General features: G+C 43.2%; 1 protein-coding gene across 3 annotated transcripts; it reads right to left on the bottom strand.

Moving 5' to 3' along the window:
* Nucleotides 1-4,210: 4,210 nt before the first annotated feature.
* WASL (WASP like actin nucleation promoting factor) lies at nt 4,211-43,488 on the bottom strand. 3 transcript variants are annotated; one of them, XM_056847196.1, is made up of 12 exons: nt 43,361-43,488; nt 25,001-25,135; nt 24,204-24,290; nt 23,293-23,389; nt 20,369-20,392; nt 17,155-17,323; nt 14,742-14,784; nt 13,656-13,809; nt 10,025-10,539; nt 8,649-8,757; nt 5,559-5,661; nt 4,211-4,311 (listed from the first exon to the last, which is right to left on the bottom strand). In XM_056847196.1, the coding sequence occupies exons 1-11, from the start codon at nt 43,475-43,477 to the stop codon at nt 5,600-5,602; spliced, it is 1,512 nt and encodes a 503-aa protein (XP_056703174.1). In that variant the 5' UTR covers nt 43,478-43,488; the 3' UTR covers nt 4,211-4,311; nt 5,559-5,599. The 3 variants fall into 3 exon arrangements, with proteins under 3 accessions (XP_056703174.1, XP_056703173.1, XP_056703175.1); XM_056847195.1 differs by lacking the exon at nt 4,211-4,311 and having other exon boundaries at nt 5,079-5,661; XM_056847197.1 differs by lacking the exons at nt 4,211-4,311; nt 20,369-20,392; nt 23,293-23,389; ... (1 more) ...; nt 25,001-25,135; nt 43,361-43,488 and adding an exon at nt 19,254-19,553 and having other exon boundaries at nt 5,079-5,661.
* Between the last annotated feature and the right edge of the window lie 20,344 nt (nt 43,489-63,832).

The following is a 63,832-nucleotide window of genomic DNA, read 5'->3' as shown; positions in this document are numbered from 1 at the left end:
ATGATTCAGAAGCCAGTGTTAGATCTTTTTTAAAACAACAGCCATTCCCACACAAATATGGAAAAGATTTCAACCAAGAACTTCACTTAAAACTTTTAAATGATGCATTTTATTTACCACAAGTGGGGACTCGCAAGAAAGTTTCAGGGAGGGGGCATTAACCGCAACTTTGTTTCCTCCCCTCTCCCCCTATTTCTCTGCCTCTCATTCTCCATCCTATCACCCTTCTCCTACTCTTCTCTCTTCCTGCTACCCTACCACAGCTCTTTCTGCCCACTTATTCGCTTTCTCTTTCTACCCCAGCTCTCTTCCACTCCCACAGACCCGCTCTCACCAGCTCACTCGGAGCCACTCTGCATGGGTGTGGCAAGGCACTTTCCACAGCCCTGCTCTCGCTGGCTTGCCTGGAGCCACTCCGGGCCAATAAGCAAGGCCTCCCTCCCCCCACCCTCACTAGGCCTGCTGCGCTGCCACTGCCGGACCCATCGCACCTCTGGGCTGTGCCACCTAAAGTAAGTACATTCTCTGTGCTTGCACAGAAAACACTATATAATTTGGAGGGATTTAAAAAACCCCAATTATTCCCCCTCTTTTCAGTTTTTCTGCAGACCTAGGGGGTCCCCCAAGTCTGCAGAAATTTTTGTTCGGAATGTGGCCCTAATCTGAGGATTTAGGTATCCGCCGATGAAGGCCACACTTGGGAATGAGATATATAGATGTTGGGTTCTTTGGAAGACTCCAGAACAAAAACAGAAAGTAAAGCCTATTTCATACTCTTGAAAGAATGAGATGTTCTCATTTTACAGTTAGGTTTGAGAGTATTCTAGTACCAAAGTGCATCAGAACCATCCAATAAATATGAATAACTTTACCTTCCCAAACTGGAGATATTATGGGATGAATCAACATGTTTAAGTATTCATGTTTGGGCTCATGTCCTCATTTTAAATAACAATCAAATTCTGAAAAGCATATTTTCAAATTCAGACAAGTGACACAGCAGCAATAAAATTGCTGTTTAAGATTTTTTATTTTCCCAAGACAACTTACTCCTGTGGTACTAAAGGATTAAAGTACATGGCAAACAAGACAGGCTTAAGCTGTAGACCTGTTGAACCTCTTCGTTAGTTATCCCCCCTCCTTTCCAACAAGTGCAGATTTTCAAATGTTGATATCAAACAGCACCCTTCTATATGTGTAAGGTTAGTAATTTCCAAACGAGGTGCAGAAAAACAGTTAGGTACTGTTCTTTTAAATCTTACCCTCCTTTGTCTTCCACTCCCAGTTCATCACTCTGTTCAGTAAAAGAGATGAACTTAACTGTGGTTTCTTGGCTGTTGTTAAGTTCTTGAGTATTAACTTCTGCATTAATTGGACCACGTATAAAACAAACACCATAGCATACCGCGATAAGCGTATAAGGGCCTGGCTGATGACTGCACTGTTCTAGGCTAGCCTTGGCTGAAGGTGGGTAGTTTCTTCTGCATCTCTAAGGTGTGCCTAAACAACTGGAGGAGGAAAAACCATAAACAGCAGAAACAAGGAAGTGGGTTTCTTTTCAGGCAAACAGTTGTTACTTTATGGAAGACGACAGTGACAGCGTTCCCAGCATGCCTTCCAAGTGCAGGGCAAATCCATCTTCCTCCATTTCACAATTGAAGTAACAAACATGCATTACTGGTGAAATGAAATCTAGCTCAGCAATACATTACTTTAGTCCTGTTCAGTATTATGTACAAAAGAAGTAGGACTATTATCAGTGTTAACATTAGCTCTTTTTATTGAAAACATTTTGATGCCGCCTTTCCATCCAATCAGGGTTTACAAGGCAGCGTTGGCATTCACTTGATCTTTTCCTTAAAAGCCACCATTGCCAAGTGAGAAAAACAGGTCAGACAGATCTTCCAAACTTGTGTTTTGTGTTTAATACGATACAAACTGCACGTGTGCGGGCTTGCAAGAACCACCAGGAATTCCTACAATGAGGTTACTAGATGGGTCAGTGATAGAGATACTTTACTCTTTCAAGAAGTAACCCCTTTCATACAAGAGAAGGAACTTAAAATGTGGTTTTACCTTCATTCATATACATTGGTCTAACTGCTATTGGGTTTGATATCAAGGAAAGCATTCCCTTGAGACAATTGTGCCATTGATGAAATGCCCGAGCATTGTGTCCAGCTTTGAATTAAGTCAGTTTTGTGGAGTTTGTTGCAAACATTGGAGTCTAAATTGTAACATGTTTTTATGAGGGCGAGCGGGGGGGGGGGGGAGAACACAAACAACTGCAAAAACATCCAGGCATTTTGTCTGCATTTAGAATGCTGACTAGTCCTCCTGAGACGATTCAACCTTGAAATGTTAATATATTATGCACTTTGCTTGCTTGTAGTGACAACTGTTTCCAGGGGAGCTGCTGGCAGTGGGCCAGGGCATTCTACTGCTTCACTTATTTCAAGGCACAGTCCAATGCAAGTTAGTAAAACACTGAGGTTATTGCCAAGGGAAGCGGTGAAGCTCTGGCGGTGCTGGGCCTAAACTGCTGAAATTATTCGTGTCTAATCAATCAGCATGATCACCGAACAAAGCAAGACCCGTGCCACATGTTAATACTGAGTCAAATTAATTTTATTATGCTCCATGATGAATTGCCACCAGTGCAACATCCTATTCACTGTACATTTCAAAAAAAGAAAAAAAGAAAAAAATCACATACCAATAATTTCAATTTGATGACATGGAAAAAAACTGAATGATTGAAACATTTTCAGAGTATAAGCGGCTAGCAGATATTGTCTATGCATAGTGCCAAGATACAAACCTTGTGCTCAGTTGTGGATTTGCCAAGGCTACTTGGACTGTCAATTCAACCGGCTTGTTACAACAGGCTAGCAGTAGTGATTTAATGCCATGAAAGTCCCCTGCCTACATCAGAAAGCAGGGAATGTAGAAACATGCAACGGTGACAAAAATTTAGCCTAACTGTAACTGCAGTCATGCCTTGACTTAAAAACCATACGGTACGCTATCGAAAGCAAAAACATTTGAACTTTTGTGCAATAGCATGGATACACCTTGTATAAGGGGTGGAGGCGGGGGGAAAGAGTCAGAAGCCTGTTTGGCAAGTGATTCATGGATTACACAAGCATCCCAGGTATCCAGACGTACAACATCACACCTTTCCCAAGCTCGCTTGTTCTCTACCCTGGAAGCATGTGCTTAATTCATGCTAATAAGTAACGTCTTTGGAGGCTGCCTAAGCAGTGCCCACTTTAAAATGCCCTTTATGGTATCAGAAGTACAAAGACATGATACAAAAAAAAAAAAAAAAAAAAAGGGAGAGAGAAGCTTTTACTGAAGGCCATTTAACACCCCCTTCCCATGTGCGCACATTCTTAACCCTACAAGACAGCATTTACCCAGGCCTCAGCCACGCCGCTCACAGTCCTCAAGCCGCACTAGCAGCACTGCTAGTTAAAAAGTCTTTCCCAGCAGCAGGCAGTGCTGTGAATGCAACTGCAAGGGTGGGGTGGGTGGGAGAAAGACACCTGGGGAAAAGAAATCTCTTCTCCCAAGTCATGTGCTTAAAAGTCACTCTCTGAATAATGTAGTTTCTGCTTTACTGCACCTCCTTCCCATCCACAACCTTTTCCATCCCCTTTCTCTGTATGTAGTTATTTTTAAAAGCCACCGCTAGATGTGTGTTATAAGCTGTACGAGAAATCCAAGCCATCTCATGCAGGTCCAGCCTGCCGAGATCAGGCCAACACTGGGTTTCAGTAAATACAATTCTGTCCAATATATCATGACAAGAGTAAAGGGGGGGGGGGTTTAGGAAGAAAGCGTATGTCAATTGTATTCCAAATAAGTCTGACTTGAACCATTTTCCATCAGTGAGAAAAGGGATATTTATGATGTTTCCTACATAAGTTTCCTCCCCTGCAAGTAGAATTAGCCTTGCCAATGCCTATTTTTAAAACACACTACTGCGTGTAAAGAGGAATACCTTAAAAATATTAAATCAGTTAGTAAGGGTGAAAATTAAGATGAGAACTTATTTTCTCCAGGATGAACCAGAATGCTAGTTCCAAGCACAGGGCCCTCCATCCTTGAAGATAACAAACCCTTGATTTATTAAATTCTAAAGAACACAAAAGACAACCAATACCGCAACAAGCAAGTTTACATAGAAAAGAAAGCAGTCTCCATAACAGTAAGCTTCCACAAGTTTTTTTTTTTTTTAAGAGATCTCCAAGCTTCCTTGAAAGCCAAGCTGCTCAGCTGGCTCTTAACCCACTCTCTTCTGGAGGTCTAAAAGAGAAGAGAGGAAACAGGACAACGTTGACCTATCATGACTGATAGTTCATAGGGAAGCTTGTGGGGAATATGGAACTGGGCTGCAGCAACATCAGCACTAGTGGGCTGATGAACCTGAACTCAACTATCTGGCCCAAACACATAGAGGCGAGTGGCTGAAGGAGGGTTAAGGGGCTTGGTGCGAAAACATCAGTGAGAAGCTCAAGCTCCTCCTTCCACCATTACTTCCATCATATTAGGGCCTCTTGTCAGTCAGGAGAAGCAGATAATTTTATTAAGGCATCCACCCTCATTTCATTGCTTTCCATTTTTAGATGCAGGAGCTGGTGCCTTTAAGTGTGTCCTTGGTTTGTACCATAAGCCATCGAGACCGCACAGTTACGGCGCTTTAAGTTCATTTATTAGTACACCAATGTCCTACACGATTTAAAAAATGGATTTAAACCCCAACATTAATCCCAAGCAAATATTAAACCACAGCCCTTCGGTAAAAAAGATTATATAAAAATAAATAAATGACTGCAGCAGTTGCCATGAAGGTAGACTCCTCTTCATTGTAAAAGGTAGCAGGCCAAAAAATAAAATAAAACCATTCACAAAGGTAGCTTACATCAAAGATGTTGTGCTCCGTGACCTCAACAGGGACTTGGCATTCAGGATTCCAAAAGCTTTCCCAATGGCACTGCTACAGAATCAGGGGAAAATTTTCACGACCCTTTCTCCCCCTACCCCAGTGATTGTTTGGATAGCTTAATGCTAAAGTGTAGTGTTATGAAGTTCATTGTTTTAGTCGGCCTCATTCATGTAGCATAGTTTCCAAGATGAAGGGGCTAATCAACTAGGAGCTGCATTGCTTAAATAATGTAGTGCTATACTAGGTTTTAATAAGAAAATTTAGGTACAGAAAAAGTAGGGTATGAAAATAGTGTTTTTTTTTTCCTTCTTGCATTATAACTAAATACATTTAAAATGTTTGTCAGTCTCACACATTAAGTTAAAACTCCCTTCTCTGATGGAATGGAAAGTATTCACATGTACACTGAGCAACCTGATGTAAACTTGCACACATTAAGTCGGGAGTAGCTTTTGTAGAGGATTATGACAAACCTTTACAGATTAAATGAGGTATTGCACAGATTAATAAAAAAGCAAAAGGCAACAAAAATATACAGCAAAATTGGTAGAACATTTACATGATAATTTTACAGAATCCATAGACAGAAAGTAGTTTAGTAATTCACCTTAAAAATATATATATTTATATGATATATACTATATTGGATCAGTCATCCCATTCATCGTCATCCTCAAAGTCTTCTTCATCTTCTTCATCCTCATCTTCATCTAGTGGTAAAAAATATTTGTTAATTTGTAAGAAACACTCAGCAAAAGTCAGTCTTCCCATTCTTCTTTAGTATGATGGCAATCTAGAAACTGGCACTTGTATGGTAAAGATGGAAAGCACACATGGAAAATGGAAGGAGTAAGTCAGGATCTGGGCTTGCTAGGAAGCACTTTGAGGTATTGCTTCACTTTAATCACCAACTAAGCCTGGATTCAGTCAACCCATAGTTACTTGGAGTGCTCTGTGCATTGTAAGGGGGGGAGGAATCAGCAATGGTTAGCAAACAATATGATATTCTCCCTCAGAAACCCCCAATGAGCTCTGGAGGAACCTAAGAGATTCCTTGTTTGAAAACCATTGCATTAAGCTACAGTTCAGAAGTTATCCTACTCTGGTCATTCCTAGAATTTGCTCTCTCTTTGGCCGATGGTGTGCAGTATATTGATGTTTTCATAGACCTATCTCACAGTACTTACTGCTCTGAGCAGTAATAGTTTCATAACATACTACCAGTTCTCTCCAGCATTATCTACTTACATACGATTCCATATTGCTGCCTGCTCCTCTCATTTCAAAAAACGCTTCGAGTTCTCTTCAGCCTGCTTTTAATTTAGGCATCTTAAACAGTTTTGCAGCCTTCTGCTATCCCTGTCTGCACCCTTTCCCAGACATTAAAAAAGGCCACAGTGCAAGTACACTAGTATTCATATTTCTTCACAGCAAAGAGTAGATTTTGTTGCTTTCCTATCTCTCAACCAGATGTGAGCCACAAATTCAGATTCTTCTGGGCGGAGGCTCAAAAACCTTTAATGAGTCTTCAAAAGCATCTGTAACATCCCTACCCTTTCCCATATGCTTCTTACAGATAAGCAAGCTATTCAGTTGAGAAGCAGCACAGCACTGAAGCTTCCTGAATAAATTATGCTGATGGCAACAAAGTTCTGTAATGACATCCACTGTGCTGGTTGAGGCCAGCAAAGTTTTACAGTAGTATGGATTAGCAAACTTTTGTTAACAGAACGTTTGTATTTAGTAGCTAATACAAGCCCATTTCAATATAGTGGGTTCGTTCAGACCACACATGAAATCACAGCACCTGGAAAAGCAATGCATAAATCTAACACTGCACTAGGCCTATGGTACAAACTTAGAGCTAACACCCCCCAAAGCTAACCTGAACTTGACCCAGATCAATGGTAGCAAGCAGTTCAGAAGTGGGTCCAAAAGGATTAAAAACATTGTGTGCTTAATTAGAATGTTGTTGACTATTATGTGCCATTGCAGTTGAAATGTTTTAATGCACAGATGGCTAAAAGATTAAATGTTTATGTGACTGGAATCAATACCAACACTACTAAGAATACCTGCTTGTTTTAACAGGGAACACGCCCGTGTAACTGTTTTTCAGCGATTATGTGCAAAAACCCCATTTTTGTTTTCTACAACGTAGCACAATAAATCAGTGGTTAACTACATTCCAACGCCACACATTTCATTCACTCAGCAAAAAACATTAAGCTAAGGCATTATTGCCCAACTCAATATTCCTTAGGTTCAAAGGCATGTTTCTTGGGGAAACGCTGAAAGAAAAACTCTGACAGAGAGTGAGAAGTGTTACATTTTCCCTCAGGGTGCCATGGACCACTTAGGCCTGAAGATGCTAAGAGATGCCTTACTTCACTACTCTTAAGTAAATGCATACCAGGGGGAAGGGGTTTGCAAGGTTGGCCAAGGACAATCTCTGTTTCTAACCACAAAACACCAGGCTTCCAACAGTTATACCTAGATAACTCCTTTCTTGCTGAATAATCAAGCATATTGTTCAAATAATCTGTTTTTGGGGGGCCTGCACTGGGCAGGCCTTAACACCAGATGAGAGTGTTCAAGAAGGGGGCTTTGTGAGGCTCATGCTTGCTTGTAGCCATGGGGAATAGTTACAGATTGTTACAGTACATATGCTGCGTTTGGGGAGGGGGGAATAGAAGGATGAAAGTAAAACCACATGCACCCCTTCATAGCCAGAGTGTGAGAAAGCTATGGTCCCAGGAGGCATTAAGTGGTCTGTTTTCTCTCGTCTCTCTCCACCTTCCCCAATCTCAACCCTGCCAAAACAAAGGCATAGTGCCAAGAGCCATCATGTCTTGTCCTGAGGCACAAATTTGTCATAGCAACATTCTCATTATCTGCCCTGGACTGCAGCCTCACTGCCCTCCTGAGCAGGATTCAAAGAGCAGACTGCATAAGGAACAATCTCCAGGTAACTCGGAGAGTCAAACATGTGTTCAGAAATCACAGCTGCTCCTGCTTGACCCTTGCGTTCTCTAGTTAATAAAATTTATTTCAAAACAATTCACCTGGGTGCCTATTAGGAGTGGAAGCTGGCAAGATGTATGATCTCTTGCAGAGGTTCTGTGTAGGAACACCCTCTGTTAGCAGGTGATGTTGGGGGGGGGGGAAGAGACACTGTTGTAGCCCATATAAGACATACAGCAGTATCTGCTGCAAGCAGGGATGGGACACTTAGGAGGTTTCTTTAGTTGACTGTGGGGGGTGGGATGTGCATTGCAAAAATTTCCAAGGGCAGCTTCCCTGTTGCTGGTGGCCAACAGTAAGGAATGTGTTGATGTAGTGAGGCTTTGCCCCAAAGAAGCAGGCAGAGGTCCAAGCCAGGTTCCTGGCAGGGAGTCGATGAGGAAAGACTGATGGCAATGAAACTAGGAGTTGATAAGACAAGCCAGGTTTCAATGATCACTCATGGGCCCATTCTTGGTTTCACAAACATGTCCTTGCACTGCATCTGAACATGACTCTGTATTTCTACTAAAGAACAGGATACGTTGTCAGAGAAAGAATGCTAATCAATTGCACAACACGCTGTGCAACTGTATTGCCTTTTTGCAATAATGTACTGAATTGCTTTTTTTTAACTTAGTAAGCTTGCACTTTGTAGTGATTGACTAAGCAAAAGACTATTTTAACAATGTACCTGAAGAATGAATGGCTTTGCTCCTTTTCTGCATAACTTCCATTAGTGCTCCCACGATACCCGAGGTGGGTGCAGGCGTAGGAGTTGCAGTCTCTTGGCCATCAGATACCTTGGAAGAATGGAATGCAAAACTATAAAAAAGCAGCACGTTTAACCATCACCTTTTAAGAGAGATCAGCAGAAAACTGCTGAAGCTAAACTTCATGTAAATGAAAACAGATCTAGGCTGGGTATGATATGCTCAATGTTGTAAGAGTTAGGAAAGTGTAGCAGCTGAAATGCTGGATTAGGTGCAGGAGACCTAGGTTTCAAAGCCAAGACTCAGACTGGGTGATCTGGGACCAATCATCCTCTTCCTGTCTAATCTAACTCACAGGGTTGTCGTGGAGGGAAAAACGGAAGAGGGTAAAACAATGTATTCTCCACCAGGCTTCTTGGAGGAAGGGCAAGATAAAAGTGTAGTAAGTAATAAATATGGTTGGCTCTCACTAAAAGACTTCCTTGCTGGAAGAGGGAACCTAATGTTTAAAATAAATGGAAATTTAGAACCTGTGCCAATAGTAAACAAAGTGTCAATGCTAATACTTGCTAACCATGCCGTTGTGTAGGCAGATCATGCCAATGTCACTTTCTTATTTCAAACTGATTCTGTGGAGAGAGGGGAGGATACCTTACAGGAGTGTTAAAAACAGATGGTTGTGAAAAGAGTCTAAAGGCTGATGCACCAGTTGCTAAGGGCAAATGATCAAGAAACAGATAAGGAGGAATCAGGAAGACAGTCAGGTTCCAAAAATGTTATGATCTACTTTTGTTTGTATTATTGCACTGTTAAAACACAGTTAAATTCAGCTGTATGCTACTGATGGCAATAGAGTTGTAACCTTAACAAATACATTTTCCCAAACAGGATCCACCTCCAAATGTCCTTATAATCACAAGTTCTAAACTCAAAAGACTACAACACAATTGTTCCAACAAAATGGTCTTATTTCAGCCACAGCTGATATCACTAGTGTGTTTCTGGATCCCACATTTCAAAGAATCATGCTGGTAACAATCAAATGAAGCCAATATGAGTATATCTAAGACTACACGCCTAATGCTGGATACAATAAAAAATGGAAAACCGCTGAAATACCACACACGCAAAAACACACACACACAAAACAGAGGAAAACTTTATTCCCATATTAAAACAGTGGGTCAAATATATATTTATATTTGAGCATAGCTTCATTCACCCTTTTCTTTTTCCCACTAATTCAGATCCTGCCAAGGAGCTATATGCTTTTGGCATGCAAATCTTATTTCAAACTGTATTGCTAGAAAGTTCAAAGATTGCTAGTTGAAGATATAAAACGAACAACAATACTTACAGACTTCAGCTGTATACCCTGTCGTATCTGATCGAGCAGTGCGTCTCTTCCTGAGCAGGAGACCGGCCGACTGTTCTGTTCCACTTTCTTTAACTGTGCACCTTCTCGGATTTGATCTAAGAGAGCCGCTTTATTTCCCGAAGGAGCTGGAAGCTGGTGGTCAACCTCTGTTGGAAGACCAGGTGGTGGAGGCGGCCCAGGAGGGGGTGGAGGAGGAGGTGGGGGTGGTGGCACACATGAACCACCTGATGGGGGTGGAGGGGGTGGAGGTGGGCCAGGGGGTGCAGTTGAAGAATGAACTGGTGGGGGAGGAGGATACATCCTGTTTGGCGGAGGAGGGGGCATTGCAGCACCAGGCCTAGAAGGTGGTGGAGGTGGGGGTGCTGCTGTTGGAGCTCTTGATGGAGGAGGCGGGGGAGCTCCTCTTCCCCTAGCAGGAGGAGGGGGTGGCCCTGAGCTATGTGGGGGTGGAGGAGGAGGTGGACCTCCCCTAGATGGCGGAGGTGGTGGAGGAGCTGGAGTAAACAAAAAGAAAAAACCCACACCAAACCCAGGGTTAGTTAGACACTTGTAAGTTCAAGTATTCACAATTAAAAGCATCAACCCAATCTGCTATTTTATAATAGTTCGGTATTCACTTTGTGTTTTCCCTACAGGAATTTTTAGCTCAGTTTACACCAAGTATGAATGACAAGGACATTTATCTAGCACCAGACAGGCCACAATGATATTTTATCATCTCAAATTCAAACAATGTATCTTACATTCATATTAAATTCCCAACTGAGTACATATTCTATCATGCTGACATCACAAAGCATTCTCTGCAACAAACTACATCTTTAGTGTGGAGCAATCATCAAGTTCCTGTACAGCCCAGCACTGATATTTGACAGTGACATTCTATCTTTATACTCATAAACATACCACCATTACACTCCTATGTTTGAATTTAATGAATTCCCATTGATGGAAGACTCCTCACTTAATGGAAAAGATCATTGGATTCAACCCACAGCCTTCATGAGAAAATATATATCCAGAAAGCAGCAGAATGTGTTTGGCGTTTGCATTAACTGAAGCTTGAAATTCATATTTTCTTGGAAAGAACTCTGTGTTCCTGGATGACTGGGCTGCTCAAGCGTCACTAAAAATTGATCAAGTCTTCATATAATAGATGTTTTTCATATATACTGACCAAGATGACTAATTTGTCATAATGAAACAAATTGAATAGAGTTAAATGTTAAAATGGGGACCATACTATCAATAGTAGATTACCAATGTCCTTTGATAAAGATCTACTGAAGCCACCAAATAGTACTGAAATGTAGACTCAAATAAATTTTTTTTAAGGTTCTCATTTTGCATTCCCAGCGTAATACTGTTGAGGCAGTTATCAAGCGCCTTAGATCAACATGGAAGCTACAGGGTGACTCTAAAATTCAGTCCAGAGAAGACAGAACTGCTTGAAATAGGAAGGCCTGGGTCTGGTGAAGTGGTGGAAATACCAGTCTTGGATGGGGTCACACTTGCACAGAAGGTTAAGGTTACAGTTTGGGAGTGCTCTTGGACAGAGGGGCTCAGAATGTATGAAAGGTACGGCAAAATAATTATTTTACTAATTTTAGCAGATTCACTGACTATGCTTCTCTTCAGTACATGCCCTGGTAACTTCTCAATTGGATGTTTTAGAGCATTTACATGGGGCTGTTCTTGTAGTCATCCTGGAAATGACAACTTGCTCAGACTGGCAACCAGATAAACTTCTGGTGTTAGCCACAGAGAACATATACCACCCATTCTCCATGGTATTGCTAATTGTGCATTTGGCTCAAAGACATTTGGGCCATGTTGCCACTACCTATGGCTCTGTCATCTATTACGTCTTGGTAATTGAGCAGTTGGCGATAACGTGCTCTTTCCATTTCATATCAGCCTGGTGGCAACCTCAAAAGAGGAATGCTCTGTCATGATTATGGAAGCAGATACCATGGGGAATGAGAGATTCAGGTCTTTGCTGTGTTCAGGAGAGCACTGAAGGACCATCTGCATGCCTTGGCCATATTTAGATACATAGTCCTGCTGATTATGGATCTTATTCCTTAGATCATTTATATTTCAGCTTTTAAAAATTATGTTATTGCTTTTCAGTCTGAGAACTCATATTTAAATGCAAGTAACAAATTCTCAGATAAAATGTAGATATACAAGTACACATGGCAAGACATGCATTTAGGAAGATCTGTAATTGGCTAAGCAAAGTGATGCTGCTGATTCAACTTGCCTGTTTGTACATTTGACACATTGTTCAGGTTTTCCAAGCAAAATTTGTTACGCAAAATTTATGCCACAGCTGTTTCAGAATTTCATTACAATGGGGGGGGGGAGGGAGTAAAGGGAAGATAAAACAAACATTGCAGTGTAATAAAGAGTTTAAGAGATGGTCTGCCTCAGCAGTAAGAGGCCACAACATGTTCTACAGTATGAAACTCCCCCATCCCCTCAACACACAATCCACCTCTGTGGTCACCATCAACTCATCCAGTCTTAAGTAGTTCACTCACACCAAAGGCCATAAGCCAGCCATTTATAGATAAATGCAATATATTTAGCCAGCCATGGAGCAAATCCTAACACCACCATTTGTAAGTATAGAGACTTGCAATTAGAACACACACATAGAAACAGAAAAACCAGAGGGGGGAAGCAGCTTGCTTCAAAGTAACAGAACCAAGATCTTAAACACATGCACACTTCAAACAACCATACATTATTATATGGTGTATGTGTAAAAAAAACACAGAAGTGAACAAGTTAGTGTGATTGATTGCAGCACATTTCATTTGCCAAGAATTCCAACAAATAGAAAACATGGCAGCCAAATAACGTGGCTGTATTTCAAATGCTCCTTTGTAAATCGGAGCCTCCATTTCGGTTTTACTGTGATTTTGTCCAAATGTTACACACCATGTGCCACACGCAACCACAATGTGAAGAACTTCAGAGACTAGAGTTCATACATACCACTCCAACGTGGTGGACCTAGATCATAAATGTTACAATATATTAATGCTCTCTGAAGCTCCCCCCAATCCCACTTGCTTCCTCAACTCCATCCTCTGCTGCCTGCTCGGCATGGATTAAGTCCTCACAGCAGGTAACCAGCTAGCTATACTCTCTGTGATGATACAATCTAAACGCTGAACTAAAACAGTATGTTAATTTGACCTCCCACTTGCAACTCTTCTTGGCTATTAGACATACTTCCCAAAAACACAGAGATCATCCGCTGGAGCTGTGTTCCTCGTTTTTAGTTCAGCAGTTCCTACTGCTGAAGTGAGACAAGCCACTTTCTAAACCAGAGGCTTGTCACATTGGATACATAAATATGCTGCTCCCACAAATCAGAACTGAAGCATGGTTAACTTCAGTATGCTTTGAGCCCAAGTGTTTCTAGAAATATAGAACTTGGTTGGGGAAAAAAAGTTGCGTTAATGATTGCTAACAGAGGCCATTGCTAACCGGGAGAGCCTGTCAACCGTGTTTGAGCTTGCAGAAAACTGTTTCGATATTTTGAAACAAACAAAAAAGAATAATAAGTGAGCTTCATGAAGAAACAAGGACTCACCTTGTCTACGTAACTCGTTTTTAACAGCTTCTACTCCTCCCGTTTTTTCAATAAAATCATATATAACCTTGGACGTTTCTTTGTCTTTCAGCTGAGCCTCTGAAATTCCGCACATATCAAATAGCTTTTTCAACTCTGGATCCAAGTTGTTAACCTAAGGGAAACAGAGTTATTTGCAGAGTTAAAGAAAAGCTTATGCCACAGACCAGTATTTGAAGGAAAAAGGTTTCCCCAACTGTTATTTTGCCAAATAAATCCATCATCATTTGGATCCTTTCTACTTGCACTAAGTACTGCAAGGGAGGAAGGCTGAGGGAAATTTTTGCTCCTTTGCCAATTTTTGCTCCATTGTAGTCCTCCATTGTGACCTCCTTGATGTCCTGGGGTACAGGTTTGAAGTCACCAAACACTGCAACAGGGCAGGAAGACAAGAAGATTGACATTTATGCACAGTACTCTGCCGGTGCAGCACAAGATCCAAGACCATGTGATTCATGGTAATATAAGAAATAGTCAGACATACTTCATTTCCAGTGAGAATTCTATTTTTGTATAGGAAGCATAAGCAGGGTTGTAGTGCAGTTTTAAAGCCTGTATGAACCAAAGTGGCAGGGGAGGAAGTGCAGAAGAGCCTCCTAGCTGAGTAGCACCAGCTGCCTAACATCTAGCTGATTTTGTTCTCCTCCTGTTTTACTGGTATTTAAGGCCTGGATACCCCCACAGGTTTTATCTCTTTGGCATGAGCTGAAGGGCAAGAGCCAAAGGGCTGCATCCTGGAGTTGGCAGGAAGATCACTTAGAAGAGAGGAAGATCTGCTTTGTACTCAAAAGCCTCCTTCCCCAGTTTTATTTTTCTCTTATTTCTATTGTAAGCCCCTTTGGGTTCCCACTGGGAACCAGGATACAAATAAATAAAATGTATGAATTACAAAAGCCCATTCCAGTTGTTCCACAGAAGTATCAACCACACATTCACAGAACTAGTGAGAAGCAAAACACATAAAGCCTCACACCATGCTAAAAAACACATAAAGCCTAAACACATGCTAAAATGCTAAATTTTGAGAGGCTCACTTGTCACACTTACATCGAAACCTGTATTTGGGTCCCAGCCCACATGCCCAATATGCCTAGAAGAAAGCAAAACAAAAATCAGAAGATCTAGTACAGATAATGATGAGGTTAAAACAACTATTAAAATATGTAGTCTTCAGAACAATTAAATGGCAAGTTGGAATTATTCACTTGATAGGAGGAGAACTGGTTAGGATAAGAAAAAGACAGCCTCAGTGCTTAAGTAGTTCCATAGGATTTTGCACATGCCATTTGGACAGCATCAGCAGATTATTGCAAGTGCTGCATCTTAAAAACATCAACAATAACTAAGGGAGCTTCACACTTTTGAAAGCAGACACCCCGAAGGCTCTAAAAGGCCATTCTGTACTGGTGAAACCCATATTTCATTCTCGAATGTCTGATAACCATGGAAACATGGAGCTCAGCTTCTAAACAAGCTGCAATTTTGATATATGCCAGACACAGCAAGAACCATTTATTTGATTTCTTTGTGCTTGGTGATACAGTTCCTACAAAATCTCTAACATAAATTAATTCTAAACTCTATTATAAATCATAGTTGTCACTGAATGCATTTAAGATTTAAGTGGCAATATAACAGTGGTGTTCAAGTTTCCCACACACTGGGAAACCTCTCTACATTGATCTGCCTGCCCAAGAACTCCCATACATCCACCGTCAAAGCTTTCTATGATGCTAAGGATTCTGTGGTGCATTCTAGCACGAACACTCAGGCCAACAGCCAAAGCTTATTGTGATCCAGTGTGAGTAAACTATGTATTCAGCGCTCTCCTGCAGTGTACAATAATGGCAGACAAGTAGCTTTTCAAGGAACCTTGTGCCATTATTGACTGCTCTTTAAGGAATCACTGATAAGCTTCTGAGCTATGCTAGAGTCCTTAGGAACAAGTGGAAAACCCACATTCTTAAACTGCCCAGTATGAATAAGACATACTGCATATAAATAAAAACCAATGTAAGGCTTACCCCGCGACAACAATAAAGCTAAAACAAAACCACTAGCCCTACTTATCTGATTAAGGGAGTTTTGACTCTTGAAAGCTTATACTCCAAAAATCTTGTTGATCTCCAAGGTGCTACTAGACTTGAATCTAGCTGTTCTACTGCAGACCAACACAGCCACCCACTGAAACTAGCCCTACTTAGACATTTATTTATCCACACAACCACTTACGAACTGTAAGGTCTACAAGACAGTAGGCAATTAACAGGACCACATTAGGAATTTGTTACCAGTTATGTACAACTTTCAATTAAAAGTCTGGGTTGCAGCCCTTTACAAAAAGCCTGCAACTATCATCTCTGAGTTCATGTGCCTCTCACATTGACCCCTCTCATTTACAGATACATAACAGCCATGTAGTTGCCTTTGTGGTTACTATTTTCAGAAACAGTCAGCCATGACTGATGTACTGATTTCTCACAGCCATCTGAAAATTATTCAGTTTTCTACATTAAATACTGAACAAATAAGCCAAAGCAGGTATTAATTTAACTGTATTGCTCTTCCACTACAAATATGTTGTGCTTAAGTAGTTACACTCTGGTGCTTCAGTAGATCTGGCATTTTATTTCCATGAATTCGTTTCCTCTCCTTGAAAGTGGCCTGGTTTTGACATCCAACTCAAGTTAAACCTCTGAGTATCTGAATTATCTGTCACAGGAGAAAGGCAGAATAATGCAACATTCTACCTTCACATAGCAAACTAGAAGTTGCTTTGGTTAAAACTTGAATATGCTTGCCTAAACAAAGTTTAGCAACTACAGTAAGCATACATTTAACATCATCAAAAGCAACTACCTTCTAGCAAAGATAGGAAGGGTACTGAATAGCTATTATACTAAATGTTCAGTGGGCTCCGACACTCAATTGCTGTGGCTTGAATCATCCCTGAACAGTTGAACAGGTTTTAGCAATTTCTTCACTGCCTCTTTTGCTAGTGCTGAGCACCCTAATCTCCTCCCCCTCCCCGGGCCTGCAAAATAATCATTCCACATCATTATGTAATAAGAGGACATTGCTGAAATCCTAAAGTTGAGCTGTTCCATTTTATAACATCTGCCTAACTGCATCTTAAAAGTCTTCACAGTTTGCTTTCTGGCCACTGCAGGGAAGGAATCTCCTTTCTGGATGGAGAACCTGCTTTTCTTCATGGCATCCAGCCAATTAAAAGTCTGAGAAGTGATAAAAATAAACACGTAGACAGAAGTCCCAAGTTTTCATTTGCATGTGCTTGGTGCATAGCAGTGCACAGGTGAAAAAAGCAAAACTGGAAACCTGTACCTAGGGAAAAATGATTGTATGTTATTCAGTATGATTAAGCCAAGCCTTTAGAATCCACTTATTGCTGAACAGCTTGTTCCTATAATGTACATTTTGCACAGTGAGCAGGCATTCTTACTGAAAGTTGCTAGGAGTTCCAATATCTGCCTTTGTCAGTCTCTTCTTTTTTGCTTTTCCTTTTTTCTTCTCTTTGGTATAGGGGATATTATTGACTTGTGAACCATAAAATCTATTGGTGGTGATTTCTGGGTTTTTGATGTCAACAGTTGCCATTGGTAGACTTGGACCTGCAACAATACAAATGCAGATGGTGTGTTGGAGCTGCATTCATTTGGCCTGCTCTGTTATACTCCATGGACTCAGTCATTCTCATCTACAGATGTTCAGTTTTGGAAACTCAGGAGAAAGTTCCAAATGGCAAGTCAAAGTTTTAGCTGTGTGTTGTGAATATCACGAGCACAGGAGTGCCATGAGGTGTGCAATAATATATGTTTCTGTTTTTACACAGCCACACACACACATGCTCAAACTCCCAAGCCAAAACATGTACAGATTTTGAAGATAACATGATTTATGCTAGTTTGGTTTCAAAACACAGTACTGGATGTTCCTCTTTATGAACCAAACTGAATCTGCTATATTTCTCAGACGAACAATTCCTCTGGTTCTGAAGTAACTGGACTTTACAGTAGAAGTGAAGTGGACAAGTAAGTGCTTTAGAGAATAACTCTAAATCTCAGTGCTGGGAAGTGAGTTGACGACTCACACATTTTTTATTGACATATACTTCATTTGTTTTGCTTTCCTTAGGACTTCTTCACGTGAACAGATGCAAGAACCAAATCCTGGGAGCACACCCTCAAAACATCAAACTCTATCATACATGCACACGTTAGGTAATCACTACTAGCAGCTTGAGTTCCCAACATATATATACACAGAAAAAGCAAGGACAGTATACATGAAGTGGCTGCAAACTGCGACTATAGGCCAGTTTCAGCTGTATTAATTCTACCAGCACCACTTTTAAGGTAAGACATTATAAGACTGCATATTTATTAGAAGTTGTAAGAGAGCAGAGCGTTGGATCATATGTTTATAGTATGTCACTAAGCAAGCAAGCTCCAACTGTTTGTTCCATGATTTACAAGATACAGAGCAAAATCTGAATATCATATACACATGGACTAATTACTACCAAGGCAGTCATGTTAGCTAGTATGGGATGTGTTCTGGACAACTCTATTGGTTAAAAGAGAACGCTAAACTTTAGAAAAGGGCACAGTAATATCTAGCATTCCAACCCAACACTTTGATAAAACATTACTTTAATGATGTTTTGACTGAACTGAAAAGTTGGCTAAACACAAAAATAGTACAGTAGGGTTTTCCATGCACCAATGGGCTGAGCATATAATTAGAAGTCACATGATCCAACAAATTTGGTGTAGCCAAGGTCTGGTCAATGCCTAAATAGGAGACCTATCACCTTGAGCCCCATGATGAAAGAAAGGTGGGATATAAGTAGAGAGAAAGAGTGTTTGTAAAATGTTACACTGCAGCACAAGAAACAGGTAGTCTAAATTTAATAGTCTTCCACCTCATTACTAAGTTACAATACTTGAGAACTTTAGATTTTGCCTCTATGAATACTGTAACAATGTTATTCCTTACATGCAAGGCCAGTTATTACTAATTATTTTTGTCATTTTGTCAACTGGCCTTTCACACCCATCAAAGTATTTTAAAGTATTTTCTAACGAACATTTGCCTTTATCAGTTTAATCTTGTTCCAAGCAAAAACTTGTTTCAGCAAGCAGAGGGCCGGTCACTGATTATGGTATTATAGTGTTGCCTTATTATCTCATAACACAGGCAGATTGCTAGGTTAGGTTTTTCAATGTTAACTGAAGTTTCCACAGCAAACATAGTCTATGTTTCTTCAGTGTGTTTGATTGTCATATACTGATTAATGAAATGGCAAAATACACTAATGGTAACTCCCCAGTGCTTTATATTCAGGAAAATGTTAATCATATGTGTGTTGCACATTAAAGAACATGTCAAAATTGATGCTTTTTCTCATAGAAAGTTTAATACTTTAGATCTGGTGATCTTATTGTCCAAGACTTCTTCCCCCCAAACCCTTATTTCTAACCTATTTTACTACCCCTTGAACAGCTGTGCTCATCGCAGTCTATGAAAAACCATACTTACCGTTAATCTGTAGACGTGCATCATCTGAAGAACTCCCATTGTCTTCCAACACTGCCATGTTTATATCCAACAAAATTTTCCCCATCATAACACAGGCACCTTCCCCATCAGCTGTTGACAGCTCAATGAGTGAAGATGAAAAGGGCCTGTAAAGGTCATCATTTGGAAGAACTTGACAATACAGTGGCCCTAAGCATCCACTGATCTTGATATCTGGTATGTCTTCAGAAGACTTTCCAGAAAATGTAGTACAAAACATGGCAGCGTTCGTGCAACTTCTGTATATTCCTCAAGTGCTGCCTTGCTGGTGGGGAGCCTGCTACAGATTAAACCAGACTCTAGCTTCTGAATTAAAGCGCAAGTGGTCCACATCATTCTGGGCAAGATTTTTATTTTTTTTAAAACACCCTAATTCTGATAAATCCCCATTTTCATCCCAACCGTTATGATGAAAGGTCAGCAAAACCATGGCTAACTGATTCACTCTGGAGAGACTTTTCCATTACCAACAAGAATAAAGACACAAATCCCAGGAAATTACAGGCTAATGCATTTTATATAACCCTTAATGCCAATTTGTTTAATTGTACCATTTTTTTTTACAATGCAACATTAAGAAAGCCTTGTAACAAAATGGTGCTTTCATTTCAAAGACATTTACCATCCATTTGAGGTATTAAAAATACAAGGGTAAATAAAAAAACTGCAAATACAGTAGTTGAAAGATGTGCACAGATTCTGCAGATAGCCTGATGGCAGTAACTCAAGTCAAGTGATAGATAATCAGCTTTGAAAACCATTCTAACATCAGCATATGCTAAGAGCAAGCAATTTGTCTCTAGGATCTGGACATTTGCTCAGCGATGTTGACTTTTGTTCATTTTTAGCCCTGCTCTAATGGCCCTGTCTGTGCTTTTCTTACAATAGTTTTATTGTATAATTTTTACTGAGCGGGGCCCTATAGCTACATCATAAGCATTCACTTACACACTGAAATACAAGTCAGGTCATAGACAGTGAGGCTCTTTAGTGAGTAGCTAAAGCTAGGAATTAAGTGAAAATGTTTAAAGAGAAAGGCATTGGACGGTTTATAGTTAATGCAAGGAAAATCTTACCATTTGGTAGATCTCTCCTTTTCTCTGTTAAAAAGAAAAAAAAGTATTTCATTTAGGCATGAAGCTGAACGTTAAAACATGTCATAGTTTTTTTCTCCAGAGATTTGTTATTACTAAGCAAATGTAGGTCACATTTCAAACTGCTGAAATAAAGTTAACTCCCCTGCCCTCTCATTTTAACAAAAAATATCCTCTAATGGCCAGTGGATGACCTCAAATCTTCCAAGAAATCTCCCAGCTGGCCTGTGATTGCTCAAGTGGTACACAAACTTACAGAGCCAGGCTCTTAACACAAAGTGCAATTCAATGTGCTAGGCCAAGAGTAAATTTACTATTAAGGATGATTTCTTGAAAGTCATACTTGGTTTCAAAAAGGTCAGAGATCCAGGACACTTTGCTAATCAGTCGTCCGTCCCCCCACCCCCAGCCGCATCTTAAACATGCTCTTAGTCTTTCAAAAAGCTCTCTATTATGTAAATATATTCTGCGCCCAGATCATGTCCCCAGCAGCATTTTGGGCGCCCTGAAAAACCTCTGATGGTGACTGAGACCCTCTTAAGTGGTGCGGGGGGGGGGGGAGGAGAGAAGAAGAGGTGCCAAGATGAATGTGTAATAAGGCAAAATCACCTTCTTCCACTCAACAAAGTAGCAGAGCAGCCCTATTTCCAGTTCTTCCTACTGAGCCCCCCACCCGCCCACACACACAAGCTGCAAAGGTTTGCAGAAGAGCAAAGTCAGGAAGATACTTCCACAAACACCTTCCATTCACAGATGGTAGGATCCAACCCACTGAGCATATGTCATTCTAGACCAAAAAGAGAAAGAAAAACAGCAGACGGGCAGAAATAAATTCTAATTGCTAGAGTTTTAGAGGAATGCTTCTAGAGTCACTATCATCCAACATTTGAGGATGTTTATCATTAAAAGATACATTTTCTCAAAAGCAAAGAAAGGAAGGTAAAGGGTGTACATTTTTGTAAGGAAAATAAAAGTACGTTGCATTCCCTAACTTTTAAGTATTCAGCCTCAAATTTTAGATTTAAGACTAACCGTACTAACACAAGAGATTAATAATGGTAGAAAGAAATGTTGGTGAGTATGTGTGGTTGCAATACAGGATGACTTTGTATAAATGCAGCATATTTTGTTACACTTATATGTGCTGTATGGTAAATACATACGTTGTATGTTTTTCCTCCAGCCGAAATGATGTACACAGGAACATTAGATATGATTTTATACTTTAAAATACACATTTTAAAACCAATGTAATATTGTATTTGCACATAATAAACTTTAGGATATCTAAATTTTAAAAAACCTACAGCCACACGGTACATCTGCTACTTCTCAGCCAAACCACCAGCAAGCTACAGAAAATGAAACTGTCATGTTCATATGTCAAACTAGTAGAAAGTTTGACTCATTACAACTTTCATTTCAATCTGGCAACTATATATGTTAATATTAATTTTACTAACCAAAGACCTCCGGGTCAAGAGGATATCAGATTTTTTCCTATTTTGAAATTTGAAATTAGAGCCATAAACCATTAAATCTACAAACGTCTTGTGTGTAAAGTGCCCAACATCTTACTAACTGCAAATTCTACAGCAAGAATTGTTTCCAAGGCTACAATACAGAATTAGAACGCCATCTGGTGGTTGAAAGAAAAAGTTTCTGTACAAAAAGTTATTCACTGGAAAACCAAGCCACTAACTTGCGAGTTAGAACCCCCAAAATGTCCAAATATCTAAAAAACACAACACTGGACTTCTGGTGGCATATTGGGTTGCTCTAGCAACCCAAAATAGACACTGACATTGAGGCAGCTGCTACCTCCATTGAGAGGTGGTGGTAATGAAGGGGAAACAGAGCCGGGGAAAGATATTCACGTTCCCCATGAATTCTTGGCGGTTCCTTTTTCGTAACACACTAATGAGTTAAAGTAAATATCTAAGTTACATCCAATATGGAAAGCTTAGAGGAAGAGGGAGAAAGTTTTTCTGTAAGGACAAAAATTTAAACATGGGTAGAATCAACAGAATTACACAAAAAGTGTGTGTGTTGGGGGGGGGGGACTATTTACAATAGCAGAAAAACCACTACCTGGCCACCAGTACATTTATACATTTCAGGACAGTTGATATTAATCACTGGAAAGGAAGCTAGCAGGTAGTCTAGTTTACTGACATAGAAGTGCAGAATGCCCTCCCCTACAAAGACGAACAGTGGCAAAAAAGCCACATGCAGGAACAGCTTTCAAAATGAGGTCTCCCACACTTAAAATAAATGTTATAAATATTTTGATCAACAGGAATAAGCAGTAGACTGGACAACAATACTAAAAGCTGGAGCAACAGCAACAAGCTTCGTTCACTTTATTTCAATTAAAAAACTTATTAAACCATTCTTTCTTACCACCTGCTACTCTTCCCTGCCGTCAAACTACTGTCAAGCTTTCAGCTGTGACTTTGTAAGGGAGAAACTTGTGGTTGCTGCTCATGTTGAAAGCCCATGCATAAATGCCCCAAACATAAAAACAAAACACAGTATGTAATTAACATATTTAACATATTTTATTTTGCACATATAAATACAAGCCCAGTCACTTATTGGAACTTGGGAATGCAGGCACAATCTGAACAGCTATCTTTTACCAATGAAGTCTGAACTCAGATATACTACAGAATGCCATGTCACCTGATACTTATTGAGCATTCTCACCAACTGTATACATACAGCTGAACCCTTTTGTATGAAATTTTCAATATTTAGAAGTTAATCTTTTCTGTCTCCAATTTTCACCTTCAAGGAACTACATTTAAAATTAAGTTTGAGTGATCAATTAAGTCCCAGATGTTTGTTTCTGGACATTGTTTCACATTATACACAAAGGAAGATTACAAAAACTGTACATTTACCAGATTTTCGTTGGCGTCGTCCAAGTAAGTCTGTTATTGTCTTCTGGAATTTTTTAGCTTCTTCTTCATTAGCAAAATTAAGACCCACCTGACATGTCTGAAAAAACAATCATTTCTCAGTGACTATTAATTTTCTAGCCAGTTGCAAATAATCATGCATATTCTGTGTAATCTCAGCCAAGTGTGAGCCCCTGTACACACTACATTTTGCCTCAAGCCGAGTCAGGTTTTTCCTGAGCTGACTCATTTTCCTGGCAGCTATTTGACAGCTGTGGGGAACTTAGTTGTCCAAGAGCTGCAGGGGAAAACTCAGACCAGGACCACAATGATTCCCCATGCCATTTTCCCTGCTGAAATATTCGTGGTGCGTGTGTGCATGCTTTTTGCCCTGTTGAGGGCTTACCTGTGCACTGAATACTGCATGCAAAGCTCAACAAAGAAGAAAAAATGCCCATCCCCATGTGCAGTTTTGGCTCAAGAAAATGGCATGGGGGGTGACACTTTTCCTCTGCCGGTGCTGTGGTCCTGATCCAAGTCGGGCACTGCAGCACTTGGGGAATTAAGTTCCCTGCTGTTGCAGCTTGAGGCCAAACGGATCATGTAGTGTGGCCCTGGGCTATACTGAGATCTCACTGACAGCAAGTGGACTTCATAGCTGTCAGTTTTCAACAAGCTTTCAAATATGAATGATCAAGAAAAAAACATCTGAAACTGTTCAAGGCCTTATGTTATTTAATCTGTCCAACAAAAATGGGAAGTTCTTGTACACGCAAGCACAGTGCACAACCTCTGGTAACATCAATATAAACGTCTCAAATGAAATAACATTACTTGATACTCTATTGCCAGCTTTAGGGGAAAGCCCAGGTTTTAAAAAAAGATTAAGTATGGAAGAAATATAGAGCACTTACATCTCCAGCAAAGGTATGAAAATATGCTCTAGGACTATTATATACAAAATTATTATACAATTCTTGTTCCCATAATTGTTTTCCATCCTGAAAGAAAAAGAAATACAGACACTGAGACTGTAAAGCAGCAGCCACAAATCAGCAAAAAAGTTAAGTTTCCCATGCACCTCAGAGATTCCTAGGAGATGGCATTATCTTGAGGACACAGATCAGCATTACTCCCTAATAACTTGCACTATGTAGTTATTATATAATGAGTTTGGAAGTGATCTACACTGGGTAACCCCACAAGTTCTGCACAGATTCCTCCCATCCAAATATTAATAGCTCATAACAGTAGTTCCCTCCCGACAGCATGGATTGCCTTGTATTTTTTTAAAAAGAGAATGGCCATGATCCAACGATGGTGTGTCCATAGGGAGAGACAGACACATAATTGTTCTCATAACTGAAGCTTTACTTCCTGTCTTCACTGTTCTTATTGCCTAAGAGATAAGACATTTTTAAAGCTACACAGCAGCTTGTTTGTCCAGAAGTAATAACTTCTGCCACAAAAGTCAGGAAGTGAAGGTCAGCATGCTGTTCTCTCTCTTTGCATCCAGAAGTTATAGTCTTTTTTAAGGATGACAATATGCACCAAGCAAAAAAGAAGCCCGTTTAGTTTAATTCCTATAGAGTTTAACAACTTCTTAAATGCAGAGAACAGTTCTATCATTTTTGCTTCTTAACACTTGATATATTTGTGCCCTATTGACAAAATCTTTCTATTTGTGTGCTTCTATAGCAGAGATCCTTACCTTGATATCATATATTCTGATAAAATAAGACCTTTGTGGATTGTCTTTCACAAGGCAGGCTACACCACAGCACTTCTTTGACCACATGGCATTGCGATCTGCTGCATAAATCTGAGTAACTGCAGAGCACATCGTCTGGAAAAGAGAAAAAGGGTTTTAGGACTCAGAACGGACCATTGTGCCACCACCTTTTGTATGACAGACTCAAAGTCAGAAAACTAGTTTCACCCACTAGTTACTGATTAACACTTGCAGGTTTTTTGTTAGCAGCAATGGAATTCTTAATCAAGCGTCCCCTAGAACAAATTCAAGGAAGGCAGCTACCTCAGTTATCTGGTTAAGATTGTACCATTTTAAGGCAGATATAGTGATGTCAATACGAGTCCAGTGACCTTTGTTCAATGGCATTTAAATCTGAAGGTGAGTCACAGATGTGAAAAGGTGAAAAACGCTGGTTATGAACTACTCTGATTTCTCACTAGGTGGCAACAAAGATGACAGCAAGTCCAATCATCAAGAAATGACTTCGGGACTTCAGAAACCCATTCCCCCCACCAGCCCTTTTTTTCAAGACACTGAAGAACTAAATGCTGTACTAATCCTATATGTAAGCTGCATGAGGTACCACTTAACACTGGCACAGAATACAATTCCACAAGGTTCTCTGAAAAATAGCATAAAGTGCTTTCCTTCTCAGCCTGCCAGTGACAGCTATTAAATGTTAGCCTTCACTATACAGAACAATTACCCACTCAACTACAATGGAGACCACCTGTACTGAGTTAAGGTTTTTGTTTTGGCAGTAACAGCATAACATGCACACATGCTAAGTCAACCAAGCAAGATCCATCATTCAATTCATTCAGCACAGTGGAATTTTTCAAATTACAGGCCCTCAGGTCAACAATTAAACACAACTCTATTTTTGTAGTGCACTCCTTATTATCAAGGGTACAAGAACATTTGCAAAGCAACCAACCCCCAACTTATGTGTTTGTATCTTTTTTCTCTCCCGCCCCACCTTCACTAGGTAAGGCTTAACAAAAAGATGCAAGAGCTGAAGCCTGCCTATAAGTCAAAACATTTGACTTGGGTACCCTTCTTTTACTAGGCAGCTGTGAGTTGTAATCAGAAATTAGGAAGAAGTGGAAGTGTCCAGATCTCGCACATATCACCTGCTTCTAGGTACCATGGACCAACTGTTCATGTGCTCACAGGTATTGGGTACCTGGGTTTTTGAACCCCTGCTTATCTGTTTTGCTTCTGTTTGTTCTACAAAACCAAGTATTTACTACTATATAGTGCAATTTATAGACTGCTGAAACTCTAGTTCTGCAACACTGGATCACATATGTTATTCGTACTCTCTCATTTCAAGGTTCATGGAAGCCTGAACACTACTGGCAGAACTTCTGATTTATTCTGAAGAGGCTTACCCTCCCAGACCAGAGAGCAGCCAGCATGTCTCTAAGACATCAAGTCAGCACACACTAAGCTCAGATATATCACAAATTATGACTACTGAAATAGGAAGTCTATTATTGCTAGTGTCCTCAGACTTGTTCTAGTTGCTTTATATTTGTTTTGAGAGAGACTTCTAAGTAGTAGATTTTTGTACAGAGCTCCGAAAAGTTTGCCTAGAATTCCTTTTCAATGTTCATTTGTCCCCCATGTCAGAATGAAGACGCAAGACAAAGAAAGTGTGAATGGAACTAGGTTTACTTATGGCTTATCTGCATCATAAAATTACCTTCAATGTTAAAGTGCAAGTTACTCCTAACAGAAAGCCTGCTCCAACTACCAGCATTTGGGCAACTCCACCCCGGTTCCAAACTCATTCAGCAAAACCACCAGTTTTGTTTATATCAGCCAGTGATGAGAGGTGTTGAACACACACACACAGCAAAAATAGCCATTTAAGAAACTGACAATAGGCTGTTTCACAGCACCCACTCTCCACTCTCAAATGGGCCTCTGAACAGCTGCTTTAGGAAAGACCCCTTCATCATTGCAAGCCTTAGGGTGCTCACCAAGTAGCTCTACCTTTACACTAGCAAAATGCATTATTGTTCCTTACAGCCTAAACACTCCTCGGACCCAGTCCAATTATAATAGCCCCAACCTTCTAACTAACAGTGTGCAGCAGGCAAAGCAACGCCCCTGTCATGTACCGAGTCAAAGGATGCCCAATAAATCCTTGCTTGGCCCCAAAAGGAAAGCAACCATTCCTACATTATTCAGTAGGGCAAGCAAGCAGGCCAGCTGACACAGAAAGACCCACAAGTTGGAAGCAAGGCTATGCAAACTTGCCCGTCTGTCCTTGGCTACCACAGTCTTTTGTCCATGCCCTATTAGTGGAAGCAAAAGTTAGCCCACCTCCCCAAAGGAGGCAGTGAATGAGCTTCTGATGTTTAGGTTATATTTACTTGTTACAACATTTATACCCCACCTTTCCTGTCTGGAGGAGGCTTATAAAACCAATTTAAAACATACAAGGTACAATAAAAAACCACAATGCCTGAAGCCATTAAAAGCTATAGCAAATAAAGAAGCCTTGCAGTGCCTCTGAAAAATGTCCAGAGATGAGGGCTCCCTTCACCTCCCCAGGGAGCACACTCCTTAAAAGGAGGCTATGAGACGGGCTCTGGGAGATAGTGGGTGAACTGTCTTAAGTAGGTGGCAGTTGGAGAACCATATCTAAGCTGACACATGGGGACATATGGAGAGAGACAGTCCATTATATGAGCTAGCGCTCACTTATCCATATCCACCAGTACCTCACTTGTTTTCCCCCCCTAAAAAACCATTCATTGTTATGCTGTAAAGCAGTGTTGTTAGAATATTAGCTGAACTGGGAGACCCAGGCTCAAATTTCTACTTTGCCGCAGAAGCTTGCTGGATGACCATGGGCCAGTCACTCACTCAGCTTAAAGATTGTTGTGACTGGGGATAAAAATGCAGAAGAGGAGAACAATTTAAGCCACTTTGGTATTCCAATTGGGAGAAAGGTGGGGTATCAATTAAGTAAATAAATAAAGTGCCCATTCTTTTTAGCAACCAAATAATTTGGATATTAGAACTTTTAACTAGAACTACTAGTATAAAAATAACGGCCACGAGGGGTGGTAGACTCACTGGAGATCTTAGTGGCAAATTAAGCAAGAATTTGCATCACTCAGTTTAAGAGAATTCAGATCTAATTCTCATGGAGGCACTACACACTTTTGCCTGGGCTGCATCACTTCAGACTGAGGTGGGTCACCTCATGGTTCTCCACAGAAACAGTTTCCTCCACATAATCTAGCAAGTCAGTGAGAAGGGTTCAGGTTCTGTCTTAGCCTTGATGACTCGCTCTGTCTACAGGAAGTTAGTGTGTAGAGAAGCATTCAATCATGAACATCTGCATATGCCATGATAAAGTGGTACAGCTCAAATACATGTTTGTCTCAGTGAGAATTTTGTCTTATTGTAGTCAAAGCCCAGATTTCTTAAGGTCTGCTGTAAGTGATACAATGAAGGACTCAAGCTGAGTCAGAAACTCAAGCGTGGCGTATGGGAACAAGCGCCCCCACACAGTAAAGATCATTTTGCTTGCAGAGAAAACCAATGTATCCTTGTTGCAACGACACATAACATTTTCACAAACTTGAAGTAAACTGAATGCTGCTGTCATCCATAAAATACAACCCTTCCTTCCCATCCCGGGAAAAGCACTAAATTGTTTGCAAGCAAGCAGCAACAACAATTTAAACACTTTATTTTAACCATAAACTACTCAAGGTTAGCAACAGGTATATAAAACCTGTGATCCAGTGTAGGCTATGTACAAAGATCAAATAAAGGCTACGTAAACAATTTCAATGTCATCTATGTGTCCTGCCTGCTGCTTCTACTAAGTAAATCAAAATAAAGTTCTGTTCCACATGTGCAATTTTATGCAGTGATGAGCACATATGTAACACAGTATTTTAAGGTTAATATTTTAAAAAGTCAAATGTGCATTTAAGTGAAATGAGTGTCACTGTTGCATAGCTAAGCCTAAACATGGTTATACTACACCAGCATGGTATAGTGGTTAAGAGCGGTGGTCTGGAGTGGTGGACAATGATCTGGAGAACTGGGTTTGATTCCCCACTCCTCCACATCAGCTGCGGAGGCTAATCTGGTGAACTGGGTTGGTTTCCCCACTCCTCCACATGAAGCCAGCTGGGTGACCTTGAGCTAGTCACAGCTCTCTCAGCCCCATCTACTTCACAGGGTGTCTGTTGTGGGGAGGGGAAGGTGATTGTAAGCCGGTTTGAGTCTCCCTTAAGTGGCAGAGAAAGTCGGCATATAAAAACCAACTCTTCCTCTTCTACATCCATGTAGCTTTAATGTAACCAAATCAGTAGTCGTTTAAATTTGCAAAAGTTAAGAACATCAAGGTAACAGTTTATTTACATACCAGAATACTGAATTTTATTGTGAAGTGGAAACATTTTCTTCTGCTGTTTCTGTTTAAGGGCAATCAGGGAAAAACTGAACTCTTAAGCCATCTGTTCTTCACCCATGTGAGCCACCAGTTCGGGAGAAAACCTAATTCTTTGGGCCACTTTGGCATATGAGGAGGTGCTGGATCTGTGGTACTGCGGCCATGGCATTACCAATGCCAGGCTCATGAACCGGGTTGAGGAATATGCCAGTATTGATTTTGGATTTGCATGGCACAGCATCCTGGGGCATGAGGCCTTCATATTAAGATGTCTGATAGGAGTTCTGTGCCTCCCAGATTCATGCAGGACCAAGTCTGATCACGACCACACTGCATGAGAAGTGGCTTCGACCTCCCCCACACAATTTTGACATCACAAAACAAGCCAACCAGGATACGAAAACAGCATGGGGGAGGGGTGCTTGCTGGCAGTACCTGCTTCTACCTTTATAGCATTATTGTGACTAGAACAGGGCCTGCATGCCACTGGGTGGTACAGAACTCCTATCACACATGATACAAGACCTCACAATGGCCTTGAAGACTTTGTATTGTGTGAATAAGCCTCAAGATGGTTCATATGGAAAAGTGCTGGATTTATGATGCTGACAGCCATCATATCAGCCATACAAAGCTGATCTCTATTCTCCCGGCATGCCCTCTGTCCTAGTTCTTCTATATTTAATAGGCCTTGGATTGGAAAAGCAGCAATGGGTGTGTTTTACTAGACCAATTGAATAGGGGAAGCACAAGAACAGCAAGAAACCCTTCCAGTGCACACAATTTCTTTATGTTCAATCCATGTATTCAGCAAAAACCAGAGGAAGAAAAGGGAAGAAAGCTTTACCAAAGATGAGCAATGATGTGATTAGGAACAATGGTTTGTGCTCTAGGCTATAATCTAGCTAGGTTACAAGTTTAGATTACTCTTGAATCATCTGAACCAGTAATTTCTCTCACTCACACACAACGACAGGGGGGAAGTAATAAACCTAATCTATTTTAAACTAGCAATAAATAAGGGATGGGTTCTTAGAGAAGAGGGAGCAGAAAGAACTCATGGAGGTGGATCTTCCCTGCCGTACCCCTGCAAATCCTCCGAGGATCAGGGTACCCTTGTTAACAAAATGTACTATGGGATGAGGGGCTTCAGTGAAGAAGGTGGAACTGGGCAAAATTACCTCTCCTTCGGTCTTCTGCTGATGGAAGACAAGTAATAATCTGCCAGTAATAAGCAGAGTAAGCTGCCTATTCACAGGCCAGGTGTGCCTTTTTGCTCAATTGCCACTTTCCATTTTGCAGCCTCCCACATGCCCAATAAATGAAGCCACGACCCTCAATCTGCAAGACTTGAGCAAGGCAGTCAAAGTTATAAAAATTCTACATTAAAAAAAAAGATAGGACATTTTGGAGGACATTGATTCATAGGGTCGCCATGAGTCAGAAGCAACTTGACGGCACTTAACTGTGAGGTTCTCCAGCCAACCTCGGCAATCCCAAAAAGTCACTCGCTCAGACAGGCAGGTCTAAAGCAGTTAAACGTTTATTCAGGAGCCGCAGGTACAGCATAAGCAATCCACAGGTTCAAAGCTGCTAATGATCATCCAGTCTACAAAGCATAACTTTAAGCACAAAGCAATCCCAGGTGCAAGATCAAGCAGGCCTGGGAATTGGGAGATAACAGTGCCTGGTGGGAAGCAGGGAGTGAATAAGCCATAATACTGAAGTTGCCTGCTTGTGACTCAAGGTCAGAGCAAGGGGGGGGGAAGGCAGGGAGTGGGGATAGTTTGAACAGCTCAGGGAAACAAAACCAAAAGATGCTCTTGAACAGAAACGGGCCTAACTCATGTCAAGAGCCTTCAGAGCCTGCCTGGACCGCACGACTCCTGACATTCTGCCCTCCTTAAGACCCCCCTCCCGGTTCCGAGACAGGTTGAGGTTTTTGAGGGTAAGCGTCATGAAACTGTCATACCAGACGGGGTGCTGCTACATGCAGAGCTGCAACCCATTCATCATGTGCTGGCCCCAGATGCTTCCAACATACCAGATAAAACAACTTCCCTTTTCTTAGTTTGGAATCCACGATCTTAGAGACTTCTAGATGTACCTCTCCCCCCACTACAGTTGGTACCTCGGGTTTAGGTGCTGGATGGAACTGGGGAGCTGCTACAAAGGGTTTGAGACTGATATGAAACACTGGGTGAATTCCCCTGAGGGCTTTGGGAAGCCCTAGCTCTACAGTCACTTCGTTGATTACCCTGGTGATGGGATAGGGACCCACATACTTGTCACTGAGTTTTTTACATGGTCCTAGGGTCCAGAGGTTCTTGGTGGACAAGTAGACTTGATCCCCCACATTAAAATCCCACCTCGGGGAATGGTGTTTATCCGCATGTTCCTTGTAATTGCGTTTAGCCCGCTCCAGATTCTTCTGGAGCCACGGCCACGTGTTCTGGACCACCTGTAACCAGTCCCCCACTTCGCCTTTTACCCCCTCCTCCCGGTGTAGGTCTACGTTCCCAAAGGGACCAAAGTCTCTGCCGTATACCACCCATAAGGGGCTGTACCCGGTAGACGTGTGGGGAGCATTGTAATAAGCATATTCAGCAAAAGGCAATAGATCTACCCAATCGTCCTGATGACAGTTCAAATAACAGCATAAATAGCATTCCAACACTGAATTAACTCGTTCCGTTTGTCCATCAGTCTGAGGATGGTGCACCGAGGACAAACCTTGCTCCACCCCCATTAGTTTCAAAAAGGCTTTCCAGAATTTAGCCACAAATTGAGCCCCCCCTGTCAGAGATTATCTTATGTGGGAACGCGTGTTGTTTCATCACGTGTGTAACGAAAATACGTGCTAGCTTCTGGGCTGTCGGTAAACCCGTACAAGGGACAAAATGCACTTGCTTAGAAAACAAGTCCGTCACCACCCACAATACCGTCTTCCCCCTGCTGGGGGGAAGATCCGTAATGAAGTCCATGGCAATGACCTCCCAGGGAATGGACGGGACTTCCAATGGTTTGAGGAGTCCCAGGGGTTGCCCCATGAGTCTTTTGGTGGTTGCGCAAGTGGGGCAACTGCGCACAAAAAGGTCCACATCTGCTCTTATGCCCGGCCACCAAAACTGACGCCTCAATAAATGTAAAGACTTGACAAATCCGAAATGTCCTGCAGTTTTTGCCCCATGCGCCAACTCCAACACCTCCCTCCGAACAGTCTCCGGGACATACAGTTTTTCCCCATGAAACCACAACTCCCCCCAGCGAGTGAGAGCTTGCGGGAACGTTTGGCCCCCCTCTTCCTGGCGAGCGGCTTCAACAACCCTCGCACGGAAGGCTTCCGGGAGTCCGCTTGCTGGGTCCAAGTCCACCGCTCGGCTCTGAGCGCGAGTAACTACGACTAACCCAGGCACCTCCCCCCGTTATTCCGGAGTGAATAAGGAATCCACTGGGCTGTCGATTTGACTGCGGTACTGGGGAAGACGGGACAACGCATCTGCCAAACAATTTTCCTTCCCTGGAACATGTTTCAGAACGAACCGGAATTTGGCAAAGAACTCTGCCCAACGAATCTGTTTGGCCGACAATTTTCTAGACCCTTTTAACACCTCCAAATTTTTGTGATCGGTCCAAACCTCAAATGGGACGTCAGCCCCTTCTAGAAAATGCCTCCAGAGAGTGAGGGCATGTTTCACGGCCGCGGCCTCCATTTCCCAAATAGGCCAGTTGAGCTCGGCTTGGGAGAATTTCTTAGAAAAATATGCACAAGGTTGCAATTGTCCACCCTCACCCATTTGCAAAAGCGCCCCTCCCATAGCCACGTCTGAAGCGTCCACCTGAACAACAAAAGGTTTCTCACAATCAGGATGTTTCAACACAGGTTCAGATGTGAACAACTGTTTTAGCGTGTCAAACGCTTGTTGGCATTCGGGAGCCCAAAGCAACCGGGTGGAAGGCAACATGGCTGCAGACCCCTTCCCTTTGGTCTGCAGCAGAGAAGTGAGAGGCAAGGCAATCTGCACAAAGTCATTTATAAAATTGCGGTAAAAATTAGCGAAACCAATAAATTGTTGTAATTGCTTGCGAGTAGTGGGGACTTCCCACTCCACTACACATGCTCGTCCATAGTCCAGGTGTATATTAAAATGTCATCTAAATAAACAATCACTCCTTTAAACAACAAGTCATGTAACACCTCATTAATCATTTGCATGAAGACACTCGGGACCCCAGTCAATCCGAAGGGCATCACTAAATATTCAAACATTCCAAAACAACTAGAGAAGGCAGTCTTGTGTTCATCTCCTTCTCTGATCCTAATGCGATGGTACACTTCCACTAAATCTAGTTTAATAAAAATCCAACCTTCCTTCAACTGAGTGAGCAGATCTGGAATGAGAGGAAGGGGGTAGGCATTAGCCTGCGTGACCGCATTGAGTCTGCGGAAATCTATGCAGAGTCGCAAATCACCAGTCTTTTTCTTCACAAAGAAAGCGGGTGCTGAGTGAGGCGCTGAGGACGGACATACGAACCCCCTTGCCAAATTAGCGTCCAAATAGTCTTTTAACACTACTTTTTCCTTAGGGCTCATGGGGTAGATTTTCCCTTTTGAAAGTTTGCCTTTCCCGCCCCCACCTCCATTGCACAGTCAGTGGCTCAGGGGGGGGGCAATTCATCACACTCGCGCACATCAAATACATCAGCGAACTGTGCATATTTCTTGGAGAGTTGAGGCGGCGGAGCCTCTGCAGGCGGATGCTCTGCAATGCGGCTGCTTGTTCTCTGAACGCCACCTCCCTCCTGTGCCAGCCACACTGGGCCTGTGAAAATGTAATAGTCCGTTCTTTCCAGTCTATGGTAGGATTATGACCACGTAGCCAATTCATTCCCAATGTGGGAGGGGCATTCCCGGGGGCAGAGCTGACAGTAGTCAGCTTCCAAAGCCCCTACAGCCCGGGAACACCCCCTTGAACAACAGTGTTGCTGCACCAGGCTTTTCCTGGCACAGCACCGCTGTTTTCAATGGGGAAAAAAGACCCATTTTCTTTTCTTTTAAAAAGGCTTTTTGAATGCTTGCAGTAGCTGGGGAACCTTTCTGGAGTCGCTGCGGTAGCACTTCGGCTGCACAAGGCTAAGGAATGAGCTATTAGAAATCTATTTTTTTCTGTTCTTCATTTAGTTTGCCTGGCATTGCTAATCAGCTTATATTTATAATTTATCTGTGGACTATTCAGGTGTGTCCAGTTTAAACCAAAGCAGCAGGGCATTTGACTGGTTTGTTGGATAATAAAGTTAACTGACCGAAGGCTCCTTGTGTACTACATGTAAGTTCCTGCGGGAACTTATTAAACTTAGTAGGTTGTATCCAGCTGTCATTTTCTGCTGACAAAAGGGCAAATCTGCCAGGAAGTGTCTTCATGGGGTCTGAAGTAGCTGAAACTGAGAGGGAGGGCAGGGTTATTTCCAGGGCCGTTTTGGCTTTTGAGGGAGGACTCATCAAGGCCAGGCCTGATCCTAGAACCAACCTCTGGGTGACATGATGTCACCCGACTATCATGACTCAACTACGCTACATGCTACTGTTCAACTGCAGCCACCCTATGAAAGCCAGTGTGCTGTAGCAGTTAGAACTTCAGAGTAGGGCCTGGGAGACCCAGGTGCACAGTGGGGGCGAAAGCAGCTTACATTATCCTCCTCCTGATGGGAGGTGGCTAAAGGAAAGGTTGGTGAAAGGCTGAGAAGAGAAGGCGGCAAGGAAAGGGGAGATGATAAAGGGGGTGTCAGGTGGAGGGAAAGAAGACATAGTACAGGGAGGGGGATATAGGGGAAAGTGAAATGCCCTCCACAAGTTCTTGAGGGCTCCCTACCATGCAAGTGGGCCTGGCCCAGTGGCCAGCACCACACAACTAGGACACAGTTTTCCTAGGTAGTGGCTGCTTGGGGGGGGGGAGCTATAGACAGATGAAGGTAGTTTGGCTGTTGGGTGGGAAAGAGATGGAAGCAGGAAAAGGCAAGAGGCTATGGGGTTTCAGGAAAGGGAAAGAGGAAATAGTGGGGGAGGGGGAAATGAGATGCCTCCCACAAGTCCTTGCGGGTTCCTGCTTGTACTTTTTTAACAGCCAACAGAATAATAAAAAAATATCCCCTGAAAAAGAATAACAAACCATTCCGAAGGACTGCAGAAAGGAGGCATGGGTTAGAGATCAGATATATAGAACTGCTTGATGAGCCTCAATCTTTATAACATGCATAGCAATTCCACTCTTTTTTTGCCATCAAGCCACAGCTGACTTATGGCGTCCCTGTAGGGCTTTCAAGGCAAGAGGCTTTCAGAGTTGGTTTGCCATTGCTTGCTTCCATGTCATGATCCTGGTATTGCTTGAGGGTCTCCCATCCAAATACTAACTAGGGTCAGGGTAGAGTATGTGACTGGCCCAAGGTCGCCCAGCAAGCTTCCATGGTGTGAGTGGGGATTTGAACCTAGGTTTCCCAGAACCTAATACACCTTAAACACAATACAACACAACCAAAACCCTTTTCAGCAATGAGAAATGAATTGTACTATGCAAGTTAACAAGCTTAATCAAGATATAACTGGTGGCACCCTTCTTTTTAGTCCTGTTTGTCATCTACTTAATGAGTTATAATATTTATGACATCTCAAATGTAGATAATTTTAGTAGCTTGTTTAAGAGAGTTCTCTTGATAAAGATGGTAATTTTTACAGCTTAGACACTGCCACTATTTTGGCAGGGTTCTAAATTATGGTACTTACTACAGGTAAGACTTTACTAAAACTGTATATATACTAAACTATTAAACAATTATATAGTTGACAGCAAATTCTCCAGAAGAGTCAATCAAAACCTATCAAGGGACTAATTGTTAAGTCTAATAATTTAATAGAAAGAACTTTTACCTCCCTCTCCCAAAATACTAGAACTCAAGGGCACTCAACAAAGTTGATGGGCTGCCTAGTGGTCAACAGTCTAATAATTTAAACTTCTAAGGTAACTGATGCAGATCCCTATTTGGTTTTTAGGCAAAGAGAGCTGGGCAGATTACCAATTCAATACAGTCGTCACAACTACGGCAAATTCCTCCCTCCACCCCCAACCCCGTGCTGTTACCTGAAATCCTCTAACTGGATACACTGAGAAGTGAGCCTAGAACCATGTGTGAAATATGCATGCTTTCAGTGACAGTAAAAGAAAGACAAAAAAGAGATAATGAATTACTTCATCAGTAAGGGACCCTTCTCATTCAAAAGGCTCCTCCCTCTTTAGTTTTCTTTTTCTTCTGAGAGTCCAAAAAGAGCTAAGTGTTAGATCTTCAGTCATACCTCAGACAGTGGTTCCAGCAGGATTCACGCCAACACCCTGGAGGGACACTTCCTGCACTCAAAGCATTTTACTTCTTACAGACTACCTTCTGACAGGCCTTTGTAGACACATACTAGTGTCTAATATACTTTTAAAGTACTGAAGTCATACTGTAACTACAAGCTATTGCTAAGCTACAAAAAGGAAGTTAATTTGCGGTATCTCATTCAAACCCACAGCACTACAGGATATTACTCTCTTTCACAATCTTAACCACAGAAATCAAGAACTGAAGATCGCTGCAGCTTCTTTGGAGTCAGAATATGAGAGATTTCCAATAAGTTTAGCCAAACATGGAGACCAAAGGTCAGAATAAAAAATGTTTTCAGGAGACAGGTCCAAATTAATGGTATGTTTAAAATGCCCTGCTTCCAATTCTGGACATTTAAAAAAACAGATGCTTCTCAAAGTGCATCAACACCTAATATCTATCAAAATAGGCAGCATATTGGCCAAAGAACTACCATTTATGCTGTTTAGACAAGTCTCAGATTTCAGACTCTTAGTCCAAAACCAAGGTATAGGCTTTAATGGGTAGGTCAATCAAGAAAAGTTTCATAAATTATGTTTTTAAAATCAGTGGTACTACAAGTTAAAGAAATATTTGTTTATTCTTGAAAGTATTAGTTTTTTGTGTGTTATTGTGCTATGGAAGGAAAAATATTAAAAAATATTCTTGTTTTACAGGAGTTAGTCCTACATTGTTTATTAAATTCAAATTTTACACCTCCTTCAAACTCCCCCTTATAAAAACATCCCCCTTTTACAATTACCAATTTGTTACTTACAGAACTAAAAGGTATGCCATTAGAATTTCAAGAAAAATGCCTTCACCCTAATTAGATTGTTCATGGTTTGCATCAAATTACATTGGGATGCTACAAATGTAATCTTACAAGGAAGCAAAGACTGTTCTATCTGCTCTGTACTATTTACACAAAGACCAAAACTCTGAATGTATAAACTGAATTAATCCTATTACTTCAGTACAGGAATTGTATACAAGGCAGTTCAGTTCTTCTGTGAGACCACCACCTCCATTCACATCAGTCATTTAATATTAACTTTTAAGCAACAAAGGAACAGATATTGTTGTAGGTCCCATTATCAGAAAGAGGCGAGGTTGAGATTATAGGGGCACACACAACATATACTCTTGCTGCTCTATTGCTAATGTTAAGCCTCTGATGGAAAATCACATGGAGGTTTGACAGAAGAGAACTGCCTTTATTAAAACTCAAGCTTATGTACTGTTCCAAAAAAGTTCCATGGATGAAAATATGCAGACCCAGAACTGCTTAGCTGGACCTCAGTGGGGCAAGAACATGTGAGGTTATGCATCTCCAGGGATCAGAGTGATATAGCGGTTAAGAGGGGCGGACTCTAATCTGGAGAACTGGGTTTGATTCCCCACTCCTCCACATGAAGCCTGCTGGGTGACCTTGGGCCAGTCACAGTTCTCTCAGAACTATCTCAGCCCTACCTACCTCACAAGGTTCCTGTTGTGGGGAGAGGAAGTGAATGTGATTGTAACCCACTTTGAGAGTCCTTAAGGAAAAGTGGGGTATAATAACCTACTGTTCTTCTTTCTTCTCATGCTTCAGAAAACAAAATATTTGGCTAGATCTGGATTTGAAAGTCTCAGTCTTAAATGCTATCTTCCAGTGATGTTTCATCAGGTCCAGGCAGCAGATGTCTCTATTATGGAAACCAACTGTTAGTGACCTTTTAGATGACATGCAATTTGTACAGAATAGATAGCAGAATGCCAGAATAAGACAGAACAGAAGGCACAGAGCGGAAGTATGAGTTGTTATGAACTCGAAGGATACAGATACGAGGTATACGAAACATGGTGTTATAGGCCATGTATCCCATTAGTGGTAGAATCCGCATTATTACTGACTGAATATACATCAGAAGGGTTGGCCAGATGGGATAAAAATATGATTAGCTCTATCACATCTGTCCTCAGTGGAGTACAAGTGACCGCATATTGTAGGATGATCTATTTCTTTGAAGAGCACTTTGGCACTGCAGCATATCAAATGCATACACTGCAGACATATTCTGCTCTGACCTGCAGGATGAAGTAATCAATAATGTTTGCTTTCAGATTCAAAAGCTGGCCCATTCCAGCTGCTAAAGTAATCACACTATGCTAAAAAAAAAAACACCAAGTATTAATTGCTTAAGTTATGAAACTTAAAATGGCATATGTTGTGGGAATGTACTGGTTTATTAATGATGGTATTCAATGGATGGAAGAATGTGAACCACCAAGGAACCTGTTATTTTAATAAAACCAAGAAAAGTGTGCAGATGTACAGTCTTTATGCAGATAACGGCCTGGACTGATAAACCCAAAACTGAAGGAGGGGGATTAATTTATTTTTATTTTCTTCATTTATACCCTGCCTTTCTTCCCACTGGAAACATCATTCTCCTCACCTCCATTTTACCCTCAGACCCCTGTGAGGCAGGTTAGGCTGAGTGTGCATGACTGGCCCACGGTCACCCAGCAAAGCTTTCAGAGCAGTGTGGGGACTTGAACCTGGATTACCCAAATCCCAGTCCAATGCTGTCACCACTATCCCACATGGCCCGAGAGAACAGTATAGTATTGCACTCCATTACTGACCTTAAGTATGACCTTGCCTTTCTGAAGCAAATGATTAACACTTGTATTTTGTCCACATAGTCATCTGGTGAAGCCATAACAAATTCTAAGGTGTGTCAATTTGTGCTATATTCTTTACTACAATTGTATCAGTGTGTATAGTTCTGTTTGGCCTACTTGTTAGATTTCCAGGACAGGTAGATTTGGTGTTCTGTGACACAACAGTAGTTACCAATACTGAACCAAACAGTGTGTATTTACACAAATAAGGCATTCTTATTAACTGACAAGGACTCAAAAGTATAACGGTGCCACTGGAAGGGAAAAAGATGGATCCACTTTGTCTTTCGTCCAAGAGTGTTTTCAAAACCTTATTTAGAATTAAAGTTATATGTTAATTGTGTTAGCAATAAACCTTATGCTCCTCTAGATAGTGCTCACGTAGCAAAGAACTGGGAAAATACCAGGATGCCCAGGTGTGAAAGAACTTAGAAATACATTTCAGATTTTTGCAGGGCTGGCGCCTAGAATAAGGTTACATTTTGAGTCTGACACATATTTCTCAATATTATCAAAGCGTACTAGCAATTTACTCTCTTTGTTCTAACACTGCTGCCTGAATTTTAATTCAAGTAGCCAGAATATCACCTATTCTGCAGCTCATTTCACAATCTGTTCAGGTTTTCTGAAGGACTATGGTCCAATTAAAAAAAACCAAGTCAATAACATTATGATAAATGCATCTGCATATGAATATTTCTGAAGACAGCTCACTTGTTTTTAGACATGTGCTTGTGTCATAAGGAGGCAATGTCCTGGGGCACTTAGAGGTAGGTAATGACAGAGAAGAGGGAATGATTTTTCAACATTGGTATCTATTACTAAGCGTGTGTTAGTTCTTGCATTTGATTAAATTCTAAAGCACAATTATTAATTTTTAAAACACTTTTCAATGAGTCAGACGTTTTAACAGATTAACCATTTAAAACTGAGTAGACACGGCAGCCCTAATAGTCTACCATAGCTACCCATTTCTTTAATCCAGAACTTAATGCAGCAGCAACTAAGTGCTTAATTTGTTTCAGTCTTGAAGTTGGAAAAACAGTGTATTCTTCCCAAGTCAAGTAATAGGCAGTTCAGATGCCTATGCTCCCTCTGCATTACAAAAGGCAAGTGCTGCCCCCCAGAGGAATGGCACTAAGCACATAAAGGGTGGGGCACTCAATCTCCTGCATTGCACCAACTGACAAGAGAGAAATTGGCACTCTGCCTCTTGGCCCAGTGGATATATAAATACTTCAAGGGACCTGAGGAATTCATGTCTTCCTTGGCACTTCCTAGGAAGAATTTCGGTTGCCATTACTCTATAGACAAACTCTTAACATCCCACCATTTAAATCCTTCCAAAAACCAGCACCAAAAAAAAAAAAAAAAAGGTTGAGAGGGGAATAAAAAGCAAATATAGCTCCTTCTCTTATTAAAATTAAAAGATTGTATATTGGGGCATTACTTTTTGAATATATACGGAGGCCTATTAAATCAGCATACACAAGTATGAGATGGGTAATTAAGATAGAGATTGCAAGTTCAAATCCCGGTTCATCCCAAATGTTGGGAGAAGGGGGCACCTTGGGGAAAAAGTCCTTAAGAGTCATACCAGTATGCCTATACTGACTAAATACTTACACATATTACCTCTCAAATGGATTCTTAATGGACTGGAAGTTCAAAGCCAGGCTTTGAATGCTCTGTACTGGGAAGGAAACAAGGGAGAAGTACCTTAAGCCTTCGGTGATTCCCATCGGCATTCAGAAGGCTGGAGTAAGATCTGCAGTGAGCCTGGCAGAGACAAAAGTAAGTCTCCCATGCTGTATTCTTGCCATCACTCCTGGAACTTGCATCCCTCACTAACAGTGCAAATTACTAGTTTCCTATAGCCCAGTTCTCAAACTTTTAAAAGCGGGACCCATTTCTAAACTCATTCTGCTTTTTAGGACCCATTTACAAAGTAACTCCATGTTAATTTCCCCTTCTCCAACATAAAATACAAGTATCCCAAATCAGTTAAAACTGAACAAGTTTATTTTTATATATATATAGCATCACTAAGGCTGTAGAGGCAGACACAAATTTATTTTTAAGCCTCATATTTTGGCTCACCTCCTCTGTGGCATCACAATTCACCTGCGAGAGAATCACAACCCATAGCACCACTACTGTTAATCACTAGTGAACAATAGCATCATGTGAGCATCACCATTCTGTCAGCCTCACCAATTTCTGGTTTCCAATTTATATTTTTCAAGGTTGCCTTTCACCTAAATCAATACCTTGTCAATCTTCAACTGTGCTATATCCTTCCTGGTTAGACTATTGCTCAAGGAATAAGAAAAAAAAATGCATTGCATCGTTTAGTTATGATTGTAATAGATTCTTACTATTTAGGATAAATCAAAGGTCCAGAAAGGTAAAAGATATACAGGGATCAATCCAGAAGTTAACAGAGTTCAGGTAAAAAAAATTCTGCCAAAAAATCAGAAGAAATTTCACATTTGAAAAAAAAGGAGACTATGTTACACATTAAACCCCTACAGAAATACCGGATACAAAAGCTAAAGTTGACTCCCAATCCTGCTCATGCTTGCATAAAGTTTTTGGATCTTAATAATCGGGATTCATGAAGTGATATCTGCCATGATCCCAGCCCCCCTCCCCCAATCCTGATCTTTTATGCCGTTTTTTTGTTCCCTTCAGAAGTTTCTCTACATGGGGAATTTTGCATCTGCCATGTGAGCCCATTGTTCAGGGAAACAAAATACAGTACACTCCTGTTTTGCTTGTGCTGGTCATACCGCCTCATTTCCTGAAAGTCCTACAGGTGCAAACAGGACAGAATTATCCAGGCCTGTTATGACTAGCAAAACTTTTCCACACATACACAAAGTGTTGCAACAGCTCAATTGTTGACAAGCTCCTACTGCAAAGCATTGCTGTTCAGCCTCTGCTGAAATATACCTGCAGGAGGAGGAGAGAATCGCTTCAGCAATCCTCCCAATGCCCTCTGCATGTCTACAAAACTGTTACTATACACCTGTGAAAGAGGCTGCTGGAGGCCTCGTGGCCACATCAGGCCTATTTCCTTCAGTGAGCACAGAGCAGTTTCAATGTGCCAACGGGAATAAAGAGGGCATGGAGGCAAAGCCCTGGCACAGAAAGAAAAGAAAGGTTTCACGACATCTGAAGCCATCAGGGCCTTTTTCTTGCTCCCCCCACCGTCCCAAACAACGCAGCTTGTGGCTATTCACCTGTGCCCAAGCCTACCAACCCCAGAGGAGAGGTCGTTTAAGCATCGCAGCTCAAGGCTCCCGGGAACCAAAAAAACCCCCAGCAAGAACACATCAACCCGCCCTTTCAAAATTGCTTTAGCAGAAAGTGGCTTGTTTCCCCCTGGCTTTCAACAATGGGGAACCACGGGGGTGGAGAGAAGTATTGAGAAAAGAAGGAGGCGAGCAGCTGCAACTTACACAAGGCCCCGGCAAAGGATCCCCCACAAGGGAGAACGGGGGGGGGGCGCGCAGAAGGGGCGACACGTCTCCTCCAACGCTCCCCCCTTCCCCCCCGCGACCCATGTCACAGGTCCATCCTGGACAGATTCCCAACAGGAAGTCGCACTGCGGTCCACGGGACTCGGAGACCTACGCAGACGCGTCTTCTAACCCCCGGCTTCGGGTTCCCACGTACGGCGGGGTGTGGAGCACCAGGGACGAGTCTCCCGACGCGAGGCGCTTCCGAGGGCGACGGAGGCCGCGCACCTCCGCCCCCCTCCCACCCGGCTCCCCCAGAGCGGCTTCTCCCCGGCCGGCCAGGCCGCGCCTCCCACTCACCACGCATTTCTTGCCCAGGAAGCCGAAGAGGCTCTCGTTCTCTTGCGGGGTGAGCAGCAGGGAGCCCACGTTGGTGACCCGCCGGGGCGGCGGGGGCTGCTGCTGGCTGTTGCTCATGGCGGCCGGCCCGGGGGGGAGAGAGGAGGGGGCTCGCCGCCGCCGCCGCCGCCCCCTTCAGCCGCTCTGCTCCTCCCGGGAGGGGGGTGGGCTGCTGCCTCGGCCCGGCGTCGCCTGCGAGTGCGGCGGAGCGGCCTGCCTCACTGCGGCGGCGGCGGCGGCAGCATGGGGGCGGAAAGGGGCTGGCGGAGTAGGCCGCTCCCGGCAGGCCCGGCGAAGGGCGCGCTCCCTCCTCTCGCCTTCCCTTTCCCCCGGCGAGCTCTAAACTTCCAACTTCTCCCCGGCTCCGGCCGCCCAATCCAACATGGCAGGGAGAGCGGGGGGGGGGGGGAGAGCGGGCGAGACCAAGAGCCGAGGCTGGGCAGGGGAGGGCGGCGCGCTCGCGGCTCCACAGCCGGCGCCGGGGAGCACGGCCCAGCGCTCAGCCGCCGCCTTCGCCCTCCTTTTCCTGTCCCACCTCCTCCGCTGGAGGAAGCGGCGAGAGCGACAGCGCGTGTGGCGGCCGCGGAGCCAAGGCTGGCGCAGAGGGAGCTGCTCGCCGCGGCCTTCGCCTCTTAAATACCGGCCGGGCCAGTTCGGCCTGATTCCCTCGCTTGTCATCGCAGGAGGCGGCGGCGGCATTCAAGGAAGTCCGTGACCGTTTGCCGGGGAATGTTTGCCGAGGGAGGGAGGCCGCCGCCGCCCCCCCCCTCCGGGGGTGTGTGTGGCTCTTCCGCCTGAGGTTGGCATGAAGGCTCTTCGAAGCCACCGTTGACTCACGGCCGTGGCGAAGGCCGTGAAAGTAGAGAAACGAAGGAAGCGTCGGTTCAGGGCTTCGTGGGCCACGGTTCGAGATGAGGTTCTCATGACCGCTGCACATCACAGCATCGTCGAGTTGGAAGGGACCACCAGGGCCATCTAGTCCAACCCCCTGCACCATGCAGGACATTCACAACTACCTCCCCCCACCCACCCACACCCAGTGACCAGAAGATGGCCAAGATGCCCTCCCCCTCATCACCTGCCTAAGGTCACAGAATCAGCATTGCTGACAAATGGCCATCTAACCTCTTAAAAACCTCCAGGGAAGGAGAGCTTACCACCTCCCGAAGAAGCCTGTTCCACTGAGGAACCGCTCTTAACTGTTAGAAGATTTTTCCTAATGTCTAGATGAGACGACAAGAGTCACTGGGAAAGACCATCATGATAGGAAAAGTTGAGGGCAGCAGGAAAAGAGGAAGACCCAACAAGAGATGGACTGACTCAATAAAGGAAGCCACAGCCTTCAATTTGCAAGATCTGAGCAAGGCTGTCAAAGAGAGGACATTTTGGAGGACTTTCATTCATAGGGTCGCCATGAGTTGGAAGCGACTTGATGTCACTTAACACACAGAGATGGAAACTCTTCTGATTTAATTTCAACCCGTTGGTTCTGGTCCGACCTTCTGGGGCAACAGAAAACAACTCGGCACCATCCTCAGTATGACAGCCCCTCAAGTACTTGAAGATGGTTATCATAGCCCCTCTCAGTCTTCTCCTCTTCAGGCTAAACATACCCAGCTCCTTCAACCTTTCCTCATAGGACTTGGTCTCCAGACCCCTCACCATCTTTGTTGCCCTCCTCTGGACACGTTCCAGCTTGTCTACGTCTTTTTTAAATTGTGGTGCCCAAAACTGAACACAGTACTCTAGTTGAGGTCTAACCAGAGAAGAGTAAAGCAATCAGACTCATCGTCCGCAGGGGTAGGGTTGGTGATGGTACAAATGTCCACCCAAGATGTGGATCCTTGTCACTTTTATAGGGACATTTGAAATCTCCCATAAAATCGCTATTCATAACAGGAGCACTGCTGTATCAGACCAGCGGTCCATCTAGCGCAGCATCCTGTTTCACATACTGGTCAACCTGAAGAAGCAAAAAACGGCACAGAGGTCAAGGCTATCCCTGCCCATGTTGCCTCCTGACACTGATTGTCATGCCTTTGTACATGGAGGTTCCCTTTAGGCGTCTTGGCTGGTCGCCACTGATGGACCTCTCCTCCATTAATCTGTCTAATCCCCAGCTGAAGACTTCTAGGCTAGCGGTCACCACTTAGGGTTGCCAACCTCCAGGTACTAGGTATGAACAAAACCTATACTGTATTAATGCAGTTGTATGAAAATATCAGCACGTGGGCTCTGCTAAATGAATGAATGAATAAATAAAGATACTTAATGTGATCACAATGCTTGGGTGTTCATTTACTGATGGATTATTCTATAAGCACAAACAAAAATGCATATGAAAATAAAACTTTACACTGTTAATTCACACGACAATACAGTATCGAATGCACTCCCTCTTCAAACAAAAGAAATTTCAAAATAAAGGTCGCCAAGCGACCACCTTTCCACAGCGTGAGATAAACAGTTCGGAACAGGCTCTCCAGGGTCTCAGACAGAGGTCTTTCACATTACCTACTGCCTGGTTCTCTTAAGTGGAGATGTAAGGAATCAAACCTGGGACATTCTGCATGCAAAGCAGAGGCTCTTCAACTGACCCGCAGCCCCTTCCCTAAGGTGATGATGCTGTAGGTGGGCAAGAGGAGGAGGGGGAGCTGTCATTGCTGCTGAAGAGAGTAGGCCCAGCCCCAGCAACAGGGGAGCAGTTAGGTGGCCAGGCAGAGTGCCGGGGAGAAGGGGTGCGCAATGGGGCAGGCAGAGCAGCAGAGAAAGGAGAGGAAGGGGAAGTGTGAGTGAGCAAGTGAGTGGGGCACCACTCATCGGTATTCCCCTTCCCCTGTGAGTTTCTTGCTGGTCCCTGCTTGTTTTTACTTAGCTTACAACATTTGAATACCCATGCATAGTTAAAGCCTTGAAAGTAATTCATACTCATTAAAAACAATGCTAAAACAGCCATAAAGACACCAGATGATTATAAAATCAGAAACCAGAACAGCAACATCAAATAATAGCAGCATTAAAGGATGTCTGAGTCAATTTCCTCTCAGGACTTCCATTATGCCAAAGACCTTCCAGCTGAGCTCATGGCATGCCTTGCAGGCTATTCATTGTGTCATTGCATCTATAATGCACCAGGCTGGGTGTTCCTGCTCCTACATATTCTTCTACCAATTTGCTTCCTCTTGTATTGCAAATACCCCCAAACTAGGTTTGCCAAGCTCCAAGTGTGGCATAGCTGGTTACACACCCAAGACTGAGGAAGACAGAGAAAGATACTGTCAATATGGAGGCTTAGTATCATGGGAACATTCTCCTGACCAAACAGTGTCTGTACCAAATCGAGCCTGAAGCTCAATAAAAATGAGTATGTATAATCAGTGTTATCCCAAAGGAGTTTGAGCTGGCTTGCCACCAGCCAGTGAAGAAGCCTGGCCCACCATTACTCAAATCAGTTGTATCCACAATCGTTTCTTCATTAGAGGCCTAACCACTGCCTCTTTTATGTTTGATGAAACATGTCTTCCTTCTGTGTTGTACTTACCACCCAACTAATAGTGCTATTCTCTGCAAAGTTACTCTAGTCCAAACCCAATGAAAACAAACCCAAGCAAAATTAGACAGGTCTGAGAGGACAATTGGTGGTACAGACCTGTCCCTGAACTTTACTGGCATCAACAGTAGACTTGTGGCAGAGAAGTCAGCTAACCATATGCTTCCTTTCATAGGTCCATGGCTTAAATCAGTACACATGTCTCAAAACGTACATTTGTAACCCTTGTATATTACTGTTACAGTACACACTTAAATTTTTAATGCTCCTATTTTATAATAAAGAGGGCTGATGCACACATTTAATACTATTGCGATTCCATGAACAACTTATTCAGATCCCATCATACTCACCCCATGTTTTTACATTAAATTAACCTAAAGGTTCTATTAAAAACTGAACCTTCTCATAAAATATGCATATATCCAATTACACATGAATGTGGCTCATAATGATACCACACTAGGAAGTGATAAGGGTGGAGTTCAAGGTAGATTTGTGGACCTAATCAACAAAGAACAACATTCCACTCAGTTGAAATGAGGCCTAAATTATATAATGAAAAAAGGAGGGAGTGTGTGCATATTGGGTAGGGTTGCCAGTTTCCAGGTGGGGCCTGGAGATCTCCCGGAATTACAACTGTTCTCTCGAGTACAAAGATAATTTTCCTTGAAAAAAATGAGGCTTTGGAGAATGGACTCTATGCCTTTATAGTCCATTGATGCCCCTCCCCTCCCAAAACCCCACCTTCACCAGGCTCCACCACCAAATCTCCAAGAATTTCACAAGTGTGAATTGGCAGTCCTAATGTTGGAGGGGGGTGGGATGTCTGCTTTTAAACAACAGCAGAGTGTGTTGCAAGATCTAAACCCTGTACCTTCTAGCACATTACCACATTCCACTGTTGCCAGAAGTGAATCATGCTGGAAGAAAAAAATGCTTCACGCATCAGAATACAGCAAAATAAAGTATGACATGAGACAGGATTTATCTCCCCTTGCCCTTGCTGTCCTTGTTTAAAAATAGAAAAACAAATAGCTCTGCCACCATGAATTGGTAGGTGCAATGTCTAGGGTTGCCAGCTTCCAGGTGGCGGCTGGAGATCTCCTTGAATTACAACTGATCTGAAGCCCACATTCATCACTTTGTTTGTTTGTATATTTAAACCATTTATTCCACTTCTGGAAAAAAATGGTTGCTTTGGAAGGTGGACTGCATAGCATTTTGCTCTACATAAGAACATAAGAAAGGCCCTGCTGGATCAGGCCAAGGCCCATCGAGTCCAGCAGTCTGTTCACACAGTGGCCAACCAGGTGCCTCTAGGAAGCCACAAACAAGATGAGTGCAGCAGCACCATCCTGGCTGTGTTCCACAGCCCCCAAAGTCCCTCCCTTCCCTAAACCCCACTCTCCCAGGCTCCATCCTAAAATGTCCAGGTATTTCTGAACCCAGATTTGGCATTCCTAGTTCAGACACAGAACACCTCAGGTATATACTATTTGTACCCACCAGTACCTGCTTTAGGGTTGCCTGCTCCAGGTTGGGAAATACCTGGAGATTTCTGAGCCAGAGTCTGAGGAGGGCGGGGTTTGGAGAGGGGAGGGACTTTAATGCCATAGAGTCCAATTGCCAAAGTGGCCATTTTCTCCAGGTGAACTGATCTCTATCGGCGGGAGATCAGCTGTAATAGCAGGAGATCTCCAGCCACCACGTGGGGGTTGGCAAACCTAACCTGCTTCCTTGTTGCCCACCATCTCCTTTGGTCCGCTCTGGCAAGTAAGACATTTGCCATGCAATCCTAAACAGATTCCCTCCCCTTCTAAACCCAATTAAGCTGCAATCCTAAGGACACCTTCCCTGGGAGCTAGCTCCATTGAATAAAATTGGACCTGCTTCTGAGTAGACCTGTTTAGGATTGCTCAATCATTTCTCAGAAAGGGTCAGGGAGGCATTCTCTTATCTACCTAACATTTCTCACAGATATTTCCTTGGGTAAGGGCAACAATGCCTAGTACAACCAGAAAGCTGAGCTAGGGTTACCAACTCTGGCATGAGAAATTACTGGAGATTTGGGGGTGGGGAGCCTGGAGAGGGCAGAGTTTGGGGAGGGAAGGGAGCTCAGCAAGGATGTGAAGCCATAGAATCCATCCTTAGGAGCTGCCTTTTCCTTCAGAAGAACTGATCTCTGTAGTCTGGAGATCAGTTGTAATTCTAGGAGAACTCCGGGCCCTACCTGGAGGTTGGAAACCTAAATCTGACGTATCTGATGACAAGAGATTTGACTCAGGAAAGCTTACACCCTGGAAAATTTTGTTGGTCTTTATAGTGCTACTGGACTCAAATTTTGTTCTACTACTACAGGCTAACATGGCTACCCACCAAAAACAACCAGAAATCTGTTTCCCATTGAAAGCACTTGAAACAAAGAATAAAATAAACAAACATGTATCATAGCTATGGTAAAAAGGATTAACAGAAAGGAGCCTAAAACAGAACAATCAGCCACATTTGTATATACATCCCTGTTTGCTAGCAGGCAAGTTGAAGGAAACTGGAGTTTCCTATGCTTCATAAAGCAAGACGAGTTTATAAGCCTTACAAATATGAAGGAAGGGTACCATTTCTTATCCAAGGACAATTGGGCAGAGTGTCAGCCCTCTTGTGACACTATTAATCTTCAATACAAGATGATGGATTAAAATGTAAAGCCCTTACTGTACAACAAGGGAAGTGCTATGCTCTAGGGCCCTATCTGAGCCACTTGTTTACAGTATGCCAAGGGAATACTCATATAAATGGCACTGTCTGCACCGCAAACATTGAAAATCCTACCTGGGGAGATTCTTGTGTTGGAATTGAAGAATGGATCCGAGCAGGCCACGAGGATGAGCCCCAGTGAGTCACTGAGACCTTAATGTGCATACGAGTATGATTCAGGTCTACAGCCTGACTTCCCAAGACTTGCTCTGCCAGTTCTAGAATGCAGCAGACCATTAACTACATGTCCACTAACTATGATGCTAACAATGCAAGAGCTTTAGAAGAACAGGAAGAAGAGTTGGTTTTTATACACCGCTTTTCTCCCAAAAGGAGTCTCAAAACAACTTACAATAACCTTCCTCCCCAACAGACACTTTGTGAAGTAGGTGAGGCTGAGAGAGTTCTGAGAGAACTGTGACTAGCCCAAGCAGGCTTCATGTGTTGGAGTGGGGAATCAAACCCCGTTCTCCAGATTAGAATCTGCTGCCTTTAACCACTACACCATGCTGGGTCTCAGCAGGTTGTCATTGCAAGCCAATCTATATTACAGGAATGTTTTAGGGAAGGGCTGTTGGCTTTTTAAGGCATAACTACATGGCAGATTCCTGTGCTCCTTAGAGCACAGCTGGAAATATCGGTAATAATAACAGGGGGGAAAACCATGCAAGGGTGGTCTTAGCCATTGGGAAACTGGGGCAATTGCCCTGGGACCCCAGGCTGGGCAGAGCCCTGACCTCTCCCAGCCTTCCCCCCACATGGAAGAGAAAAGAACAGGGGAGAGACAAGTAGCAGCTAGCTTGGGGTTGGCCATGGCAACAGCGCATGTCCATCCATCTGGCAGCCAGCTCAGGGCAGGAACGTGCCCACAACCTGGTAGCCAGCTTGGGGGTGGTCTGGCTGTGTGAGCCCAACATAGGGCTGCCAACCTCCAGGTAGGATAACAGCACCAGCTCAATATATATATGTACACGGAAGTATTTTACCTTGATAAACCAAAAATAATAACTAATTCATAGACTGGTTACTTCACCAGTCTCTCCTTAACATCATCACAAGGTAAAAAATTCAAATGCCAATCAGTCAAGTGACATAAGGTTACAACGAAAATGTCCACAATTCGGGAAAAACAATATTGTAGTCCAAGTCCACAGACTTTCAATTCAAAAATGTCCAGTAAGCAAGAGGTCCAATCCAAAACGGCACCTCCGGCTAGGTGATCGTTTCACAATGTAAGTTGCTTCTTCAGTTGATTAGTTCTGCCTTGTTCATCTTTCCCTTATGGATAACGTGATGTTTAAACAGGATACAAAGACCTCAACAGTAGACCAGCCGTCCCTCACGGTTCCATTGTGGACATTTTCGTTGTAACCTTATGTCACTTGACTGATTGGCATTTGAATTTTTTAGCTTGTGATGATGTTAAGGAGAGACTGGTGAAGTAACCAGTCTATGAATTAGTTATTATTTTTGGTTTATCAAGGTAAAATACTTCCGTGTACATATATATATTGAGCTGGTGCTGTTATTCTTTCAACTTTGTTGTGTCAGCACACGTTTTCTTCCTATTAGTTAAACCTCCAGGTAGGGACTGGAGCTCTCCTGGAATTACAACGGATCTCCCAACTACAAAGATCAGTTCCCCAGGAAGAAATGGCAGTTTTAGAGTGTGGGTTCTGTGGCATTGTACCCTTCCGAGGTCCCTCCTCTAACCAAGCCCCACTTTCTATAGTCTGTAATTCCAAATCTCCAGGAATTTCCTAACCCAGATTTGGCAACCCTACCATGACCTCCTCAGCAGACCCCCCCCCCCACAGCTGGCTTGAGCTGTGTGGGGGTGTGCAGTAATTCTGAGGCCTCTACCTGGATTTTTGCCCCTGGAACCATCTATGCATCTTTTTAGCATATTGACTTCATCAGCTGGTTCTGGCCCTGAGATTTCTGTGCTCAGTGTGAACTACCAGAGGATCAACGCACGGTCAGCATCTATGCTGAACAGGTTGTAGATGATGCATCAATTCCATTTACAGACATGCCCTTCATTATTTGGAAAATAATTGCCTAATTGTGCGCTGGAATCACTTGTATTTAAAGAGTTGATGGTTTCTGTCATTTAGGAATGTCACTCTTCTGTAGCAAACTCCTGCCCCCCAAGGGGATGTTCTAGAAATGTGATGTAAAGGCCCAGAAAAGAAACAACACCAGAAAGAAAACCTTTCTTTCCCTGACATTTTTGTTAATTCCTGTGGAAAAATTGGGCATTTTGGGGAGCTCTTAAAATTCTATGATAGCTTCTCTTTTGGAACAATTAAATGCCTTTAAACAAAAAAAATGTGTAGTCTGAAGATTTTTATGTAAGACTGTTGGTAGCATTGTGTGTGTTTGTAAAGTGCTGACAAATTGCAGCCGACCTATGGAGACCCATAGGGTTTTCAAGGCAAGAGACATTCAGAGGGGGGTTTCCATTGTCTGCCTCTGCTTGGGCTGAGAGAATTCTGAGAGAACTGGGACTGGGCCAAGGTCACTCAGCAGGTTTTATGTGGAGGAGTGGGGAATCAAACCCCGTTCTCCAAATTAGAGTCTACCACTCTTAACCACGTTGGCTGCAGCATTGGATAATGATAATTTCTGTGTACAATGTAGACATATGAAACATATTTGCAAAGTTATGTTCTTATGTTTTCATACAAATCATCTTGTCCATAATTGTTATGCTTGAATGTAATGATAATACACTATTAAGAAGTTCAGAATTTTCAATGTTTTAAAGTTTAACTCGTTATCCAGATATGCTGCTTGTCATATTGTGACTGTATGAGACTGTTCCTTTCCCAAATAATACACTTTCTTCTGTTTAATACAAAAACTGTTTTATATTTTCAGTTTTTATTTTTTCCTATATCTCACATGGCAAAAACTAAGAAACAAGTGCCAAGGTAACATAAGGTACAACAGTTAGCAGCTCTCTCTCAAGAACTGGGTATACCCACAGTTTTGTATAAAAACAAAGAGCATTCTTAAGCAGGTCTACTCAGAATCTTACTCAAGTTTACTCAATGGGGCTTACACCCAGGAAAATGTTTTTAGTATTGCACGGTAAGGCGATTGTACTTCTAAATTCCATTAAGATGCCTAACAGTACAATTATACACATTAAGTTATAAATTATGCTTTTTATGCTGTTAAAGAGACCCTGTGTGGTGTAGTGGTTGAGAGCGGTCAGTCACAGTTCTCTCAGAACTCTCTCAGCCCACAGTGAGGCAAGCAATGGCAAACCACCTCTGAACGTCTCTCGCCTTTAAAACCCTATGGGGTCGCCATAAGTCAGCTGTGACTTGTCAGCACACAGACAAAGCAGTAAAACAAGTTTAGGGTTGCTTCCCAAACCACAGAAAGAAAAACCTCCCATCGGTAAGAAGAGGAGACCTGGCAATCCCAAGCAACAAGGTGCTTTCCACCATGCAAACAGAGAACAAACCTTTCTCTCAGTTTTGCCTGTGGAAATAGCAGAGGAAGCATGGTGGTTGATAGAGAAGTATAGGGTTGCCAACCTCCAGGGAAGGGCCTGGAAATCTCCTGGAATTGCAACTGATTTCCAGACTGCAGAGATCAGTTCCCCTGGAGAAAATGGCTGCTTTGGAGAGTGGACTTTATGACATTATACCCTACTGAGGTGCCTCCCCTTCCCAAACCTCCCCTCCACATGCTACACAGCTAAAAGCCAGTGCAACTTCTCCATAGCCTCTAAAATATCTGTTTTGTTTGCTAAAGAGGAGACTGTACTGCAGAAAGTAAAGTGCCTTCTTGCTCCAGGATAGCACAGCTTCCAAACTGGCCTTTCAGACTGACAGCCCTTTCATTAGCCAAGCTATAATGTATTGATTTCATTTGTTAAAATACTTTTATTTCACCTTTTCTCATGGCTCATACTTCCTTACAACTTAAAACATCACAGTTTAAATCATGCAAAATGAAGCCCCCATATAACCCTGGTCACCATCCTCAAATGCCTGCACTCTATGCCCCATTAAAAGCTCAGGCAAATAAAGTGGCCCTGCAGCGCCTCCTGAAAACTGCTGGAGTGCTAGTCGTCTTGCAGCACATCTGAAAATTGCCCTCATTTAAGGTTGCTAGATAGGGTTGTGCAAGAAAAAAAGGTACATTTTGGGTTTGGGTTTATTTGGCCCGATTTTTATCAGTAAACCCGAAATAAGACGAATACCCATAGCAGTAAATATGAGTATTCGGCTTATTTGTGGGCTTACTGAAAAATTCGGGCACATTATAGACTATGGAAAACTCTTTTCGAAGTTCCTGTGGGGGCGTTTTTGGAGGCAGAGTTCCCAAATTTTCAGGGTAGCTTGAAGGGACTCTCCTTGCATGAATCCCGACATTCGGTGAAGATTGGGTCAGGGGGTCCAATTTTATGGGGTCTGGAAGGGGCCACCCCCTTCCTCCATAGAAACGCATGGTAAAGTTTACAATGTTTTTCTATGGGGAACGGGGGCTACACTCTCTGGACCCCATAAAATTGGACCCCCTGACCCAATCTTCACCAAACTCTGAGGTTCATGCAAGGAGAGTCCCTTCAAGCTACCCTGAAAATTTGGGAACTCTACCTCCAAAAACAACAAACCTTCCAAGAGAGTGTGCTAGACTCAATAAATCCACCAAAGCCTTATGCAGACCAGAGAACACAAGAAGACACCAAACTGCCACAAAAAACCTCTCTCTAAAGGCAACAATGATAACGATGACAACAACAAAGCAGCCCCCACAAACAATCAAATCACCCCCTCCTTTCAGGTGAAAGCCAGCAGTGAGGCAGAGAAACCTCCAAAATCCAAACAGTGGAAGTGCAAAGCAACAAGCAAGCAGTGGAGAAATGGAAGCAGTGTCCCACCCCCCAAAATCAAATCACCCTCTCCTTTCAGGTGAAAGCCAGCAGGATCTGAGGCAGAGAAACCCCCAAAATCCAAACAGTGGAACTGTGAAACAGCAAGCAAGCAGTAGAGAAATGGAAGCAGGTCCTCCCACCCAACATAATAACCCCCTCAAACTAGCAGCCCCCCCCCAACCAACCAACAGGCCAAGACCTTCTGGCTTCTAGCAAAATTTAGAAAATAAGCCCTCAAAACAACAATTGGTTTAAAAGAAAATGATGATATCTCAAACCCTTTGATGTCTTCTCCTCCAGGCAGCAGGCAGGAAGGAATCCAATCCGAGCAGCAGGTTGTAATCCAGCAGGTCAGGATGAGGCACCAGGACGCAGAGGGAGAATCAGGCAGCAGGAGCTAAAGCCAAGCTTTGCCACCAAATTCTCTCAAACCTCTGTGCGGAATGGCCTGGTTTGAGAAACAGACCTGCTTTTATAGTCTTTGGCCAAGCACAGAAAATTTTGAAAATAATTCCAGCCAAAAAACACCTTCCGTGATTGGCCAAAGAACACTGTTCTTCTTTAGCTGGGTTCTTTTTAGCCACTGAGAATTCCTGGCCCTCCTCCCTCCTCCTCTCTAGGTTGTCGTCTGTTGCAATCCAGGTAGACTACACCAGCTAGCTTTGCAGCAATGCAAAATGCATTGCTGCCATTGGCCACATGGGAAGCTCCATTAAGTTTTTCTATTGGCCACTCCAAGATGCCTGCTCCCTCCCTCCTTCTGCCCTGGAAACCAGCCAGGGGGCAGGATTATGAAGAAAGGAGATAGCTCTCCTTTAAACGCAACTAGGGCCACAAAATGGAGACTCCGCAGAAGGCGAATAGCCAAAACCTGAAAAAGCTAAATAATTATTCAGATTTTTCAGGTATCACCTATTTGGCTTCATGCAGATTCCCAGGTTTTGGTACCTGGTAAAACCAAAACCCGAATATTGCTAAAACGGCTAGGTTTGGGCTGTGCATTGATATGCACAACCATATTGCCATGTCTCCCCTGGCAACCAGCACAGGGGGCTTACTGAGCAGATGAGGCCCTCACTGGTGATGTGCTGACATTGCTGGTGACAAGCTGATGTCACTTCCTGTGCACACTGGAAGTGATGTCAGAATGTCCCAAGTGTCCTCCAGCAAGACAGTGATGTCACTTGTGAGCACATGGGGAGTAAAATCAGTGTATTGGGATGCTGCTGACATCCCCCTATTTTGGAGCCATTTTTCCTCCCACCAGCCAGCTGAGTGGCGGTAGTGAGCACCTCTCCCCCAGCAGAGGTCTGGCAACAGTACCTCCCGAGTGATTCCATTCTAGAAGGTGGAACTACAACTTCAAGCAGACATGTGCACCTGACTATGGAATTTCCTGCCTCATACTTTGTACAAGTCAGCTGGAAATTGGATGAACAACCAACTATTAGATCCTGGCACATCAGAACCATTGATATTATATGACTGGAAAAGAGCATTTTTGCTATATAAAAAACTCTGGATACCATCTGTTTTCATAGATTCAACACTTATTTATGTCAAAACAGCCAAAAAATATTTAAAAGCTTGGATAAAGTGCAAAAATACATTTAAAACAAAGTTTCCTTTAATACCATTTAAGCACTGTTTTGAGTCAAATGTAGATCCTTAAATGTTTCATTTCTTTTTTTTAAAAAACGCAGGCTTAGAAACTACACACCTGAAGCAGATCTTTCTGTACTTCTTAGTAATAATGATATAATTCATGAATTTTGTGGAAGTAAGTTCAGATCAAAACAGAATACCGTGCTAAAACATACAAGCTTGCCCTGGCTTTAGCTGGGCCTGTTGTAAAGTGATTTGTGGTTCTTGTGGTCATCAGACTTTCATTTTACTGGGAAATGTTAAGTGTGAAATATTTAAACTTTAAACTGGTTGTTGACCCCTGAGAATAACTATGACAACTATAACACAGTCCCAAAATTTGATATCACGACAGCATGAACAGCAAGTCCAATTATTTATTTATTTTGCTTACTTATTTACTTCATCTTTACCCCACATTTCTCCCCAATGGAGACTCAAAGCAACTTAAAACATTCTCTCTCTCCTCCATTCTTTCTCTCCTTACATTTCATCCTCACAATGACTCTATGAGGTAGATTAGGTTGAGAGTGTAAGGTTGGCTTCATGGAAGGGTGGGGATTCAAACCTGAGTCTCCCAGAGCCTAATCAAACACCCTAACCACTACATCGTGCTGGCTTTCTCCCCTCTCTCCCCACAGAAAGTCCCCACTCAAAGTTGTCTGATGGTCAGTCCTGTTTTTCCCCCCATGTTTGCTTTCTTTTCACATATGGAATATATAAAATTGCTTATATTGAGTCAAACAACCATCCATTTAGCTCAGTATTAGCTTCTTTAACTAGGAATTGCTCTCTCAGGGCAAGACGGGTCTTTCCCAATACCTTTTACCATAGATCCTTTAAACTAGAGATGCAAGGGATAGAACCTGAACATAAGAAGAGCCCGGTGGTTTATCTAGTTCAGGCTACTGTTTCACACACAGTGACCAACCAGTTGCCCTAGAGGATCAACAATTAGGGCAGTAAGACCAAGGCCTTCCCCTGACATCAGAGGTGTAGTAGATGTTCTACCACTGACCCACAGCCCCTCTCAACATTTATGTATTCATTATTTATTTGCTTCATTTATACCTCACCATTGTACCCAAAGGGGAACAGGAGCAGCTTATGTCATTCTCCTCTCCTCCATTTTATTCTCTCAACTACCTGGTGGGGTAGGTTAGATTGAGAATGTGTGACTGGCCCAAGGTCACCCTGCAAGCTTCCATGGCAGAGTGGGAATTCAAACCTAGGTCTCCCGAATCCTAGTCGAGCACTCTAACCACTACGCTAAACTAGCATTTCTGGGGGCCTAGCCTCTCAAACGATTCCAGGAGACCCTGTCCAGGACTTGATCCTGCAGCTTTCCCCACCCTTGGGCCAACAAACTAAACAAGCACAATCTCCTTTCTGGAGCAGAAGACCTGGCTGGGTTAATGAGAACCACTGAAGATTTTCAGGGGGCAGGTCTTTCCCAGCAAGAAGCCCTCAGCCTAACAGAATGCCTGGAAATTATACTTCTGCAGAATAAAAGATTAGCAATCCCTGAATACGTGCTGTTTAGCAAGAAATAGGTTTTGAAGAATGACAAGAGCAGTTAACTAGACGACCTGGGAGCATTGGATGCCAGAAGCCCAAGAAACAGCCAACCAACACTAAAACATATGGGTTTTTCAGCATGACTGTTTGCCTGAGGCCAGATAGAATGTCATGACAGTTACAGCTAATTTTATCCCAGTTACCCAGTCTTTTGTCTTTAAACCTTAGGCTAGTCCTCGCTTCCCACACATATGGTAATGAAGGGAGGATCTTCATTTCTGTTGCATGCCATCTGCCTCAGCAGAAGGTGCTCCTCAGTTACATCTTGATGTCGAAGCAGGGGGGAAAATGCTGACTTTTTGGCAGCATGCTGGCGGAAGGCTGTTGCCAGACAGAATATTGATTTGACCATGACATTTCTTAGAAGTAGTAGGCTCGTATTTTTCCTTAGAGGAATGTGCAAACAGCATTTTTAGGAAATACTGTACTTCTTATTCATCAAATAAAGTTTCTATGATTTCCTTAATAACGATGAAGATTCTTAGGATTGTACAGATGTACCAGTGAAAAAGAGTTTTTTCCTCCACTGTGAGATGAGCTCTGCTTCATCCTACTCTCTGCACTAGTACTGATACATGGACCTGGCTCCAGACCAAAAACGAACTCCCTCCCCCATTCTTTATAAGGTGGTCCACTTTGTTTTTCAGTCGTCCCCCCCAAGCACCTGCATGCTTAGCCATTCCTACATTTGTTCACCATTGTAAATTCTCTTGCTGTTCCCCACTCTGCTAGTTTTAATTTACACATTTAAAACTGCTTTGAGGGAAGGGGTGTGTGGATTTGACACTGACACAAAGTATAGCCAATCAGTTCTCTGCACAACTATGCTACTAGGCAGGTGGGCATGTTTTCATCATTGAAACAAGGGTTGCCCAATCAGTGCTGTGAAAATTCAGTTGCTACTCCAAATCTGAAGAACATGTACCCCATGAGAAGTTGCTGATAGACAATTCTGGCCTGATCCAGGCAAGAAGAAGATACAGCCTGTGCACTTCTACAGAAGGCTTGCTGCTGAAATTGGTACGTCTGCCTGCTCCCTTAATACAAGTGAAATGTAACAGTTCCTCCTTCCTTTTACCAACAGATACTTTTCACCTCTTCCCTTGTCTTTAATATGGAGAAATGCATTCAGAGAAGAAAATGGAACCCTCCTCCTGATGTCTGGCTGTTAGATATCACATGAACAACTGTCTGTTAAGAACTGTGCTGAGAAAACTTTCTCATTTCATGTAGCAGTGATGGCGAACCTTTTAGAGACCGAGTGCCCAAACTGCAACCCAAAACCCACTTATTTATTGCAAAGTGCCAACAGGGCACAGCTTGGCGGCAGGGGCTTTGAACCGAGTGGGTCAAAGCCCCCGCCCCCTTCCCTGCACTCCCCCCGCCCAGGGCGGCGGGGAGTGCAGGGAAGGGGGCGGGGGCGTTGAACCGCTCACGTGGAGCGGTTCAAAGCCCCTGCCGCTCAGCTGGGCGGCGGGGAGTGCAGGGAAGGGGGTGGGGGCTTTGAACCACTCTATGCTGCCTGCTGGTCTGTAACGCACGGGTCTGTAACCCATTCAGACAAACCGAGAGCCAAGGCTGGCAAGGGAGGGGGAAGGAGGAGGATGGTTCGGGTGGGGGGGAAGAGGGAGAAAGATATGGATTTAACCTAGGGTTGCTAGGTCCCTCTTCACTACTGGCAGGAGGTTTTTGGGGTGGAGCCTGAGGAGGGCGGGCTTTGGGGAGTGGAGGGACTTCAATGCCATAGAGTCTAATGGCCCAAGTGGCCATTTTCTCCAGGTGAACTGATCTCTATGGGCTGGAGATCAGCTGTAATAGTAGCAGGAGATCTCCAGCTAGTACCTGGTGGTTGGCAATCGTAATTTAACCCCCCTCCATAGATGGAAATCACATTGCCACAATAGGGAGGTTCCCCTTTGTTGCAAAGGGGGGGGAGTAGAAAGAGTATTTCACCCCACACACACACACACGCCGCTGTTGGGACCTCTCCTCTTTCCCCCCAGTCAGTCATTCCAAAATATTTACAATGGAGGGGGGGGGAGCTTGATCTCCCTGCCTTGCTGCGCACGGCTCTGTAACCAATTCAAATGAGGAAGAGCCACGTGTAGCTCGGAGAGCCGAGGCTGGCGAGGGAGGGGGGAGGGGGAGGAGGATGGTTGGTTGGAGGGGGGAGAGAGAGAAAGAGAAGCCAAGCCGGCAGCTCGGGGCATGCGCCGGGGACTGACATGCAGCTGGCCACCCTGCTCATGCGCAGCCAGCCGGGCGGTGCTACAAGCCCGAGCAACGAGTCCCGGCTCGGGAAGGAGGGGGGAGAGAATGGGGCAGAATCTGGGCGGAGCGGCGGCAGCGCAGCCTGAGCCGCCCAGCTCATTGGGGCTGCTGCCAGTGGCCGGAGGGGGGGGTGGCCGGGTTGGGGAGGCGGGGAGGGGCACGAGCTGAGTGGCTGGCCGCGAGTGGGGAAAGTTGGGGGGCGGGGGGGGGAGAGCCGCCGGGCCTGGCAAGAGGAGGAGGAGGAGGCGAGCCGAAGGGGGGCGTGGGCGGCGGCAGAAGAGGAGAAGGAGGCGGGGAAAGAGAAAGAGAAGCCAAGCCGGTTCAAAGCCCCTACCGCCCAGTTGGGTGGGGGGAGTGCGGGGAAGGGGGTGGGGGCTGGGCCGGCGGGGAGTGCAGGGAAGGGGGCGGAGGCTTTGAACCGTTCAAAGCCCCCGCTGCCCAGCTGAGCCGCACGTGCTGGCAGAGAGGGCTACGTGTGCCGGAGTCGGCACGCGTGCCATAGGTTCACCAACACGGTCATATAGGCATCAGATCATTTAGGCCAGATGTTGCTAGATTTCAAAGTTATTTAATTATATAGCATGCTTTTTCTTCTACAGCAAGAGCAGGTCAGAATGGTCTGTGTTGTCTGCAATCTGACACTAAAATGCAGAGGTTGGCTTCCACTGTGGGCTTCCCAAGAACATTGCTCAGTTTGCTTTAGGGGATACTTACAGTGCAGCCCTAAAGAGTTAAACTCGTCCAAGTCCATTGAAGTAAAAGGGCTCAGAAGGAAGTAACTGTTTAACTGCCTGATGGCAGAGGTGGCAACATTACGGCTGTATAGTGGACAGACTGTGATGGGCTGGTGGGTAGAGTGGCAGGGAGGGGGAGGGGAGGAGAGATTGCTGCTGTCCCTACCCCAACGCATCAGCCAGGTATGAAGGAGAGGAACCATTGATGTCCCTCCACACATGAGCTGGGCAGGGAGAAGGACAGGAACCACTGTGTCCCCCAATGTGTAAGCCAGATGGGAGGAAGAAGAGCTGCAGACCTCTGATTCAGAATAATAGAACCATGCAATCATAGAATCATAAGTTGGAAGGGTCCATCAGGGTCATCTAGTCCAACCTCCTGCACAATGCAGGAAATTCACAGTTACCTCCTCCCCACACCCCGAATGACCACTACTCCATGCCCAGAAGATGGCAAAAAAAAATCCTCCAAGATCCCTGGCCAATCTGGCCTGGAGGAAAATTGCCTCCTGACCCTAAAGTGGCTATCAGCATTACCCTGGGCATGTATGAAAAGGTACTGGGAGCCAAACACTGACACAACCCTTCCTGCCCTCCCTCTCATGATCTGCCTAAGTTCACAGAATCAGCATTGCTGACAGATGGCCATCTAGCCTCCGCTTAAAAATCTCCAAAGGAGAGCCCACCACTTTCCAAGGAAGCCTGTTCCACTGAGGAACCACTCTGACAGAAATTTCTTCCTAATGTTTAGCCAAAAACTCTTTTGATTTAATTTAAACCTGTTGGTTCTAGACGGATCTTCTGGAGCAACAGAAAATAACTGCACCATCCTCTATATGATACCCTTCAAGTACTTGAAGATGGTTATCATAGCACCTCTCCATGGTCTCCTCTTCAGGCTAAACATACCCAACTCCTTCAGCCTTTCCTCACAAGACTTGGTCTCCAGGCCCCTCACCATCTTCGTTGCCCTTCTCTGGACATGTTCCAGCTTGTCTACATCCTTTATAAATTGTGGTGCCCCAAACTGAACACAATACTCTAGGTGTGGTCTAACTTAAGCAGAGTAAAGCAATACCATCACATTGTGCGATCTGGACACTATGCTTCTATTGATACAGGCCAAAATCACATTTGTGTTTCTAGCTACCGCATCACACTGCTGACTCATGTTCAGTGTTTGGTCTACTAAGACCCCAAGATCGTTTTCACATATACTATTGCCAAGACATGTCACCCCCATCATCTAACTATGCATTTGATTTTTCCTACCTAAATGCAGAACTTTTAATTTATTTATGTGTAAATTCATTTTATTAATTTTAGCCAGGTTTTCCAGCCTATCAAGATTACCCTGTCTCCTGTCTCCTACTGTATTTGCTACCCCTCGCAATTTAGAATCATCTGCAAATTTAATAAGCATCCCCTATATCCCTCCATCCAAATCACTTATATAGATGTTGAACAACACAGGGCCCAGGACAGATCCCTGAGGCACTCCACTTGTCACTCCTCTCCAAGAGGATGAGGAACCATTAATAAGCACTCTTTGGGTGTGATCTGTCAACCAGTCACAGATCCCCCTAACAGTAATAGGATCTAAACCACATTTTACCAACTTGTCAACAAGAGTATGATGAGGAACCTTATCAAAGGACTTACTGAAATTAAGATAATCCATATCCACAGCATTTCCCTGATCCAGCAAGGTAGTAACTTTCTCAAAAAAAGGAGACAAGGTTAGTCTGACATGACTTGTTCTTGAGAAACGCTCATGTCATTCTCAGGTGTCTCCTGTCTCCCAAGAATAGCATTTGGGGGAGATCAATGGACTGCATCAGACGCGAGGGAGGCAGGGAAGTTCTGTTTCGCTGATGGAAGTGTCTTCCATTAGTGGAAAATTTAGTATGGATGCAACCCATGATGTACCTTACATAGCACTATAAGATCAGGGAGCAAGTGGGCCCTTTTATATATCATCGTAAAAATATTTTTGAATGGTTCTTGGACAGCCATTGCAACATTATGCTGACCTCAGCTCAAAGTTGGTTCATTAGAGGATTTTTAAAAAGGCCAGAATTTGCTTGGCATTTACTTAACTTACTAGGTACAGGATGTCACAAGCAGCAGCACTGCAAATACCGCATCCACTAGTCATCAAAATCAATGGGGCTTATGAATAAATATTACTGAATGATTGCATTTTTATTTCACCCTCCCTTCAAGGAGCTCAAGGCAATATACGTGGTTCATCTTTCCTCCACATTATTCTCAGAACAACCTTCTGAGGTAGGCTAGAATGTGACTGGCCCAACTCCTTTGGCTGGATATAGATTTTAACCCAGATTCCCCTGGTCCTACTCCAGTTCTGTAAATGTTGCAGCCACTGTATTTGGACTCAAAAGGAAACTATCCTAAATTACACAGATATGTTATTGTATGGACTTAACCAACATTTCCAAGTCGCCAAGCTATCCGAGTAGGCAATTTCTCAGATATACTCTTTACTCATCATAATTAACAAACTAGTTTGGCCATCATATACATGATAGAAAAGGGCATGATTGCTTATGCAATGGGGTAATTTGCATCTCATTGGTTCTTGATGCTCAATGCATAGCAATTTGGTGGAGGTGTCATTTGTGTAATACCGATTTATTTAGTGACATCTTATTGTTGCATTTTAAGATGGCCTAGAAGCTTAATCCACCCTGACCTGGATAGCATAGGCTAGCCTAATCTTCTCAGATCTCAGAAGCTAAGAAGGGTCAATACTGGCAAGTATTTGTGTGGGAGACCTCCAAGGAATACCAAGGTTGTGACCAGGGTTGTCAACTCCAGGATGAGAAACACCTAGAGATTTTTGGGGCGAAGCCTGAGGAGGGGAGGGGAGAGACTACAATACCATACATTCCAATTGCCAAAGCGGCCATTTTCTCCAAGAGAACTGTTCTCTATCAGCTGGAGATCAGTTGTAATAGCAGGAGATCTCCAGCTAGTAC

The sequence above is a fragment of the Euleptes europaea genome, chromosome 3 (assembly GCF_029931775.1).
Source record: "Euleptes europaea isolate rEulEur1 chromosome 3, rEulEur1.hap1, whole genome shotgun sequence".
In the NCBI taxonomy this organism is placed as follows: domain Eukaryota; kingdom Metazoa; phylum Chordata; class Lepidosauria; order Squamata; family Sphaerodactylidae; genus Euleptes; species Euleptes europaea.
The sequence above is the reverse complement of the archived record's forward strand: the minus strand, read 5'-3'. Positions and strand labels throughout refer to the sequence as shown.

Coding starts and splice junctions, on each gene's coding strand:
- WASL (XM_056847196.1), bottom strand. CDS start 43,477: ATGAGCAACAGCCAGCAGCAGCCCCCGCCGCCCCGGCGGGTCACCAAC. Junction 13,810..14,741: donor ACCCAAATACAGGTTTCGAT/GTAAGTGTGACA, acceptor TGTTTCCCTTAG/GTTAACAACTTGGATCCAGA. Junction 8,758..10,024: donor AGGGTATACAGCTGAAGTCT/GTAAGTATTGTT, acceptor CATTCTTCCAAG/GTATCTGATGGCCAAGAGAC.